The sequence below is a fragment of the Cyprinus carpio genome, unplaced genomic scaffold (assembly GCF_018340385.1).
Source record: "Cyprinus carpio isolate SPL01 unplaced genomic scaffold, ASM1834038v1 S000006465, whole genome shotgun sequence".
Taxonomy (NCBI): Eukaryota; Metazoa; Chordata; class Actinopteri; order Cypriniformes; family Cyprinidae; genus Cyprinus; species Cyprinus carpio.
In genome coordinates this window covers 456,739-528,827 of record NW_024879144.1, presented here as the reverse complement: position 1 = coordinate 528,827, position 72,089 = coordinate 456,739, and the positions used below count along the sequence as shown (strand labels likewise).

General features: G+C 40.6%; 1 protein-coding gene and 1 pseudogene across 1 annotated transcript; one reads left to right on the top strand and one right to left on the bottom strand.

Moving 5' to 3' along the window:
* Positions 1-38,475: 38,475 nt before the first annotated feature.
* Positions 38,476-64,945, bottom strand: LOC109057527 (NACHT, LRR and PYD domains-containing protein 3-like). Its single transcript, XM_042754162.1, has 6 exons — positions 64,673-64,945; positions 64,488-64,538; positions 40,476-42,288; positions 40,123-40,299; positions 38,753-38,926; positions 38,476-38,653 (listed from the first exon to the last, which is right to left on the bottom strand). Exons 1-6 carry the CDS (start codon positions 64,926-64,928, stop codon positions 38,476-38,478), a joined length of 2,649 nt encoding a protein of 882 aa, XP_042610096.1. The 5' UTR covers positions 64,929-64,945.
* Positions 64,946-68,062: 3,117 nt separating this feature from the next.
* On the top strand, positions 68,063-69,337 carry LOC122143622 (annotated as a pseudogene).
* The last annotated feature ends 2,752 nt before the right edge of the window (positions 69,338-72,089 follow it).

Here is a 72,089-nt window from a genome sequence, read left to right as displayed (position 1 = left end):
ACGCCGCCTTTGCGTTTTCTTGTGGACAGTGAATCTGTATATTTTCTGAAACGATGACATCATCAGCCCATGTCTCGCCCCTCGTCAGACACCGCTACGTCACGTAACAGCAACAAAAACATGAACACACACTGAATGATTGTCTTTTTATTAACTAACATTAACACAGATTAATAAATGTATTGTTCCATGTTTGTTTGTGTGCCAAGCGCAAGGTTTATGCGCATAGTCCATGTCTTCTTCTCCATTTTTAGTGTATCTCTGTGGCAGAATTACAGCGCCACATGCTGGTCTGGCATGTATACTACATCGTTTTATGGTTTCGTGTGGACGCGGATATTTCTTGAGACGAGAAAAAAAAAGGATTGGATTGGGATAAGCTCCAGCTTCGTGTGGACGTAGCCTTAATGGAACAACTTTCAAAATAACTGTGAAAATTTTCTTATTTGTGTTTTTTGAGTGTTGTAAGAATATCATGATAAAGGAATGTTTTCATTTTTGGGAAATAATGTTTTTACACAGAGCTGTAAAGCGTGGCGTTTCCCTAGTACCTTTGAATGCTATTTTAGCATCACTGCTTATAGTATAATGTAAACGTCAAAGAAGGTCAATGATGGTAACTAATGTTAATGACATACGTTTTGAATGATGCTGCTGCTAACTGCGATGTTTAGGGCTGCGGTTCTCAAAAGTTTTGTGAGCTAACTAAGTCGATTGTTGAGACCATTTGGTGGTAAATGTTTCTACGATAATCTTAGCCATACAATGCTTTTTTGGGGGGAAAGCCCTGGTAAATGTGATTTTTATTTGGTCTGTTTTGAAACAACTAGCAGTTAAGAGTATTTATCCTAAATTGGGTTAAAGCTAATACACAGACATGAATTTTGGAATATATAAAATTTACAAAACCAGTCTATAAACTTGTAGTAAACCTATACAAACTTTCTTTAATTGCAGGCTGAGCTAGATGTTGAATACAAGTGAGCCTCAACACTAAAGGTAACTTCTATTGAGTTAAAGAGCAAGTTGTGTGATGTGTTTACACATAACAGGACACAGACTTGGCTTTCTCTTTTCTACATCCATTGTTGGTTATACACTTACTTGTGCGTGTTTGTGGTTTTCTAGGTTTTTGCTGAGTTTCAACATATCAGAGAAAGTGGCACACACCAGCAAGATTTCACAGATGTTGCATGACATCCTAAATGTTTGATCTCCAGGTGAGTGCAAATTCACAAACACTAACTACCTCCATCATTGTCTTCATTTTAAATAAAATAAAGTTGGCCTGATTGTTTAACACGTTTTTTTTATTTTTTATTTACATGATGTCAACATCAAAGGAGCCCTTCATGCTCTCCCAATGTACGCGTGTGAGGAAAACTGTCCTTCATGACATGAAATGTAAGTATTAAGTGCATTAATAGGTCTGAAATAGAGTGGGGGAACTATGACGTCAGAACCAGGTAGTGTAATTCTCTGTGGGATCCTTTGAGATTTCTTATTTTTATTATTATTATTATTATTATTATTATTATTTTAATGGGGATTTTCAATTTCTGAATAAAATAAAGCCTGTGGTAAACATAACTTGACGTTACTTCTAAATTTTTTTTTTCTACAGTGTAAACGGCACACACTCACAGCCTAAACCTTCTTATTTTAACTTCTTATTAAAAACATACGTTTTAAAAAATGAACATAACTGCTTCAAAATTTGTATTTTGGGTATGGATGTGTATAATTTACGTTGTACAACAAAACGTAAAAGTATCGTCAAGTTCTGTTTAGCACAGGCTTTATTTTAATTGAAAAACCCCATAGGAAAATCTAGGAACCGGCGAATTACTCTTCCGGGTTTTGACGTTATAGTTCCCCCACTTTATTGGCAGTACATATAAATGTCTACTTTTAATCTCTGAAGTTAAAGTTCTACCCTCTGTGCTTATTCCAGGAGGAATTGGGCGAGCCAGACATCACTGACACAAACACCTCTCCTGCTGATGTTGTTATCATGGACAAGGAAACCACTACAAGCACTGCAGTTTTGATGAGATGATCTTCCAGTGTTTGACATTCAGAAATACACAGTTCACACGGTTTAAAAAAAGCTCAATAAAAAAATCCTCAATTGTATAGCCACAGTTGTGCTTGTGTTCTTTATGCATAAGTGTATTTTTTGAGTTAATCAAAGAGAAATATTGCGTATGATAAACAATTTTACGTACACTGCACTTAAACATTAAGCAAAAACAAATTCAAACTTTTTAGTTTGACTTAATTGTTATATATAATTAAATTAATTTTTTTGAGGTAATCAGTGTCCACAAAATTTTTTAGTTTTCTGAACTTATCGGGTTTTACAGTGTACCATGCATCATCTTGGAAATAAAACTTCATGTCTTTAAGTCCGTACTGTATGTAGTCAATTATTTCTCTGAATAAGTTGTGATGTGTATATTTTTAGTGTCCTGATTGAGCAATATATATTTTAGACTCTGAGATCATGCAAATATGGCATTTTACTGACATTACCGTTTCCATGTAAAATGTAATGTATATATGTTAAATTAATAATTAATTTAACCACCATTTGCATCATTACCTGCTTCAAAAAGAATGCTGTTAACGAAATTATTGTTGAAACATTTGCAGTTAACCTTTTGCATGAATAAAATACTTTAACAAGATTACATAAACAATGAATAACTGTACAAGGCGAATAAAGGTATATGTGTACAAAGCATATCTTTATTCAGATTTCAATGAGCACTTTGTCATTTGTTATATATATATGTTGAGGATCTTGTCCGTCTGATGTTTATCATGTTCATCTAATGTTCGCTACTGTAATGTATATGAACATAGCTTTATAATAACCGGGGGAAATTCCCAACATTAAACAAATAATCGTTCACATGCCTAGATTCTTTGCATTGTAAGAATGTACAGGGATACTTCAGATTTTAAAACGCTGACTTGTTATGTGGTTTTCTCGTTAAATTCTGACAATTTCCTATTAATTCAATGGAATGTATGGGAATAGTGGGAGATACCAATACAGCGGTGTGGTGGCTTCACTTTTATAACGTCATGAGCAATCCAGTTCTCTGTTATAGATCAGTGGTCCACACACACTCTCTACACAACACCTGATAATACATATCAAATCTCTCTGGATGATCAGGAAGGAATGAAACTTTTCTGTTCTCCTCAGACAGAATGAGTTGAGTGTTTGCTGTGTTCTTGTGTTCAGTGGTCTGTTTTCTCTCACTGGATCCAAACAGAGACATTTATAGCACAACAACAATCACTACAGCTGTGTGTGTGTGTGTGTGTGTGTGTGTGTGTATTTGTAGACGTACATTTCTGTAGTCCTGCTGTAATCCTGGATTCTCCTCCATGATCCACACTAGAAAACACACAGAGAGGCATTCAGTCAGTAAACAAAATGCTGTTGCTATGCAGTTGCTAGGATAATTTGGGTGGTTTGTAAGCTGTTGTTATGTGGTTGCCAAGGTACACAAGGTGGTTGATGAGGTGTTGCTGTGCAGTTACTAGGGTACATAATCCCAATATGAATACGTCTTTCGGATTAGACGTTAAACCGAGGTCCTGACTCTCTGTGGTCATTAAAAATCCCAGGATGTCTTTCGAAAAAAGAGTAGGGATATAACGCCGGCATCCTGGCAAAATTCTCCCATTGGCCTTTGACCATCATGGCCTCCTAACAATCCCCATACACTGACCTGCTTCATCACTCTGTCTCCTCTCCACCAATAAGCTTGTGTGTGGTGGGCGTTCTGGCGCAATATGGCTGCTGCACACTGGTGGTGGTTGAGGAGATTACCCTTCTATGTAAAGCGCTTTGAGTGCCCAGAAAAGCACTATATAAATGTAAGGAATTATTAATTATAATTATTATTATGATATGTATCCTGATACAGGTCTGCACTGAATTACACCTTAGCAGAATTCAGTAAAATTCAGCTGTTAATGAAACACTGCATATCGGGCCAGTGCTAATTACAGGCAGCACAGACAGTTGAGCTCTACATTATGAAGGGCCTCCAGAACTGTATAATAATATCAGTAATTATGGTGTATGTTTCATGTTAACATTAGGCACTCCCCATAATGCATTTAGGTTACGTGTCAGTCTTTCGCACACCCTTCGAGTAATGTAACCATACCTCCCTTACTGTACCTAAAGTACATCAATATTTTATACTACAACCTTTGGAACATGAAGAATCCCTTCTGGGGTCTTACAGATCTTTTTGTTTTAATTAATTGTGAATGGTACATACAGTAAGGGAGATATTGGCAAAATTTCACATGAAGTAAGTCACTCTTGTAACTAGCAACACACTACAACCTGTGGATAATGAAAAAAAAAAAACCTTTCCAGGGTCTTTTATATATAAATAATTTTGTACTGTAGACATATGAAAGGAGATATTGGCAAAATCTCACCTGTAGTAAATCACTATGAACAATACAAGCTTTACTATTTGACTATTTGACAGTGTGTTATTTTAAATGTTAAAAGTCATTTTGGTTAAAATACAGAATTGTCAGATGGTCCCTTAGGTGTGATAGCATGTAAATGCTTTTTATCAGCGTCATTTGTTTCTATGGTTTAAATTTGTGGTTTAGATATACTTTTTTGTTTTTGTATTAATTTTTTGTATGTTGTTATAACTAATCGTGGTAGATATTGTTGTAGGACTGTCAACTCTGTAGTAGAGTCCTGCACTCCCGCGGGACCCAACGCAACAGGGTGCGGCGTGGAAAACTCTTGATGGGCGTCTAACTCTTGATTAAAATGATTGACGCAAGCTAGCCGTAGTTTGATTTCTGGAATGCAAAGGCCAATCAGAGGTGATTAAGTTAGAATATACTCACCGCAATGCTGAAATTGCGTCCTCACGAATCCTCTCATTTTAACACATGAAGTGTAGATATTGGGAATAATTCATTGTGCATATATTCATTGTGCTATAACAGAGCTTTATGAGATCGCGATTATCTGAGATGTCAGATTTAAGTGATAATAAAGGAAGCGCGCTGCTTGCATTCTGCTAAACCATGCACGCAGCATGCAATGCATTATTTTTTCAGTTAGTGCTATTCAGCATGCTTTTTGTTTCATAGACATGGAATTATTTTTCTTGTTTGCTCCTGTTTTTGTGGCCAGGGAGTTAAAGTACTGTTTTGTTTTTTAATTGGTCTTTTCTGGACAGTTTAGTTAAGATTTTTAAATCCTTTATATTGTTGCATCCCCTAGAAACCATTAGAATCATATTGATATACAAAGAGAAACTGAAAAAGTTTAAAACAATAAAATCTAAAAACTCTTCCTGCTTGACATACTTGAGTTTCTCCAGTGAGCAGTTTGGATCCTCCAGTTTTTTTCAGAGAGCAGCTTGACTCCTGAATCTCCTGGATGATTGTAGCTCAGATCCAGCTCTCTCAGGTGTGAGGGGTTTGAACTCAGAGCTGAAGACACATAACCACAGCCTTCTTCTGTCACCATACAGCCAGATAACCTACAAACACAACAACAGTCCACATGACATTAGTTTGTTTGTTGTGTATATAATGCTGAATCCGTTTTTTTTAACTGATTATTCAGTAAAAAATAATTGGACATTATACAATACATCTTGCATTTAAATACAATATAAAATAAGATGTTAGTTCTATCACACTATTATTACAGACAATAGTGGCGTAATACTGCTCCTGAAATCTTATGTTGACATAGTAGTGAAAGAATGAATATAAAGATAAGGTTTAAAAACGAAACGTATAACTTCATGTTATAAATTGAAATAAGAGGCTGCTTGCAGATTCTCACAGTCGCACTTGTAAACACACTTCCAGAAATCTTCACTTCCAGTTCCAGAAGTTGTCAATCAAAAACTCACTATCCAATGAGAATCTGCTGCTAGCCCTGCCCACATGAGAGATTTGTGCCCAAATGAGTTCTTTTTCAGTTTCAAAGAGTTTTTTTCATTAATGATGAATTTATATTTTTCTTAGTTTATTGAACAGTTGTGATTAAAACATTCAGCACAAATCTACACAGTAAAGTAGACCAGCAATGACACAATGAAGAGGATGAAAGGAGAATGGATGGAGGAAGGAAGCAGGCCCGGACTGTCCATCGGCAGCACCGAGAGAATAAATCGATAATAAATAATAAATCGGTTAGTCTTGACTGGCAGTGCTACACTATACGAATCGGCTCACGTGTTCCGCACTTCTGTCAAACGGTTCTGAACAGAACCGATGCACAGGACTTGATGAATGTTACATTAAAAAATTTAGCAGAAACATATTCACATGGATTTATTGTACAGGAATGGAGGGAGCTAGAGCAGACAGCAACACAAAAAGTAACAGCCTAATAATTCAATAGTGTGTTCAATATTAGAATTTTTCAACAAATATATTGTACTAATTTTGACATTTAGGTACTTTAGAAAATGCATTTTAATACACTTCCAGTCAAAAGGTTTTTATCAGTAAGATTTTTTTTAAAGAAGTCTCTTCTGTTCAGGAAGCCTTCGTTTATTTGATCCAAAATATAGCAAAAACAGTGATATTGTAAAATATTTTTATTATTTAAAATAACTGATTTCCATTGAATATATTTTAAAATGTAATTTGCTGAATTTTCAGCATTACTCCAGTCACATGATCCTTCAGAAACCATTCTAATATGCTGATTTGCGGCTCAAAAACATTTATTATTATGTTAAAAACAGAATAGTTTTTTTTTTCAGGTTTCTTTATTGTTTTTAATATTGATAATAACAATAATGATAATAGTAATAAAAAGGTTTCTTGAGCAGCAAATCAGCATATTAGAAAGATTTCAGAAGGATCATGTGACACTGAAGACTGGAGTAATGATACTGAAAATCCAGCTTTTGGATCACAGGAATAAATCACATTTTAAAATATGTTCAAATCAAAAGCAGTTATTTTAAATAGTAAAAATATTTCACAATTTTACTGTTTTTCTTTACTTTGGATCAAATAAATATAGGCTTAGTGAGCAGAAGAGACTTCTTTAAAAAAAAAAATATTACTGCATTTACTGTTCAAAAACTGGTAGTGTATATTTGTATGAAATATATTTTTGTTAAATCTAGAGTAAGTCAATTTAAGATAAGTAACATTTTGTGCTAACAAACTGAAATGAGGTGGTTGTTTTCAACTAGGTGGATACAGTTCTGTTCATAACAGTAGACTTGCTGTTGAAGAAGTGAGAGGAACAGGAAAAAAGGGAGAGACAGATATTGGGGAAAATGAAGAAAGGGGAAAGGAAAGCTAAGTGAAGGTACAGTGCAAGAGAGAACATTTAATTATTTTCCACGGCACCAGATTAAGGATTTAGACCTTTTTATGTGATGGCCATACAAATAATGGGGTTGTCTGTGGTTTCAGAAATTGTTGTGGATGTTTAGGCTATATACAGAAAAAAAGGGGCCAAAATTGCACCTTTTGAGGTAAAACAGCTTGTCACTGGAACAGTACAAAGATGTCCTTTTAAGAGTACTGCTCTAGTGACAAGCTGTTGTACCCTAAAAGGTACAATTTTGCCCCCTTTTTTTCTGTGTTGCCTGGATGAGTGTGAAATTTCCCAGCCTGAAATTGCATCCCAGTCCAGCTCTGGATAGAAGGAGGAGGATGGATGGAACGAGAATGGACAAAGAATGGATGAAAAGAGACATTTGTCTGGTGCTCCAAAGCAAAAACAAAAAAGTAGTGATTCAGAGGTGGAAAGGATAGAAAAATACTTTACAAATTGGGTATTTCAAAATCAGGAAAAACATATTGGAATTGTGACGATCCTAGTAACAGAAAGGGTAAGCTAATGGCGATGGCCTCAGTGATGCTACCATTTTATTTATTTTTTTGCCCTCCCAAATATGCAAAGAATATGGTTTGTCTGAACAGTGTACATATGACTGGTTCAAAATGTTGCTTTTTGCAGGGATATAATAATTCTCTGTAAGCGTGTTAAAATACATTCAAATAACAAACCCTGGCTTACTTAATCTGTTAAATCCTGTTTACAAAGGAAAAAACTTGCCTTTAAACAGGGAACAACCTTTAATTTGCATTCGGCTATAAAGGAGTTGAAGACTGAAATCTTAAAAGCAAAACAAAACTAAAAAATTAAGTAACAAGATGGCCGCAAATAACTCTGGTTGGTCTGGGGGAGTATGAAAACTATAGCAGGTCTTTACAATTCAAACAGCAGTACTCATGTTATGCCCAGGTCAGGAAGCAGACAGAATGGTTAAACTGACTTTATTAAAGAATTTGTTGATTTTCTATCAGAGTCAGTGCTGGCTGCAGATAAATTCTTAATTGTTGGTGATTGTAATATCCATGTTGATAATAAAAAAGATGCATTAGGATCAGCATTTATAGACATTCTGAACTCTACTGGGGTTAGACAACACGTGTCAGGGCCTAATCATTGTTGTAATCATACATTAGAAATTCTTGAAATCCTGCAGCAGAGTGATAATATCTCTGATTATAATCTAGTTTTGTTCAACTCCTTGTTACAAATATGGTAGAACCATCACTTATACCACAAAAGGCTTTGTAAATAATTTTCCTGACTTGTCCCAAAAACTTGGTTGAAACTATAAACTCTCTCTTTTCTAGCATTTTATATACAGTTGCTCCTTTACGTTTAAAGAAGATTAAATAAAACAGTCTGACACCAGGATATAATGAGCACATTCATGCCTTAAAGAGAGCAGCCTGGAAAATGGAGCACAGCTGGAAGAAAACAAAACTAGAGATATTTTGTATTGTATGGCAGGAAAGTACTTGTACTTATAGAAAAGCTCTAAAAATTGTTAGATCTGCTTAATTTTCGTCTCTTTTACCAGAAAACTAACACAACCCCAGGCATTTATTCAATACAGTTGCTAAAGTAAAGTAAAATAAAGCATCAACAGATGCAGACATTTCCCAGCAGCACAGCAGTAATGACTTTATGAACTAAATTTACTTCCAAGAGCGATACACTATTTGAAAAAAAAAAATTCTAACCATGCAGCCATCAGCTACATTATGGCATCTGTAGATCCTCTTGAGGAACAATTCCACTCATTCTCTGCTATAGAAGAGGAAGAATTGTATGAAATTGTCAAATCATCAAAACCTACAACATGTATTTTAGACCCTATTCCACCTAAGCTGCTAAAAGAGTTGCTTCCAGAAGTCATAGATTATGACATAGTCTGCATATTATCAATTCATCAATGACATTAGGGTATGTCCCCAAAACTTTTAAATTGGCTGTTATTAAGCCTCTCATAAAAAACACAACTTGATCCTTGAGAATCAGTTAATTACAGACTGATCTCAAATCGCCCTTTTCTGTCAGAAATAATAGAAAAGGCAGTATTCTCTCAGCTATGCTCCTTAGAGACAAATGGTATCTGTGAGGATTTCCACCGTATACGTGAGTACTGAGACTGTTCTCATATTTCTTCACGGCCCGAAGAAACACCAATTCGCAAAACTAACAGAATGCATAGTTGATATAAAAAACTGGATGACTAGTACTTTTCTACTGCTAAATTCTGATTCAGAGGTTTTAATTAAGGACCAAATGCCTCTAATAAAAAAGTCAAATACTTGATGTATTTTGTGACAATTTCTTCTGCCATTGTAACTAAATTTTGTGAGTGGTCGCACTGGATTCGCACTGCATTGCCCAACTCTGAAGTTGCATATGAGAGAAATCCAACCGCAAACGAAACAAACACATATGAAAACGTGCTACTCATCTGAGCTGTGCAGTGCAGACTGTTTATCAGTTCGGACCAATAATTGAGCGCAGAGCTTGAGAACCAATGTTGATTTGGTGACATTGTTACTGCACAGTGCAAGGTCCAGTGAGAAGTGTTTGAATTCACTGCAGCAGCAGAATGAACAAGGTTGTTTTAAAATTAAATGAGATACATTTAAATTCTGTAAAGAATTCTCTCTTTTAACCCTCTGGGGTCTAAGGGGTTTCGGGGCCTGGAGAAGTTTTGACATCCTCTGACTTTTGTGTTTTTTTTTTTCAGTTCCTTATAAACATATACAGTACATGGCTAAAGTCTAATAACACTGTAATCAGTACAAACTGGGCTACAATAATATGTAAATATCATGTATGTACATGATTGTGTTTTTGAGAAAACAACGTTTATGCGTGGTTAGTGAAAAACTACAATTTTGAAGTCACTGAAACAAGGTCATAAAACACCTAGAGAACTTTTGTTCACAAGACTATCAAACATGGACCTTGTATCCTAGAACTTCTGCTTCAAAATGATGTGAAAATCATCTTGTTTACTCACTCACCAGAAAACAATAGATTAATTAAAATTTTCTAAGACACTTTTTGTTTCGAAAGGGCGTATGCGAGTAGGGGTGACTGACCATGAATATTTGTGTGATTCACAGCTCAGAAGACAAAGGCCCGCATAATGAGCTGCATAATGAGCCTTTCAGCAAGGTGTGTGACCAAGAGGGAAGAGTTACAATAAAGAATGTGAGGACAAAATAAATGTATATATTTCTATGTTTGTAGTATATTTCAGACAGGACATCCTTCTCTTCCTGTCACATGGCGCCTGTGTTTGGCTTCGCCGCTGGCTGGATGTTCGTCTCGACTCGTTTTATTTATTTTCTGTGCTATATTATTGCTAAGTTTGTCCACAAATGTTATGTCCACTGCATGGGTGTATGATCATCAAACAATGCTTCAGATTCCATCCTCCATGGTGGAGTATGGTGGCGTTTGTACCTGGAGTATGTTTTCAGCCCCGTTCATATGTCCGTCTGCACCTGCTGCTTGTTTGCAGAATGGAGAAGGCCTAATGCGACACACAAAGAAGCGGCGGAGAAGGCAAGGGAAAAGGGCAGGGAAGCAGGAGCATCTTAGGAAGCTCCTGAAGATGGGATCTTTTGACAGTGGCTCATGACTGCCTTGTCTTGGTTCTGTTTTCCCTGATGTTCCTAAGACCCGATCATTTTCTAACAAGTCATTCCTGCTCAGTGAATTATTTACTTCCAAAAATCTGGATTTTATGTTACCGACGGAGACATGGCAACGGAATATGGATTACTGTCATCTGATTGAGCTTTGTCCTGTGGATTGTTCATTTATCAGCTCGCCAAGACTCGTGGGCCGTGGTGGAGGACTTGCTGTGGTTTTTTAAAAAACAAAAAAAATGGTTTTTATTTTATTTGCCAGTCGATGAGTGCAGGTATGTTCTCTTCATTTGAACTACAGATGATTAAAGTTGGTCGGTCAAATTCATTCTATTGTTTCTTGGTTTACCAACCACCTGGGCCAATGGACTCTTTTTTGAGTGAATTTACTGACTTTTTATCATCCACTATTAAACTGAACAGTGTGATTATTGTCGGTGATTTCAATATTCACGTGGATGACGATGCCTGCAACATTGCTTCAGAATTTTTAAGCATCACAGAGTCTTTCAACTTTACCCAACACGTCACTGGTCCTACACACAATAAGGGACATACGCTCTATCTAGTTCTCTCTCACAGTCTAAATACTAGTAATATTTGTATTGAAGATGTATTTGTTAGTGATCATAAAAGCATTCTTTTTTATCTTGCTTATAACGAGGACCCTCTGCCTGTTACGCAAATGTCTTGCTCTTGCATGGTTAACCAGCTTGCTGTTGAGAACTTCTCAGCCGATTTTGACTCAAGCTCAGTTTTTATCTCAGATGACATTGACGGGTCTGTACAGTCTTTTAATGAGCATTGCATCCTGCTAGATAGAGTTGCTTCTTTTAAGACTCGACTAATTCCTGCTGTTAACACATCTCCATGGATAAATGATGCCATCCGCAGCTTTAGACGTGTATGTCGGAAGACTGAGAGTTTATGGAAAGCGACTCAGCTCCAAGTCCATCGTCTGCATCTTAAAGAGCTCTTGATTGATCTTAACAAGATGATCAAGGAAGCTAGAGTCTCTTATTTTTTTCTAAACTGATATCTGCCAGCAAAAGGAATCCTAAAACTTTGTTTGAGACTATTAACAACATTGTTTCTCCTGCTACATCTTCTGTCCCTATGTTTTCTAAGATGATTGCAATAATTTTTTGTCTCACTTTGTGGACAAGGTTCTTGGGTCCTTGACGACCAAGATGGCGGCGCGTACACATCGCGAGGCTCAGCGTCTCTCCAGTTTTTGCAATTTTGCAGTATTTTTCCTGCTCATCTCGGGTCTGTTCGTACTGAACAGCTTTGCTTTAACATCATACACCCGACGGGAGCTTTTGGATATCGGTGAGGACTTTTCCAACAGGTTTATCACCAATCTTCGACTCATCCCTGAGATCGCCAGAACACCCGAGGCTGCGCACTCTACCCGGCCGGGCGGAAGTGCTCGCAGGTGGCGTCGAGATCGTAAACAAAGGCGGGGGAAGCGCGGAGGTCTAAGAGCTAAGCTAAAGCTAACACCGCTCTGGCTCGCTTTACCGAGCATTTTCCTCGCTAATGTGCGGTAACTGGTGAACAAAATGGATGAGTTACGACTTCGCATCACCCACAGTAAGAGACTTTTGGACTGCAATGTCATGGTTTTCACAGAAACATGGCTACACAACTACGTACCCGATAATGCTATTGAGCTAACCCGACGCTACACGCTCCGGGCAGATAGAACAGCAGATGACTCCGGCAAGACAAGAGGTGGTGGATTGTGCATTTATGTTAACAAAGCTTGGTGTACGAACACTGTCATTGTTGGGAAACACTGCTCAGCTAACCTAGAGTTTCTCATGGTTAAATGTAGACCTTTTTATCTGCCGTGGGAGTTCACTTCCACCATAATAACTGCAGTCTATATTCCACCGGATGCTAATGCCAAGCTTGCTTTGAACGAACTTCACGCAGCCATTAGTAAACAACAGACTGCTCACCCGGAGGCTGCTTTTATTGTCGCGGGTGATTTTAATCACTGCAAATTAAAGACAGTGCTCCCCAAATTTCACCAGCATGTTTCCTGCCACACCAGAGGAGACAAAACTTTGGATCATGTTTACACAAACATTGATGGAGCTTACACCGCGACCCCCCTCCCCCCACCTCGGACAGTCTGATCACCTTTCTTTGTTTCTCACCCCCCAAGTATTCACCCCTCATCAACCGTGTGAAGCCATCAGTGAGGACTATCAAAGTGTGGCCAACTGGAGCAGACTCTTTACTTCAGGACAGGTTTCAACACATGGACTGGAGTATGTTTGCTTCTCAGGCTGCCTGTGGCTCTCACACGGACATTGATATCTATACCTCCTCTGTACTGACTTACATCAACACCACCATTGACAGTGTTACATCAGGAAAACAGATCACAACATGCCCTAATCAGAAGCCATGGATGAACAAGGAGGTGCAAATTCTGCTGAAAGCCCGCAACACTGCCTTCAGGTCAGATGACGCTTAGGCCTACAGTAAATCCAGGGCTAACCTGAAAAGGGGCATCAAAAAAAGGCCAAGTACTGCTACAAGCTGAAGGTAGAGGAACACTTTTCCAACTCTGACCCCCGACGCATGTGGCAGGGCATCCAGGCCATCAGTGACTACAAGCCAAGCAACTCCACTCCAACGGTCACGGACGTCTCCTTCCTTAACGAGCTAAATGACTTTTATGCTCGCTTCAACAGCGACAGCAAGGAGACGGCCACCAAAACCACACATTCAGCAGATCACCAACCTCTCAAACTCACCTCCACAGATGTCCACACTGCATTGAGCCGGATCAATGCACACAAGGCTGCCGGCCCGGACGGCATTCCTGGACGTGTGCTTAGAGCATGTGCAGAGCAGCTTGCAGGGGTCTTCACAGACATTTTCAACCTGTCCCTCACCCAAGCAACTGTGCCAACATGTTTTTAAAGTCCCCATCCATTGTGCCAGTACCGAAACACTCCTCCCCGATGTGCTTAAATGACCATGACTACCGCCCCGTAGCACTCACACCCATCATTATGAAGTGCTTTGAGCGACTGGTCCTAGCACACCTCAAAGACTGCCTCCCACCCACACTGGACCCTCATCAATTTGCCTACCGCAGAAACAGGAGCACAGAGGATGCAGTATGCACAGTGCTGCACTCTGCACTCACACACCTGGACAATAACAACACATATGTACGGATGTTGTTTGTTGACTTCAGTTCAGCATTTAACACCGTCATTCCCTCCAAGCTGACCACAAAACTTGGAGACCTGGGCATTAACACCTCCCTCTGCACCTGGATCATGGACATGTTAGGTCAGGCCACACTCACTTCACCACCATCACACTTAACACCGGCGTACCACAGGGCTGTGTGCTGAGCCCATTCCTCTACTCCCTCTACACCCATGAATGCAAGCCTGTGCATGGATCCAACTCCATCATTAATTTTGCAGACGACACCACGGTGATTGGCCTCATCAGTGACAACGATGAGACTGCCTACAGGGAGGAGGTTCAGCACCTGGCCACATGGTGCGCTGACAATAACCTGCTTCTTAACACCAGTAAGACAAAGGAGCTCATTGTGGACTTCAGGAAGAAGAAAGGAAGCACGCATGACCCCATCCACATTAACGGGTTGGTTGTTGAACGTGTCTCCAGCTTCAAGTTCCTGGGAACCACCATCACGGAGGACCTGTCCTGGACCACAAACACCTCCAGCCTGGTCAAGAAGGCTCACCAACGCCTCTTCTTCCTCAGAACACTGAAGAAGAACCAGCTGTCTTCAGCCATAGTGGTGAACTTTTACCGGTGTGCGATCGAGAGCATCCTGACCAGCTGCATCACAGTCTGGTATGGGAACTGCACGGTGGCTGACCGCAAAGCACTGCAGAGGGTGGTGAAAACTGCCCAACGCATCACAGGAACACCACTTCCTGCTATTGAGGACATCCAGAGGAAACGCTGTCTACGTCGAGCTCGCAGCATTCTTAAGGACTCCTCTCACCCTGACCATAGACTGTTTTAACCTCCTGCCTTCCGGGAGGCGCTTCAGGAGCCTCCGGACAAGGACCAGCAGATCCAGGAACAGCTTTTTCCCTACAGCTGTCTCCTTGCTGAACTCTGCCCTCTGACACCCCCCACACCATACACACAGACTCCTCCCCCACTTCATCACTACATCTGACTGATTTATTTATTTATTTATTTACAACAAGCAAAAACAGAAAACCTGCTATTACTTGCACTACTGTCTGTTCATCCAGGAACACTGAATAACCCATTTGCACACTGAAATATTTTCTATGCACTTTACTTTCCATTGCAATAGTGTAAATTGTTCATATGTTCATAGTTCTGCCTATAGTGTACATACACTTCACATATTTCATCTGTATAATATGTTCATAGTACACCTATCTGTATATCATGCTGATAGTATTTAAAATCTGTAAATTTTGTCCATAATACTTATCTGTATAGTTATTGTACATATTGTAGACCTTGTATATTCTGTACTTACTGCTTATTGCACTTCTGGTTAGATGCTAACTGCATTTCATTGCCTTGTACCTTACATGTGCAGTGAAAATAAAGTTGAATCTAATCTAATCTAAAAGGTTAAAGCTGTTAGGGCAGGCCTTACACCATCAGTAAACCACCTTATAGTTACTCAACAAAGACCCTCAATATTGGACTCCTTTTGCCCCATTTCCCTGAAGGACATCATGTTAGTGGGTACAATGAAGCCTTCCCAAAGCTCTGTCGATATTTTACCTATATCTTTGTTTATGAAATCCATTACATCTATTGTCCCGTGTTTGGTTTCAATTATAAATCTATCTCTTAGACTGGGACAGGTCCCTAGGTGTTTTAAACATGCTGTTGTTCAGCCTCTTTTGAAAAAGAGTAATCTTGATGCAGCATCTTTTAACAACTATAGGCCTATTTCGAAATTGCCTTTTATTTCTAAAATCCTAGAAAGGGTTGTGGAATACAGTTAAATAATGTGTTGGAGGCTCATAGTATCTGTGATAAATTCCAGTCTGGCTTTCGTAAAAACCATTCGACTGAAACTGCCCTCCTTAGGGTTTCAAATGACATCTTGATGGCTGCTGATACAGGAAAATGTTCTGTGCTGGTCTTGTTGGATCTCAGTGCAGCGTTTGATACTGTTGATCACAGCACTCTGATTGATTGACTAAACTCTCTAGTGGGCATTTCTGTATCTGCTCTGGATTGGTTTACCTCCTATCTTTCTGACCGGAGTTTTTCAGTGTCCTCAGGATCTTTCATGTCAGATTCTGTTCCTTTGTCCTGTGGTGTGCCGCAAGGTTCTGTGCTTTGCCCCCCTGCTGCTCAGTCTGTACATGCTTCCCCTTGGAAAGATTATAAGTAGTTTTAAAACAATATCTTATCATTGTTAGGCAGATGACATCCAGTTATTTATTTCATTTAGTCCAGAGTTCTGCAACTTAATACGGATAAAACAGAGGTGAAGATTTTTTTCCCCAGACAACATTACCCTTAAGATTAGGCAGGCCCTTGGGGGTCTACCATCATCTGATGCAGTGACATGAGAAATCTAGGTGTCATTTTTGACAGATCGATGTGTTTTAACAGTCAGGTTAAGTCTGTGGTTCGTACCTGTTTTTTCCACCTCAGGAACATTGCTAAGGTTAGATCTATGGTTTCAAAAAAAGAGATGGAGATGCTTGTTCATGCTTTTATTTCTTCACGACTGGACTATTGCAATGTGTTGTACACTTGTTTGAATAAATCTTCTATAGATCGACTGCAAGTTGTACAACACGTCTTAAGATAAGAGGTGAACGTGCTTTCTGTGTGTTGTGGCTCCAAGGCTCTGGAACTCGCTCCCTTTTGCTCTGAGAACTGAGTTCTGTGGAATCTTTTAAAAAACACTCATCTTTCTGGACAAGCTTTTAATTAGCAATATGATTTGTTTTTTTATTTAAGTTTTATGGAATTTGATGGTAGTATAGTTGTAGTGTTGTACTAGGTTTGTATAGTTGTTATTTTATTTTATTGTTTATTTTTATATTACTGTGCAGCACTTTTTGTGACCCTTCCTTGTCTGTGAAAGGTGCTATACAAATAAACTTTACTTACTTACTTACTTATTTAGAATATATTTAATTATCCCACAAAATAACACGAGATTCACTTTCAAATGCAGTTAAACAGTTTATTAGAAACACAGTTAATGTTTTTTACATTACATTACATACATAATGTTTTTATAAACTCATAAAAGTATCAAAAGTCTTGGAGAGAGTTGTTTTTAATCAACTTCCATCATTTTTAGATTAACTTAGTATTTATGAAAAAATTCAGTTTGGTTTTAAGCCTCGTCACAGAACAGAAACTGCTCTTTTAAGAGTTTCTAAAGTTTTTCCTTTAGCAGCTGCTAAATTCTTTTTTCCAGACTTTAAAATTGTGTCAGCATTAAGGTCATATCTCTCAAATTTGACAGACAGAAGTTTTTATGTTTATGTTGGTGAATTTTCTTCATTTGCTGCCCCTCTTTTTGTGGCATCCCCCAAGGGTCCATATTGGGCCCCATGTTGTTTTCTTTGTATATGTTGCCCTTGGGGTATATTTTTAGAAAACACAATATATCCCGTCAAAACAAATGACAAAGTTTAATTTCTGTCATTACTTAATTACTTTTAAAGAGATTTAAAAATCTGGCTTTCTTTGTCTTAAAGAAATGTAGGATTTTATGTTTGTCCATTTACCAAGAACCTTAGTGTGATTTTTGACAGTGCATTTAAATTTTAAAAACAGATTAGCTCCGTTGTAAAAGCCAGTTTCTTTCAGCTGAGACTGTTGGCTAAAGTCAAGCCCTACCTGCCACGTAAGGAGTTCGAAAGAGTAATTCACGTTTTTACAATGTCTAGACTAGACTACTGTAACTCATTATATGTGGGATTGGATCAGTCATCTTTTCAACCCTTACAGTTAGTTCAGAATGCAGCAGCTCAGCTACTAACTGGGACTAAAAAGCATGAGCACATTACCCCAGTTTTACCTTCACTCCACTGACTTCCTGTCCGCTTTGGGATTGACTTCAAGATTTTATTGTTTGTTTTTAAGATTTTAAATGGGTTGGCACCTGCTTATTTATCAGAGCTTTTACATGTCCACACTCCGGTTAAAGCACTGAGGTTGTCCAATCAGGTGCTCCTTGATGTTCCAAGAGCCAGGTTAAAAAATAAAGGTGACCGAGCTTTTTCAGTGGTGGCACCTAATTTGTGGAATAGTTTACCTGCACATATAAGAACTGCTCAGACTGTTGGAATTTTTAAGACATTGCTTAAGACACACTTGTATTCCTTGGCTTTTATTTCGAGTTGAGTTGAGACATTGTGGCTTTTTCTTGTGTATTTGTCTTGTGTGTGTGAATATCCTGACATTGTTAAGCACTTAGGTCAACCATGTTTTTTTTTAAATGTGCTATATAAATAATATTTAACTGAACTAAAATTGTTAAATGCAGTTTCAACATCTGTAATTTGTTCAATATTTTCTTCAAATTAATGCTCAAACAACACAGACATTATATTTTAAATAATTGAATCTTTCTTATGACTGAAGGCCAGTATCACTGATTCAAATAATACTGATGTCTCTATAAAACTGTTTTCTCCCTAATATGTAACCACTGACTATAGGCATTCAACATTACAGTATAATTGAGAGCTATCATTTTACATTTATTAGACTTTAAAAAATAACTTCTAGTTTATGTGAACTTAATCCAATCTTCACATAAACTCATTAAAATAAATGTCATATTTACCTGTGCCCTTCAGCGGAAATATACAGAAATTGAAATTGAAGTTATCAAAACACTAAATTCTAAATTAAATATAAATGAATCCCTAATGCTATAAAAGTTATTGATTTCCTCTTTTTTTCTTCTTTTTTTTCTCTTTGATTAACCCTCTGGAGTCGGCTAACGCGGATACGCGTTTTGAGGCAAATTCTCTTGATAAAACCGAAAAGAACTTAAATTACACTTTCAGTTTTGATCGTACTGATAAGAGCAATACATCAAACGAATCTGTAAAGGGTCTACTTTTATTTGTATACCCACATGATAACAACAAAACTTTGTGCATTTATAAAATAAAGAAAACAAACACAGTGGTCTGCGGTGATCTTCATTTAGAAACGCGTCATTAAAATGAACTGTAACTCAGCAAATACTCAAAACAGAGACATGAGAGATAGATCTATAGAAAGCTTGACATGTCTACTTTTAAACTGAGCAAGTCTTATCAAAAACAAATATTCTGTGATAAAGTAATCCACATGAAAACAACGCGATGTCCAATCTTTCTTGTCTCCCTTCATTATATCTAATGCGACCACGCCCATGCGCTGAACGTGCTATTGATATTATAATCATCCACTTGAAGCTCGCGGTGGGTAACCACCCTCATCAGAGCAAACAAAGCAGCGAGTGTCACGGAGACGAACCCCGTGATTCCCTCTGCCGGCCAGCAGAGGGCACCCTCACCTGAATACTGACACACACGCATCCATCCATTCATTTACACTGACTACACTACATTTCCCACAAGCCCCGTCCTTGGACTCTGATCACCGTCACAGGTGCAATTCATCCGGACTTGTGTATATAAGCTGGACTATCACAAGAGATTAACGCGAAGTCAAGATTTGCTGTGTCTGTCATTTCTGAGCGTTACTACCCGTGTTTGTTTTCCTGTTGCCGATCCTGTTTGATATCCTTTACGTACCTTTGCTGCCTGCCTACCGACCCTTGCTTGTTTACTGGATTTTGATTCTCTGTTCTCCCTACATTGCTGATATTGCTGGTACTGACCATTGCCTGTATGACTACGAGTTGCTGCAATAAAGCCTGCACATGGATCCCATGTCGAGTTCTGGTTCATTACAGAAGACTTCACCAACACGAGATCCAGCGGCTTATGAAGGTCTTCATACCACCATGGCGGCCCAGGCCAGTCAGATCGCTGCTAACCAGTTTCAGCTGAATCGACTGACGTCTATCACCGAGGAACTCGTCAAAGCCGTTCAGAGTCTTCATACAGCTTCCGCGGCCGCACCAACGCCGGAAGCGTCCGCCATTACCCACGCTGCAGAAACGCCGTCCCATGTTAATCCCCGCCTCGCTTTCCCGGAGAAATTCAACGGTGACACCAGCAGATGTAAGGGGTTTCTACTACAATGCTCATTGTTTGTTGAAACAGCAGCCCACGCTGTATACTACTGAGACTGGGAAGATCGCCTTTGTTTGTTCTCTGTTGACCGAGAAAGCACTGGAATGGATTTCTGCTGTATGGGGCTCCGATGGTTCTGCCTTCTCCTCCTTTCATGACTTCCTACAACAGTTCAGAGCAGTATTCGATCATCCTAAGGAGGGAAAAGGAGATGGAGATCGCTTATTGGAACTTTCTCAAGGCAGAATGACGGTGGCTGATTACGCTCTACGATTTTGCACACTGTCGGCACAAACCAACTGGGTGAACGACACGTTAAAGGTACTCTTTCGCAAGGGTCTGAACTATGATCTTCAAGCGGAGCTAGCATGCAGAGACGAGGGCAGAGATCTTAATAGCTTCATTGAACTTGCCATTACCATTGATAATCTGCAACGTACCCGACGACCCAGTTATCGTCGCACTGACCGCCCAGTTTCCATGCCGTCTGATGAATCTACTGAACCCATGCAGATTAATACTTACCATCTGTCTGTTGAGGAGAGAGATCGACGCATCTCTAATAGACTGTGCATGTACTGTGGCTTACCTGGCCATCAACGTAACAACTGCCTTACTCGTGCATCTACCTCCTCACAACGCTCGGTGAGTACTCCTCTCACTTCCATGTGTGATACCCAGTGTGTAAGCATTCCAGTCAAATTGTGGATAAACGACAAACAAATCATTACCTCTGCTTTACTTGATTCTGGGGCGGCTGGCAATTTCATTTCGGAGGAGTTTGCTAAGTAGTATGACATTCGACTGATTTCATGCTCTACCTCTCTCTCAGTGGAGACAATAGATGGTCGACCAATGGGTTCTGGATCCATCACTCACCTCACTCGCAAACTATTGATGGCGGCTGGATTACTTCACAAGGATAGGATTCAATTCTACATTCTCCCCACATCTCACACTCCCGTGATTCTTGGATTACCCTGGTTACGTCTGCATAATCCACAGATTTCCTGGAGAGAGGGCCAAATCGTAAAATGGAGCAATCACTGTCAACAGAACTGTCTTTCTCTGGTCAAACCCATTCCTGTCTGTTCCGTGTCACTCTCTCCAGCACGAGAGTCCATTCTCGACCTTCCAGAGGAATATGCTGATCTTATAGAGGCTTTCAGTAAGGAGCAAGCCAACACCTTACCTCCTCACCGTAAATATGACTGTGCAATCGATCTTCTGCCAGGGCATTCTCCCCCAAAGGGTCGCATCTTCCCATTGTCTCAACCTAAGTCCGAAGCCATGAAGGATTACATCAATGAGGAACTCCAGAAGGGTTTCATTAGACTGTCCACATCCCCTGCTTCATCCGGGTTCTTTTTCGTGAAAAAGGATGGTGGTCTTCGCCCTTGCATTGATTATGGTGGACTCAACAAAATGACTGTAAAATTCAGATACCCACTTCCGTTGGTTCCTACAGCCCTGGAACAGCTTCGCACTGCTCAGTACTACACCAAGCTGGATCTGAGGTGCGCATACAATCTCATTCGCATTAGAGAGGGAGATGAATGGAAGACAGCCTTCTCCACAACCACTGGACACTACGAATATCTTGTGATGCCGTTCGGACTGGTCAATAGTCCATCTGTGTTTCAGTCATTTATTAACGATGTCTTCAGATACATGCTGAACATATCTGTGATCGTGTATATTGATGACATCCTGATCTACTCCAACACACTTCCAGAACATGTACAACACGTCCGATCAGTTCTTCAACGCCTCATCAAGTACCATTTGTACGCCAAAGCTGAGAAATGTGAATTCCACATGACTTCAACCACATTCTTAGGGTACATAATCAGTCCCGGAGGGGTGGCCATGGACGAAAGGGAAGGTCAACGCCGTTCTTAACTGGCCTGAACCCACAACCCTCAAGGAATTACAGCGATTTCTAGGATTCGCTAACTTTTACAAAAGATTCATCAAAACTTCAGTACGGTTGTCGCCCCACTTACTTCAATGGTCAAGAGAGGAACTCACCGACTACAATGGTCCGAACCCACTCACAAGGCATTTCAAACCCTGAAGCAACGATTCAGCAACGCGCCCATCCTCTGCCACCCTGACCCCTCATTACCTTTCGTTGTTGAGGTGGACGCATCAAACACAGGTATCGGAGCTATCCTGTCCCAACGTCACGACCCCGCTGCTAAGCTTCATCCCTGTGCCTTTTACTCAAGGAAACTCAACTCAGCGGAACGCAACTACAGTGTCGGGGACCGGGAACTTCTTGCCATGAAGGCAGCCTTCGAGGAGTGGAGGCACTGGCTAGAGGGATCCATTCACCCGTTTACCGTACTGACAGATCATAAGAACCTGGAATACTTACGCACCGCCAAACGCCTTAACCCTCGTCAGCTAGATGGTCCTTGTTCTTCACCCGATTTGACTTCTCTGTAACTTATCGACCCGGCTCCAAGAACACCAAGGCGGATGCTCTCTCACGTCAGTTCGAGGAGGAGGACATTCCAATAGATCCGGAACCCATTCTACCTTTTCATGTGGTAGTTGCCCCCATTCAATGGGACATCATGACTCTGCTGCAACAATACAGGGAGCAAAACGAAACCCCAGTGGCCTGTCCAGTCGACAGAATCTTTGTTCCTGCACATCTTCGTGGTCAAGTCATCAGTCAGGTTCACTGCCATCCATCATCCGGTCACCCAGGTATCACAGCCACCATTGATCAGCTGGAGAACCGCTTCTGGTGGGAATCACTACACAAGGACACAGCCAACTACGTACAACAGTGCAACAACTGTACCATAAACAAATCCTCCAAACAATCTCCCGCCGGCCTCCTTCAACCACTCCCCATTCCACAACGACCATGGTCTCACATTGCCATAGACTCATTCCACTACCCAAACTACCCACAGCTCTCCAGACTGCGTAACATCTTTGCAATTGGGTCTTTCGGTTATATGGCTTACCCGAAGACATCGTGTCAGACCGAGGACCTCAATTCACCTCTCAACTATGGTCAGCTTTCTTCAAAGCCCTGAATGTCAATGTCAGCCTCACCTCTGGTTATCATCCCCAGGCCAACGGACAAGTAGAGAGGCTCAACCAAGAATTGAACCGCTTTCTTAGAACCTACTGCAATCAGAATCAGGACGATTGGGCTCAATACTTACTATGGGCTGAATATGCGCAGAACTCCCTTCTCAAACCCTCAACTGGTCTGACTCCCTTTAAATGTGTACTGGGGTTCCAACCGCCAATGTTCCCATGGTCAGGGGATCCAACGGACGTGCCGGCCGTGAACGATTGGATGACGCGCAGTGAGGAGGTTTGGAATCGGGCTCATGTTCATCTTCAACACGCTGTTCGAAGGCAAAAGGAGCAAGCGGACCGCAGAAGGCGCCCAGGTCCCAACTACCAGCCGGGTCAATGGGTGTGGCTATCAACACGGGATCTCCGTCTCCGGCTTCCATGCCGCAAACTGAGTCCAAGGTACGTGGGTCCATTCCAGATCATCAGACAAATAACCCCAGTTTCCTTCCGGCTCGCACTTCCTAACACATACCGTATTTCTCCTACTTTTCATGTCTCCTTGCTCAAGCCCGCTGCTGGTCCCAGAGATGAGGGAGAGGGGAGGTCCCGTGAACAGGCCCCTCAACCCATCACCATTGAGGGCGAGGAGGCTTAGCAAGTCCAGGAATTACTCGATTCCAGACGTCGGGGAAGAATCCTGCAGTATCTGGTCGACTGGGAGGGGTACGGTCCAGAGGAGCGCTCTTGGGTAAATTCTGAGGATATTCTAGATCCCAATCTCATCAATGAATTTCATCGTTTACACCCTGAAAGACCGGCCCCTCGACCCCGTGGTAGACCCCGACGTCGTTTGCCTCCTCGCGCCAGGAGTCGCTCGCAGGGGGGGGGCTCTGTCACGGAGACGAACCCCGTGATTCCCTCTGCCAGCCAGCAGAGGGCACCCTCACCTGAATACTGACACGCACGCATCCATCCATTCATTTACACTGACTACACTACATTTCCCACAAGCCCCGTCCTTGGACTCTGATCACCGTCACAGGTGCAATTCATCCTGACTTGTGTATATAAGCTGGACTATCACAAGAGATTAACGCGAAGTCTTGATTTGCTGTGTCTGTCATTTCTGAGCGTTACTACCCGTGTTTATTTTCCTGTTGCCGATCCTGTTTGTCTGATATCCTTTACGTACCTTTGCTGCCTGCCTACCGACCCTTGCTTGTTTACTGGATTTTGATTCTCTGTTCTCCCTACGTTGCTGATATTGCTGGTACTGACCATTGCCTGTACGACTACGAGTTGCTGCAATAAAGCCTGCATATGGATCCCATGTCGAGTTCTGGTTCATTACAGCGAGACTGTACTTCACGTTTTTTAAATGTTACTGTTCGCTCCATGCTGAGAGGAATGAGACATAATTCACCTCAATAAGACTGCTGACAGGAATAAGATTTGGATTACCTCAGAAAGAAGAACGAAGCGGCTTGACCCAGTGGAGATAAACATGAGTAAGTCTTTTTTATTATTAATCTACTTGTATTAGTTTTCATATAACTTGTACACATTTTACTAGTTAGACTTTTTAATGAACATCATCTCAATGTTTCACGATGCCAGGAGTTTTTTTTTTATGTTCTATAACATAGTAAGCAATACAATATAAAAGTAATATGAGTTATAATGTTGCTAGCTTAATGTCAGTAAGAATGATTAAACAAAACTTTACTGTGATAGGCTATTCTCTGTTCACGAATATAGCCATATATGTTTTATAACTATATATATTGTATAGGCCTACATACAAAGCATGCTTGTGTTTTCAAGAATGTAACTAAGCTTCTGTTCATCAATATCTGCTCTGGTGTAAATATTTTTAATGTGTTATACCCTGTCATTGGTGTTTGCAATCATCTGAGGTACAAAAAAAAAAAAAAATTGTATCAAGTAAGCTGTAAATATCACTGACAATAAATGTGCTATGTGGTAATTGTGTTCTTTTTTTCCTATAAATTACTAATAGTATCAGTGACCATCACAATAATGTTAATAATGCACTTTATTTGCGTAAACAGCATGCTTACTTTTTTATTTCAGATAAATAATAACCTGTTGCAAAGCGAGCCAATGCAAATAAGCAGCCCACTCAGGAACCTGGAACACAGCTAAGACCAAGCGAGGCATACACTCCCATCTCTTCAACGTCTCTTCAAAAAAGTTTGTCCTTCAGAGCACATAAACAATATACATTTTGGAAATGCCAGGTATGTGATGTTCATTTATATATTTCAACATGACACATGAGCCTGCATTTATTTGATCCAAAATACAGAAAGTTGCATTTGCTAAAGCAGTAATATTGTGAAATATTTTTACTATTTAAAATTACTGCTTTCCACTTGAATATATTTAACAATTTTATATATATATATAAACGTATTTAGCACACAAGTGATGATAAATACAATAATCAAGTTAGAAACGATGCTGTTCTTTCAATTAATAAAAAAAAAAATCATCTCTTTTTAAAATGATTATTATTATTATTAATAATAATAATAATAATAATAATAAATGTTTTTTTGAGTAGCAAATCAGAATATTAGAATGATTAATGAAAGATCATGTGACTGGAGTAATGATGCTAAAAATTCAGCTTTGAAAGTCAGCTTTGATTGTTCCTAATAAACTGTTTAACTGCACTCGCAAGTGAATCTCAAGTTATTTTGTGGGATAATTAAATATATTCTAAAACTACAAACATAAAAATATATACATTTATTTTGTCCTCACATTCTTTCTTGTAACTCTTCCCTCTCAGTTACTCTTGTGACTGAAAGGCTCATTATGCAGCTCATTATGTGGGCATTTGTCTTCTCTGGTGTGAATCACACAAATATTCATGATAGTTGACGCCTACTCGCATATGCCCTTTTGAAACAAAAAGTGTCTTAGAAAATTTTAATTAATCTATTGTTTTCTGTGAGTGAGTAAACAAGATGATTTTCACATCATTTTGAAGCAAAAATTCTAGGCTACATGCTCCAGGTTTTACAGTCTTGTGAACAAATGTTCTCTAGGTGTTTTATGACCTTATTTCAGTGACTTCAGAATTGTAGTTTTTCACTAACCACGCATTAACGTTGTTTTCTCAAAAACACAATCATGTACATACATGCTATTTACATATTATCGTAGCCCAGTTTGTACTGATTACAGTGTTATTAGACTTTAGCCATGTATCTATTTATAAGCAACTGAAAAAAACTTCTCCAGGCCCCCAAAACCCCCTAGACCTCAGAGGGTTAACAGACATCACAGCAGCTGGGTTATTAGGTTATTTTAGCTGCTATTTCTTTAAAAGCTGTCACTGCTGAACATGATGCGGATCTGACACACATATTTTCTCTCAAATCTCTTCACCTTTTCTGACCCGGTTTAGGTCTTCAAGTCTTTAGTAATGAACTGTGTTAGATGAGGGAAACAGTGCTGGGCAGCTCCAGAACAATTTTGAAAACCATTTCAGATACATGTTCTCAATGTAATTCATATATAATATTTTACATACATGCACAGTTTTAGGCAGCTTTAATGGACCTTTTTGGTAACTTCATGACTTAACTGACCCCGAAATGATAGGCTAAAGTGTGCCAGGGCCTTTGTTCGTACAATTGAAGAGCACGTGCTAGAAGAGCAAACCAGTACCGTTTCCGCACTTGTTTGACTCCCATTGTTAAAATGTCTTCCATTTGAGGTGGTCGTAAAGATGTTCTGTGACCGAATAAATAGAATTCTTGTTAAAAAAAAAAAAAAAAAGAGACAGAAGCAGCAGTTGAGAGTGGGATGCCAACTCTAGCTCTGCCCCTGTGTTAATTGCATAAAATATTTTTATAACGTTAAACTGAAAAAATTAATCACCTGCGTTAACGCGGTTATTTTGACAGCACTAATAGAAACATATGCTAGTCACACAATCCTCATTCATACTAATGTGTTCATATTAGGACATCCTAAGACCTCAGCATGTATCATATGTATCATATTAGATTAGATTAGATTCAACTTTATTGTCATTGCACATGTAAGGTACAAGGCAACAAAATGCAGTTAGCATCTAACCAGAAGTGCAATAAGCAGTAAGTACAGAATAAACAAGGTCTATAATATGCTACAGATGTACAATAAATATACAGATAAGGCAGTATTATGGACATAATTTACAGATTTTTAAATACTATCAGCATGATATACAGATAGGTGTACTATGAACATACTATACAGATGGATTATGTAAAAATGTATGTACACTATAGGCAGAAACTATGAACATCATTTACACTAGTGCAATAAACAGTAAAGTGCATAGAAAATATTTCAGTGTGCAAATGGATTATTCAGTATTCTGGATGAACAGACAGTAGTGCAAGTAATAACAAGTTTACTGTTTTTTCTTTGTTTGTAAATAAATAAATAAATCAGATGTAGTGATATGGAGGGGTGAGGAGTCTGTGTGTGTGGTGTGGGGGGGCATTGGGGGGTGTCAGAGGGCAGAGTTCAGTAAGGAGACAGCTGTAGGGAAAAAGCTGTTCCTGAATCTGCTGGTCCTTGTCCGGAGGCTCCTGAAGCGCCTCCTGGAGGGCAGGAGGTTAAACAGTCTGTGTTCAGGGTGAGAGGACTCCTTAAGAATGCTGCGAGCTTGACGCAGACAGCGTTTCCTCTGGATGTCCTCAATAGCAGTAAGTGGTGTCCCTGTGATGCGTTGGGCAATTTTCACCACCCTCTGCAGTACCTTGCGGTCAGCAACTGAGCAGTTCCCATACCACACTGTGATGCAACTGGTCAGGATGCTCTCGATCGCACACTGGTAGAAGTACACCAGGATGGCTGAAGACAGCCGTTTCTTCTTCAGTGTCCTGAGGAAGAAGAGGTGCTGGTGAGCCTTCTTGACCAGGCTGGAGGTGTTTGTGGTCCAGGACAGGTCCTCCGAGATGGTGGTTCCCAGGAACTTGAAGCTAGAGACACGTTCAACAACCATCCCATTAATGTGGATGGGGTCATGCGTGCTTCCTTTCTTCTTCCTGAAGTTCACAATGAGCTCCTTTGTCTTGCTGGTGTTAAGGAGCAGGTTATTGTCAGCACACCATGTGGCCAGGTGCTGTACCTCCTCCCTGTAGGCAGTCTCATCATTGTCTCTGATGAGGCCAATCACCGTGGTGTCATCTGCAAACTTAATGATGGAGTTGGAACAATGCACAGGCTTGCAGTTGTAGATGTAAAGGAATGGGCTCAGCACACAGCCCTGAGGTACGCCAGTGTTGAGTGTGATGGTGGTGGAGCAGGTGTGGCCTGACCTAACATGCTGAGGTCTGTTGGTCAGAAAGTCCATAATCCAGTTGGAGAGGGAGGTGTTAATGTCCAGGTCTCCAAGATTTGTGGTCAGCTTGGAGGGAATGACGGTGTTAAATGCTGAGCTGAAGTCAACAAACAATATCCGTACATATGTGCTGTTATTGTCCAAGTGTGTGAGTGCAGAGTGCAGCACTGTGCATACTGCATCCTCTGTGCTCCTATTTTTACGGTAGGCAAATTGGTGTGGGTCCAGTTTGGGTGGGAGGCAGTCCTTGAGGTGTGCTAGAATCAGTCGCTCGAAGCACTTCATAATGATGGCTGTGAGTGCTACGGGGCGGTAGTCATTTAAGCACATGGGGGAGGAGTGTTTTGGTATTGGCACAATGGATGTGGACTTAAAACATGTTGGCACAGTTGCTTGGGTGAGGGACAGGTTGAAAATGTCTGTGAAGACCCCTGCAAGCTGCTCAGCACATGCCCTAAGCACACGACCAGGAATGCCGTCCGGGCCAGCAGCCTTGCGTGCGTTGATCCAGCTTAATGCAGTGTGGACATCTGTGGAGGTGAGTTTGAGGGGTTGGTGGTTTGCTGAGTGTGTGATTTTGGTGGCCGTCTCCTTGCTGTTGCTGTTGAAGCGAGCATAAAAGTCATTTCGCTCGTTAAGGAAGGAGACGTGTGTGACCGTTGGAGCGGAGTTGCTTGACTTATAGTCGCTGATGACCTGGATGCCCTGCCACATGGGTCGGGGGTCAGAGTTGGAAAAGTGTTCCTCTACCTTCAGCTTGTAGCAGTACTTGGCCTTTTTGATGCCCCTTTTAAGGTTAGCCCTGGATTTGCTGTAGGCCTGAGCGTCATCTGACCTGAAGGCAGTGTCGTGGGCTTTCAACAGAAGTTGCACCTCCTTGTTCATACATGGCTTCTGATTAGGGTATGTTGTGATCTGTTTTTCTGTTGTAAAACATATGACTTCATATGTAAGTATTATCAACTTTACATAGCTGCTCAATCTAATGTTAACCTAGAGAAATGTGCACTGTTCAGGTTGCCTGTGTGGAGTGTTGAAGCTGAACAGTAACGCACTCACTGCATGACAGATGGAGGCGTCGGTGTACTCACTTGCTCTTAAAATACTCTGTCATTTTTTTTTCATTCAGATAAGAGACATGCATCTTTCGTATCTGTAAACACATTACGTTTATTTGTGTGCACTCAAAATAACAACGAAACATTGCGCTTTTGTAAAATAATGAAAGCAAACAGGATTCACTTTCTTCCGTCTTGGTCTCTGTATGTGAACTTGAGCGCAAAACTCAGTGTATACTTACCTTGCAGATATGAAAACATACCTATAGAGAGCGGAAAGTCTAATTTCAAATGAACCAGTTCAAATGGAAACAGATATTCTCAGATTATGTAATCCATATGAAACATGCAGACAGACATGTTCTTTGCTGCGGATATGACGAGTCAGCGTCACCAAGTTCATTTCTTAAACTGAAAACAAAGAAAGCACTAGTGTATCAATACACTATTAAAATGTTAATGCAGAGCTCCTTACTGTTTTTCCCTGACACATTCATAATCATTAGCTTCTACTGTGCACTGTGGCAAGCTTTATGTATGTGTTTGAGCGCTTATTAGGCTATCTAGGCAATAAATGAAACACTATGCAGTTTTTCATCCTTAAAATAATGTCTCAAATTATTTCAGTGGTAGAATAACTCTTAACCAGGTGAATTCTACTGCCACTGCTACCTGAGCAGCCGCCTAGGGGCTACAACCACACTGTAAGTTTGGCGTTCGGGTCGGTACACACAGCCCCACCCATCCCCTGCCAGCAGAAGAGTGCGACCTGCTTTACGGCATGTCACATATTTTACTCGTAGCCTGGGTGGAGTTAACCAACAGCTAACTATAAAACGAAACAATCTATAATGCAAGTCTCAAAACCAACACCATGGCAGAGCCAGCAAAGAAACCAAAGAGGGTTCTGTTGGAGGAAGCAAAGAAAAGAAAAGAGAGAGTGATTGGATGGGCTTACACTCGGTGGCGTGATCAGTTGTAGTAGCTAGATGGAAAGTAAAATCTGTAATTTAGAACGCTCACGAAATGGTGTGTAGGTGTCACAAAACAGACCGGGAGAAGCACAGGTAAGTTCACTGGGATATATTTATTTATACAGAAGCAAACTTAAGCAGAAACATTCAGACTGGACATTAATCATAACAAAAGAAGATAGCTTAAACAGTCCTGTCTGCTCTCGCAGGAAAGTCGAACATAAAGATCCAATGGGGTATTCCAAACACCAACTCCAGTGTCCAGTTTTCATAAAGACTTCAAATTACATATCTCATGACAATTGGTTTCTTTTTCCCTTGCAGGTATGAGGATATAAGGACAGATGAACTGCAGATGGCAGAAGGGCAGGTTGGGGAATCCAGGTAAGTACTTCAGATAAGTAGACAGGTTGATGTTCACCAAAACTACAGAAGATATCAAACTTTACCATCCATACACAATTTTGCCTTCCGTTGGCATGTAGGTAGACTGGAGAAGTGAACAAACGCAAGGTTGGAAGATTGGAGAAACAGCAACGAGACCAGAAACTTGTGATGTGACTGGTGACAGTTTAGATAGCGTGGGAGAATGAGGTGATCAGTAACAGGTGTGCTGATTGGGGACTGGGTGCAGGTGTGAACCCAACGGGCTGCTGGGAAATGTAGATCTGGGCTAGTGACTGAGCTGGTGAGAGGGCTGGTGACTGAGAATGTGACAGTACTCCCCCCTCCCAAAAAGGCATGTCCTCATGCCGTAGTGGAACCTTGGTGGAGAAAGGGGGAGCCATAGTGAGTAGACAAGGGCAACCAAGGTGGAGCTGACGACCACCAGAGTACAGGAGCGGGAAGTCTCCATGGAGGAGAGATGACCACCAGAGTACAGGAGTTGAGGTTAAAGATTTGACCTCCATTGAAGGAGAAATGGCTCCCCTGGCCGTGACGAAGGCAATTGACAAAATGGCACTCCCGGCCGAAATTAGGGAACTGGATCCACTGGAACTGGTAATGGCACTTCTGGCCAAAACTGGGGAACTGGAACCACTGGAACTAGGAACAGCATTCCTGGCCATGACAAAGGAACTGGATCCACTGGAACTGGGAACGACACTTCTGGCCGAAACTGGGGAACTGGATCCACTGGAACTGAGAACAGCACTCCTGACTGTGACTAAGGAGCTGGATCCTCTGGAACTAGGAACGGCACTCCTGGCCGTGACTAAGGAACAGGATCCTCTGGAACAAGGAATGACACTCCTGGCCATGACTAAGGAACTGGATCCTCTGGAACTAGGAATGGAACTTCTGGCCGTGATGTGGGTACTTATCCCAACTGAAGATAAAGTTGCACTCCTGGCCATGAAGAAGGAACTTGATTTATTAGGAAAGGGATTTAAAATGCATCCTCCACTCAGGCTACTCACTGCACAATGTCTGGAACTCAGGTCATAGGCTGGAGCCTTCACTGAACTCAGGTCAAGGTCTGGAATGTGCCCTGGACACTGGTCAATGTCTGGGGCATGGACTAGACTTTGGTCAGAGGTTAAAGCCTGCTTAAGATACTTGTCAGGGCTGAAGCCGGCACTGGAGCAAGCTCTGGGGCTCAAACCGACACTGGAGTGAGCTCTGGGGCTGGAGCCGACAAGGGAGTGAGCTCTGGGACTGGAGCCGACACTGGAGCGAGCTCTGGGGCACGAAAAATGGCCCTTAGCCAATCATTTCTCCTCTTCCTCCTCTTCTAGTCACGAGTGAATAGGGCAGTCGGTGAACATAACTGATGAATTCAATTCAAGTTTATTTCTATAGCGCTTTTTACAATAGAAATCATTGCAAAGCAACTTTACAGGAATTAAGTTTTTTGCAATATTTAGTAGTAGCTTATCAGTGGTGACTGTCAGTTTATGTGCATATGGCAGAAATGTATGAAAAAATCAATTAAAGACGAAATCAAATAGATGATGAACACTATTAACAGCAATGAATGGCTGACAAACTTGAATGAGCAGCGGCTGGTGGGCTTGACATGGGCTCCCAGTTGAGCTCTGGAGAGCATTCTGGAATAATCTCAGGCACAGTACTTGAGTTAGGGACTGGAGACTTCACTGAACATTTGTCAGGGTCCGGAATATCGTCTTGCCTGTGCATTGCTTTAGGGGTCAGGTCTGGGGGGGATTTCTCATGCAGATGTAGAAGTGGGAAGTAAACTGGAATGATTGGGAAACAAATTGGTTAGATTCTGAAAAGTTCTGGGTCGGCATTCATGACAGGTGATAACTTTGATTTTGTGGTCATGATGGGTGAGGACTTAAGGTCAGCGAGGTTGATATAGGACTTTAGCATTCAGCACGAATCAGCCTTGGGCATTACGAACCGGATCCCATTGTCAAGCCCATTCCAAAAGCCCTCCATTAACCCTCTGGAGTCTAAGGGTATTTTTGGGGCCTGGAGAAGTTTTGTCATGCCCTGACATTTGTGCTTTTTTCAGTTTCTTATAAATATCTAAATGGCTAAAGTCTAATCTCACTGTAATCAGCACAAACTGGGCTATAATAATATGTGAGCAGCATGTATGTACATGATTGTGTTTTTTGAGAAAAAAAATGTTATGCGTGGTTAGTGAAAAACTAAAAATGTTGAATCACTTGAATAAGGCAATAAAACACATACAGAAAATTGGTTCCCGGGACTTTTGAGAACTGGAGCTTGTAGCCTAGAATTTTTTTTTTCTAATTGATGTGAAAATCATCTTGTTTACTCACTTACAGAAAACAATATATTGATTTAAATTTTCTAAGACACTTTTTGTTGGTAAAAGTCATATGCGAGTAGGCGTCAACTATCATGAATTCACACCTGAGAAGACAAAGGCCTGCATAATGAGCTGCATAATGAGCCATTCAGTCAGCTGTGTCACTGAGAGGGATGAGTTACAAGAAAGAATGTGAGGACAAAATAAATGTATGTAATTTTTATGTTTGTAGTTTATTTAGAATATATTTAATTATCCCACAACATAATTTAATATTCACTTGCGCGTGCAGTTAAACAGTTTATTAGGAACAATCAAAGCTGACTTTCAATCTGAATTTTTTGCATCATTACTCCAGTCACACAATCCTTCAGGAAATCCTTTTAACAATCTTATTTTCTACAAAAAAAAAACATTTATTGTTATTATTATCATTATCATTATTATTATTATTATTAATGTTGAAAAGAGCTGAGAATATTTTTTTTCAGGTTTTTTAGGGGGGATAAATTGAAAGAACAGAATTGTTTGTTACATTTGTGACAGTTACATTTATTGGTACATTTATATTATTTACATCAAGCTTTTGAATGGTATAGTAGTGTATATTGTTATTGAAACTTCATAATATTTCACTTGATTATACATTTAGTCAGGAATTATAGTTCGAAAAAAGTCTTTGGAAAAAGTTTAACTAGTAAAATGTTTACACGTCATGTGAAAACTAGTACAAGTATATAAATAAATAAAAAGAGACTTACTCATGTTTATGATCTCTGCTGAATAAAGTGCTTCATTCTTTTTTTCTGAGGAAATCCAAATCTCAAATCCTCAAACCACATCACATCTTTTTGGGGTGAATCATGTCTTATTCCTCTCATCGCGAAGCAAACAGTAAAATAAAAAAAACTTGAAGAACAGTCTCGCTGCGTTGTCTTCTGTTGTGTGGGCGTATTCAAGACGCACGCTTCAGTGAAACATTATAATTTGAATAGCGTGCTCGGCGCATGGGCGTGGTCGCATTAGAAGATAATGAAGGGAGACGTGAAAAACGGACATCGCGTTGTTCTCATATGGATTACTTTATCAGAGAATATTTGTTTTCGGCAGCACTTGTTTAGTTTAAAAGTAGACATGTCAGGCTTTCTATAGATATCTCTCTCATGTCTCTGCGTTGAGTATTCACTGAGTTACAGTTCATTTTAATGACGCGTTTGTAACTGAAGATCAGCGCAGACAAAGGCTGCAGACAGCACTCATTGTTTGTTATCTTTATTTTATAAGTGCACAAAGTTTTGTTGTTATTATGTCTGTATACAAAAAAAGTAGACCATTTACAGATTCGATTGATGTATTGCTCTTATCTGTACGATCAAAACTGAAAGTGTAATTTAAGTTCTTTTCGGGGTTATCAGGAGAAAATACCCCAAAACGCGTATACGCGTTAATCGACTCCAGAGGGTTAAAGTGAGGTCATCCCCAGCTGCCCAGGGAATGCAGCTGATGCCTCTTGGACATGATTCTTAGCTGGTTGCAACCGCCACCCGAGGAGGTAGATTGATGAATGCCAGGTCTTTCTTCATGCTGTTAAGTTAAGTCTGATCTTCTGTCACAAAAACGGACCGGGAGAAGCACAGGTAAATTCACTGGGATATATTTATTTACACAGCAGAAGCAAACACAAGCAGATACGTTCAGCCTGGACAATAATCATAATATAAAGGAAGAGAGCTTAAACATTCCTTTCTGCTCTCGCAGGACAATTGAACATTCAACGGGGAATTCCAAAAACCAACTCAGGTAAGTGTCCAGTTTTCATAAAGACTTCAAATGACTTATCTCATGACAATTGGTTTATTTTTCCCTTGCAGGTATAAAGATATAAGGACAGATGAACTGCAGATGGCAGAAGGGCAGGTAGGGGAATCCAGGTAAGTACTTCAGATGAGTAGACAGATTGATGTTCACTGAAACTCTAAAAGATATCAAACTTCTCCATCCATACCCAATGTCTCCTTCCACTGGTATGTAGGTAGACTGGAGAAGTGAACAAATGCAAGGTTGGAAGATTGGAGAAACAGCAATGAGACCAGACACTTCTGATGTGACTGGTGACAGCTTATATAGCGTGGGGGAATGAGGTGATCAGTAACAGTGGTGCTGATTGGGGATATGGTGCAGGTGTGAACCAGACGGGCTGCTGGGAAATGTAGTTCTGGGCTGGTGACTGGGAATGTCCCTGTGTTCCATTCGGAAGGGCTCATCCCTATGCCCTAATCCCTTTAAAGGGTTTACCCTTTGGAGTGAGAGCCTCGAAGGGTTAAAAGGTGTAGGGGACCAAACTATTGTTTCTTGAAGTGCCCTTCTGCATCATCACCACATGCCCACACGGAGGCGCCATCATCATGCAAAGAATCTGTGCAAAGGATCATGGGAGCCAGAAGTGTCCATCAATTCATTCCGAAGGGCCCTTTGAAGTGGCCGGTTTTGAGCACGTCAGTTTGGAACGACCCTTTAATATGGCGGCAATGATTGTTTTCACTCCAAAGTGCCCTTTGAATATTTCCCGTTTGGAACGCACTGTGTGACAGTAGGTGCGGGAAAGGTTTGATGTCTTTTATTTTGCAATTGTTATTTCCTGTTTAGTACACACTTGGGCATAGGTGTATATTTACTTGTTAGTTTTCCGGTGTGGTAGGAAGGAAGGGGGTGAGAAGCTGGAGCGCTCACTTTCTCTTGACAGTTTTGTTTCATTTGTCTTATTTCATTTTTGTTTATTTTCCATTTTATACTTTACTGTCATTATCTTTGTTGTTACTTTCATCGTTGTAAATCAAACCTCCTGTTTTTGCATCAAAATGCATCACAGATTCATTCCACTACTCAACCTAGTGGATACTGGACGTCGCTACATAGTGAATAGTTTTTGGACACTGGCTGTAACCATGTACTGTATACCATGTCTGTTTCGACACCCAGAATCCAAAAACTAATTCCCCAGTCTACTTCATGCTGAACGGTTATTCAGATAAAGAGGCTCTGTTACTTTACAACCTTATAAACTTATGACAGTGTCCGATGTATAGACTATTATGGACATTATGGCTACATGATTGCGCATACAACATTTTATTCTATTATACAAATTACATCCTTTGCAAACAATGCTACATATGAACTATGCGAGCAAAAAAACACACTACCGTTCTTTTTGTCATTGTAGTTTTCAATTCTGGAGTAACAATAAATAAAACTATGTAATGATATTTGTAGAACATAGTGTAACACGGTTTACTTTACCTGGTCTGTGGACCTGGTTTCCAAACAAGGTTTCTACATTCGCCACTTCCTTTAGCTTAGTCAACAAATCAAGTGTATTGCGCTAACCACAGAGAAGCTTATGACAGTATTTATGACACTGGTAACAGACAATCGTGCTTATCAACCATATGGGGGAAATGTGAGCAAATGTTACATAGTGTTGCTTTACAGGCTCATTATAATGATTTAAATGGTTTATTAATTAATGTGCGATTACTACTAGTCGACCAGAAAAATCTTTAGTCGAAGGCAGCCCTAGATTTGAGTCATTTTTGTGCTTAACTCCATTCATGGGAGCGGCAAATTTAATCAAAATGTGTGCAAATTTAAAATATTCTGTTTACTTCTCTTCAGTCCAGGACCGTAACCACTATAAACACTGAGCAGCACACATCCTCACCAATAATCAGGTATGGACAAATTATCCCACAATATTTGATATTCTTCATTCTGCTTAGCTGCGCTTCATTACGCACTGAAAAGTGTTTTGTTCTGATGTCAAAAAGTTAATATGCAATTTTTTAGGCCTCAGCAGTCTAACAGTGCTCTCCAAGGTCAAAATGATTGAGATGGTCAAATCAAATCAAGAAGGCAGCACTTTACAGTTTACAGAAACAGCAAACAGTAAAGTAATACCAGTAATATTCAGTGACACAAACTATTCAGCATATTAATGTGTACATATTTTAGAAATAAAAATTATTTGCAAAAAATTAAGTTCAAATGTATTACATATACAGCAGGGTAGAGTGGGGGAAAATGCCCCCTTGGGGTAAAGCAGTTTTTTCCCTAAAATAACCACTAGATCTGGGTTGGGGAATTTTGATCCTGGTGGGCCATTGTCCTGCAGAGTTTAGCTCCAACCCTGAAAAAAACCTACCTGTATCCTGAAGACCTTGATTAGTTTGTTCAGGTGTGTAAACTCTGGAGAGCCACCGGCCCTCCAGGATCAAAGTTCCCCATCCCTGCACTGGATAAAGTCAAGATACATTTTTGTTGTAACTATGGACTATGTTGACAAGAGTGATGTAGAAGTTTTCACCAGGAAGCTTACACTGGTGATGTACCTGAAAGAAAATGGATTTCACAGTAAGTGATCTAATTTTCAGCAGTAAGACAAAAAGTGGTTTAAAGCTTCATTTAGCTGTCTCTGGCTCGGTTGGAAGAGGTGGGCCAGAGCACGGTTCAGTTGGGCTTGGGCACAGTTAACGTAGTGTGAGCACCAACCATGTAGTGTGAGCGCTAACCTTGCCAGAGCATGTACATTTTTATAATTACATCACAGAAGTCACAATTTGATAATCACACTAAGCCATATCTCATTCTCTCAACCATGCATTGTTAGAATTTATGAATAAGTTACTGATCATCTTGAAAATAATAGCCATTTCATATATTCACCAGAGCCATGTTAATTTTTCACTCTAGCTAAGATGCTAAAGGTGCTAGCTTGTTCAGTGTTGTCAGAAGCTATCTTTAAAAAATTGAGTAGTTTTTTTTGTTTTTTTTTTAGTTGTTTTTTTAGGTTTTTTTATTATTAGTTTATTCATATTATGAAGTCTGAATAATTATGTTTTTTTTTGTCTGTTGATCTGGGATTCTGGCAAAAGAACAGATGCAACATTTGTTGACAAAATTCAACATCCATTTATTATGGTAGCATTTTGTTAATTATTTGATAGAAAACCATTTACCTCAGTATCTCCAGCTGATAGTTTGAACTCTTCAGTCCATCAGAAAGAAGCTTTGCTCCTGAATCCTGTAGGTCATTGTTACTCAGGTCCAGCTCTCTCAGGACTGAGTTTGAGAATTGTAAAGCTGATGACAAACTCCCACAAGATGGAGTAGTGAGATTACATAAGGACAATCTGAACAAGAACACAGTAATTACAGAATAAATCTTAACAGTGTGTTATTTTTTAGTAATTAACTTGCAAAATAATTAATCAGGCATTTCAAATTCAAACCTCAGAATCTCCAATTTAGAGTTTGGACTCTTCAGTCCATCAGAAAGCATCTTCACTCCAGAATCCTTCAGGTCATTGTTACTCAGGTCCAGCACATTTAGATGGGAATTTGAGGATTGTAGAGCTGAAGACAAACTTTCACAGGACTGAGCAGTGAGATTACACCCACACAGCCTGTATAAAGAACAAAACAAACAGCCATATGAATGTCAGTTTATTAGTTTATATAGTTTATAATCTGCAGTGCATGTTTGTGCTAAATACAGTGTTATTAGACTTTATTGGTAACACTTTATAATAAGTATACAACAACAAAGCACTTATCTCATTCCAAAACTATAATAGTTGATTAGTAGTTTAGAAACTTAGGTAATACATTAAAAGACTATATACAAACAGTGAGTTCATCCTTGATTGTCACTGTAATTAATAAAAAGTGTTATTGTTTAATTAGCACATATGTAGATTTAGATAATGCTTTATTAACAACATATTGATCATAAATACTTCTCACTTTAGACTAATCGGTAACACTTTACAATAAAGTTGTATTAGTTAACGTTAGTTAATGCAATAGTTAACATGAACTAACAATGAACAACTCTACTGTTCAGGATTACTTAATGTTTTGTTAATGTTAAGTTGCATATTTACTAATGCATCTCATTACATTAACAGATTAACTAGTTAACATTGTGGTTAATGCATTAGATAAAATGAACTAAAAAGGAACAATGCATCTGTACAGCATTACTTAATCTTTGCTCATGTTAACATTTATATACTTATGCTTCTCTTCACAAAAACAACTTAGTTAATGCTAGTTAATGTATTAGTTAACATAAACTAAATAAACAATGTTGGGGAATGTTGATCTGGTTTCAAAACTTCTAGTAAAAGAGTCGCACAAATTGTTCACACAAGGCTCATTCCGGGACTTATCCTGGCAATGTTACAAGGTCCCCATCTCAGGATTATTCCCGGGATCAATCCTGGGACACGTTTCCATTCAGAAAGAAGCCAACTGTCCGGGATCAACACACTGTGAAAGGACCTATAGAAACAACTATTTATAAACTATTAATTAACTACTTTGTAAATTATTGTTAAGTATATTATTAGACTATTCTTATTATGTGTTACCAGAACTTAATACTAATGCAATTTATGACTAATAAATGTTGGTTGGGAACCCTGTTTTTCAATCAGGTTTTTGAGTAGGCATTGCCTGCCTTGTGTCCTTGTGTGAGAAAATGCCACTGATACAACCACATCCATACTACAGTATAAATATCTGCTAGCTATACTTACGAAACACCTATTCATCCACATATTTTAACATAGTGATTCAGTGAATGTGAATATCAAACCTCAGTATGTTCAGCTGACTGTGTGGACTCTTCTTCAGTCCATCATAAAGCAGCTTCACTCCTGAATCCTGCAGGTGATTATTTCTCAGGTTCAGCTCTCTTAGATGGGAGTTTGATGATTGTAGAGCAGAAGACACAGTTTCACAGCATGTTTGATCAAGACCACAGCCATCAAATCTGCCAAAACAAAATGTTTAGTCAGATTATTTTCTGATGTTCAGTGTTTCTGCAATAACTTTTTGTTCCCTTCATAATGGGGACAGGAAAAGTATTCACATAGTATTTTGACATTTAATTGTTTAAAGATGTAGAACAAAATGTTTAATTGAACACCAGTTGGTGAAATTACTCACAGGACTTTTCTGCAGCATCTCACAGCTGGAATGAGTCTCTTGTAATTTTCTTGTGATGATGTGAACCTCTTTGGGTTGAACTCATCCAGGACCTTCTCTGACATCAGCAGTACATAGGTCAGCACTGTGCACATTGAAGATGAGAGTTTTCTTCCTGGATGTGCATCTGAACTGAGGTATCTCTGGATTTCCTCATATAATGAATGATCCTTGAGCTCTAGTAAACAGTAAAACAGGTTGACTGAAGCTTCATCTGAGATGTTCTTGTTTTGTAATTGTTTAATGTATTCAGTTGTTTGTCTGATGCTCTCTGTGGTGTCTTCACTGCATGTGATCAGGCCTTTGAGCAGGTATTGACTGGACTCCAGTGAAACTCCCATCAGAAACCGCAGAAACAGGTCCAGATGTCCTCTCTTACTCTGCATTGCTTTATCAATGGCACTCTTTGTTAAGTCATGAAATTGGACTGTTTGACTTCTAAAGGGGAACTGAAGCTTTCGTCTGGCCGTAGTTTGTGAATCTTCAAAGAAAAACTGAAGCTCTTGCTTGTTCTTGTTCAGGTAACAGATGAACACATGCACTGCAGCGAGGAACTCTTGAACACTCAGATGCACAAAGCTGAATACCTTTGTCTTATAAAGCCCACTTTCCTTCTTAAAGATCTCAGCGATCATTCCTGTGAACTCAGTGTCTTTACCCACTTTAATACCACATTCTTTCAGATCTTTCTCATAAAACACAATGTTTTCTTGCTTCAGCTGTTTAAATGCTAGCATAGCTAATTTCAGAATCATTTTTTTATTTGAAAGTAAGAGCTTTGTATGTTGTTTTTGTTTTTTCCCATCGTACTTCTGGTTCTTCATGTTTATCTGTATCAGCAGGAAGTGGATGTACATTTCCGTGAGTGTTGTGCTGATGCTCTCTGCATTAGTTTCAATGAGAATATACTGAAGTACTGTGGCTGTGATCCAGCAGAACACAGGAATGTAGCACATGATGTAGAGACTACGAGACGTCTTAATGTGTGAGACAATTCTTTCGGCTAGACTCTCATCTGTGATTGTCTTTCTGAAGTACTCATCCTTCTGTTGGTCATTGAATCCTCGCACCTCAGTGAACAAACCCACATGTTCATGAGGGATCTGATTGGCTGCTGCTGGTCGTGAGGTCACCCAGACCAGAGCTGATGGAAGCAGATTCCCATTGACCAGATTTGTGAACAGCAGATCTACAGATGATCTTTCCTCAACAGTGTTCAGTGACCTACTTGTAAAATTCAGAGGCAGGCGACTCTCATCAAGTCCGTCAAATATAAACGCAAGTTTAGATTCTGTATATAACTTCGATTTCTCCAGGTCCTTCAGTTCAGGATAAAATTCCAGCAGAAACTTGTGGAAATTGACCTCCCTGTCTTTAATCATATTGATCTCTCTGAATGGGAGTAGGAACACACAGTCTATATCCTGACTGGTTTTTCCTTCTGCCCAGTCCAGGATGAATTTGTGCACAGAAACAGTTTTTCCAATGCCAGCAACTCCTTTGGTCAGTACAATTTTCTTCTCATTCTTTTTCCTGAGTTCATTAAATATATCTGTGCATTTGATTGGTTTGCCCTGTGATTTCTGGGTCTTTAGAGCATCATCAATCTTCAGAATCTCATGTTCCTGATTGACATTTTTCATATCTCCCTCTGTGATGAAGAGTTCTGTGTAAATAGCCTTGAGATCTGTGTCATTTTCTTTGTTGCCCTCAAATATATATTGTGCTTTCTTCTCCATGTTGATTTTGTGAGTTTTCAAGAAGTTTTGCAGCTCTATAAAAAAAAAAAAAAAGATTGACAAAAAAAGAGAAATATTTATTTTTTCATATCATAATTATTAGCAAACTGGTGCAGACAGATTAACCCTCTGGAGTTGACTAACGTGAATACGCATTTTTGTGGCATATTCTCCTTTTAAGACCGAAAAGAACTTAAATTACACTTTCACTTTTGATCATACAGATTAGAGCAATACATCAATCAAACCTGTAAAGGGTCTACTTTTATTTGTATACACACATAATAACAACAAAACTTTGTGCATTTATAAAATAAAGAAAACAAACAGTGCACTGTCTGCCGCCTTGGTTCTGCGTGATCTTCATTTAGAAAAGTGTCATTAAAATGACCTGTAACTCAGCAAATACTCAACACAGAGACATGAGAGATAGATCTATAGAAAGCTTGACATCTACTTTTAAACTAAGCAAGTCTTATCGAAAACAAATATTCTGTGATAAAGTAATCCATATGAAAACAATGCGATGTCCAGTCTTTCACGTCTCCCTTCATTATATCTAATGCGACCACGCCCACGAGCCGATTGCGCTATTGATATTACAATCTTCTACATGAAGCTTGCGGCGGGTAAACGCCCACTTCACAGCAAACAAAGCAGCGAGACTGTACTTTACGTTTATAAATGTTACTGTTCGCTTCACGTTGAGAGGAATAAGACATAATTCACCTCAATAAGACCGCTGAGAGGAGTAAGATTTGGATTACCTCAGAAAGTATAATGAAGCGGCTTGACCCAGCAGAGATCATAAACATGAGTAAGTCTTTTTTATTATTAAATTACTTGTATTAGTTTTCATATAACTTGTACATTTTACTAGTTAGACTTTTTCCAAAATACAATTCATTATATTCTGACTAAATGTATAATCAAGTAAAACATTATGAAGTTTCATTTACATCATCTTAACCCTCTGGAGTCGATTAATGCGTATACGCGTTTTGAGGCATTTTCTCCTGATAACCCTGAAAAGAACTTAAATTACACTTTCAGTTTTGATCGGACAGATAAGAGCAATACATCAATCGAATCTGTAAATGGTCTACTTTTTTTGTATACAGACATAATAACAACAAAACTTTGTGCATTTATAAAAATAAAGATAACAAAACAAGGTGTGCTCCGGGGTTCCGGGGAAGACAACCGGCCGAATCAAACAGCACAGAGAAACAAGGGCTGAGAACCAGGCAGCCAGGCGGAAACTGCATAAAGCGGCTCTGACAAACACAAGGCCAACAGGAGCCTATATAGGGATCAGGTGATGAGGAACAGCTGGTGCAAAATGAATTGATATGACGGCGCCCACATGGAAACAATCGGTGCAGGCCGGCGACACACACAAAACTCCACCCATGGTGAAAACCTGAGACCCGCGGTTTACCAACACGTGACAGTACTATCCCTCTACCAGGGCAGCCTCGGCGTTCCCAGCCAACCTACCTGTGGGTGTAATCATCAATCAGGGGGTGATCGAGTATGTCCTAGCAGGTACCCAACTCCTCTCCTCGGGACCGGTAACCTTCCCAGTCCACCAAGGGTACTGGAATCCTCGTCCCCCTCCGTCTCGAGTCCAGGGAATCACGATTAACGAGATAAGTGGGTTCCCCATCTGAGGGAGCCAGCGGTGGGGGGGACGGGGTGGCGGGTTAGTCGTGTGAATAAAACACAGGTTTAATTTTGGACACATGGAGGCTGGGATGAATCCTCCTATGCGGAGTGGTTGGGGCCGGACTGTCACCCCGGACTAATGATCTTGGTGACAGAAGCGGGCCAATAAACTTGGGGAGCTAACTTGTTAGAAGCGGGCGGGAGAGGAATGTTCGTGGTAGAAAGCCACACTTTTTGACCCCACAGCGTGCTCACGGAGGCTTGGGCGGTGGCGATGGAAACTTTGTAGCAATTACGCACACCCTCACTTGGAGCAGAAGTCCACGGGCTCTGGTCCTGCGGTGGCACCTCTGGACAAAAAGCGTGGCGGAGGGATGTGCTGACTTCCAGATTCCAGACTGGGAGAAAAATAGAGTGGCTGGTAACCTAAACTACATTCAAGCGGAGAAGGCCCGTGGATGACACTGGTAACGAGTTATGGCGTACTCAACCATAGAGAGTTGTTGGCTCCAGGAAGAAGGATTCTTGGAGACTAAACATGGCAATGTTAAGCTCTAAATCTTGGTTGGCTTCGCTCAGACTGACCGTTGCTCTAGGGTGGTAACCTAAAAGACAGACTAACCGTCGCTCCTAGCAATTTACAAAACTCCTTCCAAAATTTGGATACAAGTGGGATCCTGTCCCAGAAACCCGCGTCTACCGGAGGCCATGTAACGAAGAAGCGTGATCAATAACAAGTGACCTTGACGGTCTCCTTGGCTGAAGGTAATTTGGGCAAGGGAATGAAATGTGCAGCCAACCGAATCGGTCCACTACGGTTAAAAAACAACCGTCATGCCATTAGAGGAGGCGGGGCGGTAACAAAATCCTAGAAGCGATATATGGACCAGAGGTCTCGAAAGGGACGAACAGCGGCTGAAGAAGCCCCATCCAGGAGGGTGGTTAAACGACTTACCACTGCGCAAACTGAGCAAGCCAAAACAAAATCGTGAGCGTCGCGAGGCCATAAGTGGCCACCAAGTCGTTGCTTAACTAAACCCTTGGTTGAAACATCCCTGGATGACAAGCTACATGCGACAGTGACCCCCACTGAAAAGCGTTGGACCATTAACTCCTCCGGCACAAATAAGCGATTCGGTGGGCATCCGGTGACGTTACCTTCTAAGGCCGTCCTGACCTTGATGCGACCTCCCACATACGAGTGCCGGTACCGACCTGGTAAAATACACTCCCGGGGTCACCGAGGCGTTCGGGAAGGATCAAAAGGCGTGACAAGAATCGGGTTTGCGTTTTTGGAACCGGAGGCGGTATGATGAGAAAAATCAAAGCGACCGAGAAAAAGTGCCCACCGAGCCTGCCTGGAATTGAGTCTTTTGGCAGTTCTAATGTATTCTAGGTTCTTATGAGCGTGACACAGGCCTGAGATGAGCAGTCCGTGGTGGTAGTAGGTGCATCCGGTGGTGAAGAGTGGACGGGGTTCCGGGGAAGACAACAGCGAATCAAACAACTGGAAACAAGGGCCGAAGACAGGCAATAGGCGACGCTGCGCCAGCGGCTCTGACAAACACAAAGGCGAAGAACAGGGCCTATATGGGATCAGGTGATGAGGAACAGCTGGTGCAAATGAACAATCAGCGGCGGCAGCCACATGGAAACAATCCAGTGCAGGCCAGTGACACACCGAACTCCACCCACATAGTGAAACCACCAGACCCGCGGTTTTACCACCAACCGTGACGAGTACCCTCCCCTCTAGGAGCATACTCCACAAGCGTTCCCAGCCGATACAATGGGTGCCAGTAGTAATCAGGGGTGATCCAGTATGTCCCTAGCGGGTGCCCAACTCTCTCCTCAGGACCGTAACCTTCAGTCCACCCAGGTACTGGAATCCTGGGTATCGTCCTGAGTCAAGAATCTGATTGGCGAATAAGTGGGGTTTCCCCATCTGAGGGGAGCGGGGGAGACGGGGTGGGCCGGGTTAGTCGTGAATAAAACACAGGTTTAATTTTTGGACACATGGAAGGCGGGATGGAGTCCTCCTATGCGAGGAGGTAGTTTGAAGTAGGACTGTCCGCAGACTAATGATCTTGGTGACAGAAGCAGATAATAAGCTTAGAATGTAGAAACAGAGCGGAGAGGAATGTTATTTAAAAATTTTTTTTTATTTAAATTTTAAAACCCTTTTTCACCCCGTTTTTTTAAAAAACCTTAAAAAATTTAACTAAAAACCCAAAACCCAAAGGAAAAAAACTTACCAATTTTTGAATTTTAGAGAGAAAACACAAACCAGGGTTTTTTTTTTTTTTTTAATTGATAAAAGAAAAAAAAAAAAAATTAAATTTGGGTTAATGGAAAAAAGTATTTTTTTTTTTTTTAAAAAAAAAAATTTCCCGGGTTTTTGGGGCCTTACCCGGGGGGCCCAAAAAAGGGGGGGGTTTTAAAAAACCCTTTATCAAAAAAAGGCTGTTACCTTCAAGCCAAATTTGGGGGGTGTGATTGAAAAAAGGATGCACACACTCATTATTGCGTGACTTTAGAGGTCTGTGTATAATATTGCGCTGATCCCCTGCCTCAACTGTTAACTTGCAAACAGCAGAGTGTGCCAGCCTCAGCCGAATATTCAGGCAGAATTATTCCTTATCCGTTATTCGTTTTTGAAGCCATTATCCATGCCATTCTGAATAAGGTAAATTAAATTACATATTTTCATTTTACATGTAACATAGAGAAAGTGATAGAAAGTAACAGCCACATGCAATATTGTAATCCTACAATTTGCGTTGTAGGCAAACTGTGCATGCATTATGGTTAATGCACGCTCGAGTAGTCGATTGTTTCCGACAATGCCGACTAGTGGTTAAAGTAGTCGATCACTCGACTACTCGACTAGTCTATGTAACCCCTAATGTTTATACTGGTATTGTAATGATCGGTCATATAAGCATGTGGATCGATTTGCAGCACTTTATTGAATACAGCAAAGTCCACAACAGGCAATGATCAATCGACAGTGGCAGGAATGTAAGAGGCAAGACAGAGGTAGAAAGTGTGAATGCTGGTTAAATAAGCTAGTGATGAGCATCACATGTGCAGGTAATCAGTCAGGTACGGGGTTATGGGAAATAGAGTCTGGGGAATAAAAGATAATACTCAGGTGAGGGTGCCCTCCGGTGGCCATCGGAGAGAGCCACAGAGGTGTGATTCATGACAGAGCCCCTCCCTGCGAGCAGCTCCGGACGCGAGGAGCAAACCGACGCTGTAGCCTTCCATGGGGATGAGTTGCGGGCCGATTTGGATGAGCTTGATGAAACTCAAGGGTGAGTGTGGGATCAAGGATATCAGGGGCGTTAACCCATTACCTTTCCTCTGGGCCATATCCTTCCCATTTGACCAAATACTGTAGCACTTGTCCTCTGCATCAGGAATCCAGAATCTTTCTGACCTGGTATGCCTCCTCACCGTCCACGATTAGGGGAGGAGTACCCTCGTCTGCCACCTCGTCCTGGTCCCTCTCGTCCAGGTCCACTGGCAGGCTTGAGCAATGAGACATGGAAAGTGGGTGAGATACGGTAATTAGCAGGTAAAGCCAAACAATATGAAACTGGGGTAATCTGCCTGAGGACTTTAAACGGACCCACGTACCTGGGACTTAATTTTTTGCTCGGTAGTCGAAGTCGCATATCCCTGGTGGATAGCCAGACCCATTGTCCAGGAGTATATTCAGGTCCCTCCCTTCTCCGATGATCGGCTTGTTTCCTGGTTCGGTGCACTGCTCTTTGTAGGTGAACGTGGGCTGCATTCCATGTGTTCTCGATTCTCCTTAACCAGTCGTTGACAGCAGGGAGTTCGGAAGGTTCTCCCGGACCAGGGAAATAGAGGGGGCTGGAAGCAGCGGACACACTGGAAAGGGGTAAGGCTGGTTGAGGGCTTACAGAGTGAGTTTTGCGCATACTCCACCCATAACAGGGACCGACTCCAGTCATTCTGATTCTGGTGGCAGTATGAACATAAGAACTGGGTAATTTCTTGGTTGAGCCTCTCAACTTGGCCATTGGACTGTGGATGTTAGTCGGAGGTGAGACTGATGTTGATGTTCAGTTGCTGGCAGAAAGCTTTCCAGACTCGAGAGGTGAATTGTGGACCTCGGTCAGACACTATATCTTCGGGAAGGCCGTAGAAACGGAAGACCTGTTCCAACAGGAATTTGGTGGTTTCGTAGGCAGTTTGGGTACGGGTATGAGTCGATAGGCCGTGGAGAATCTGTCGATGACCTAAAGAATTGTGGTGTGATTTCTGGAGTTGGGATGATCAGTAACAAAGTCAATTGCCATATGAGACCATGGGCATTGAGGAATGGGAAGGTGTTGTAACAAGCCTGCGGGATGTTGTTGAGAGGATTTGGACATGTTGCTGACTGGGCACTGTTGAACGAATTTGATGGTATCTGGCAGTAGGGATGGCCACCAGAAGCGCTCGGACACCAGCTGGATGGAAGCTGTGATCCCAGGGTGCCCTGAGCTGGGGGAATCGTGTAGCAAATGCAACACACATTGTCGTAGATCAACTGGCACATAAGATCGGTCATTGGGGCAGTTCGGCAGTGGTGGATCATTGACCTGAGCTTCGGTGATCTAGGTGATAATTTCCCACTGAACTGGTGCTACAATCAGAGTTGGTGGGATAATGGTCTCGTTGGTGTTTCTCAGAATAGGTGACAAGTTGTATAATCGGGATAATGCATCCACTTTACAGTTCTTGGACCCTGGGCGGTAGGTGACTTCAAAGTCGAAGCATGAAAATAATAGTGACCACCGGGCTCGCCTTGGGTTAAGTCGTTTGGCCGAGCGAATATACTCCAGGTTGCGATGATCGGTAAGTACAATGAAAGTAACTTTAACGCCCTCTAGCCAATGCCTCCATTCCTCAAAGGCCGTCTTCATTGCCAGTAATTCTCGATCCCCCATGTCATAGTTTCTTTCGGCTGTGTTCAGTTTGTGTGAATAATGGGCACAGGGGAATAACTTGGGAGGATTGTCCTGACGTTGTGACAAAATGGCTCCGATCCCAGTATTGGATGCATCAACCTCTACTTTGAATTCGAGATCGGGATCAAGATGATGAAGGATGGGTGCTGTGGTAAAGCGATCTTGGAGCTGTTGGAAAGCATTCTGAGCTGATGATGACTGGTCTAGGCGTTGTCTCCCTCCCCTGAGCAGTGAAGTAAGTGGAGCCGCTATGGTGCTGAAGTTCCGTATAAAGCATCTGTAGAAATTGGCAAAGCCCAGAAAATGTTGCAGTTCCTTTACGGTCCTTGGTTGCGGCCATTTTAATATAAACTGAACCTTGTTACCGTCCATGGCGACCCCCTCAGTGCTGATGATGTAGCCCACGAAGGACACTTGTGTCTGAGGAAACTCACATTTCTCCCACTTTGCATACAGCTGATGATCTATTAGACGTTGCAGGACTGCTCGAACGTGTGATCAGAGTAGATGAGTATTTTGTCAATGTAGACAATGACCCAGCGATTGAGCATATCATGGAACACATTGCTGATGTAGGCTTGGAAGACAGATGGACTGTTGGAAAGCCCCAATTGCATAACCCAGTATTCGTAGTGCCCGGATGTGGTTGAGAAGGCTGTCTTCCATTCATCTCTCTCCCGGATATGGATCAAATTGTAGGCACTGCGGGGATCGAGCTTGGTGAAATACTTGGCAGAGCGCAGTTGCTCCAGGGTAGATGGAACCAGTGGCAGTGGATATCGAAACTTGACTGTGACATCATTCAGACTTTGGTAAACAATGCATGGCCGCAGGCCTCCATCCCTCTTTTTCACAAAGAAAAATACCGCTGATGCTGGAGAGGTGTCCCTCCAGGATACAGATCAAATTGTAGGCACTTCTCCCTCCAGGATACTTGCCTCAGACTATTGTTGTGATGGTGGAAACACTCTACCTTTCGTAGGCATCGCTCCAGGAAGCAGGTCGATGATGTAGGGTATCAGACCCGAATTAGACACTTTAAGATTCGATCGAGAGCATGGTTAAACATGAGGAGCCAAATTACACAGAAAGGCTCAAGACACAGGATGTTCGTAAATCAAATCCTGCGTGCCAGCCAGTCTGAAGCAAGCTAACCAACCAACTCTTTCACAGAACAGCTTTCAACATTAATACCATTAGGAAACATTGACAATTCCAACTCAGAAAGGAGATTCTCAAATTTGGGACAAGTAATCCAGATTGATGGTCAAAGAGATGCACAGCATGACCATCACATATAAATCCATGATAGTAATCACGATCACAAGCTCTTTGGATTGACTTCCCCCCACCTATAGGAAAAGAAGCAGACTGAAATTCCTTTAAAGGAGACCTTTTAACCTTTGGTCTCCACAGAATGTCCTTATGTCAAAGAATGGGACAGAAACAGTTATTTACAGATGTAGATGCACCAAAATGAACTCAAAAAGACTTATAAACGAATATCAGTCCATTGCTTAACTCCATATCATATATGTAGCCCACACTTTTAACTATCATGTTTCTTATTGTGTTTATCTTTTTAATTACCATTGAATAGCTTAAACCTCTGGAGTTGATCCCTGCATATACGCGTTATGAGGCATCTTCTCCTGATAACCCCGAAAAGAACTTAAATTACACTTTCAGTTTTGATTGTACAGATAAGAGCAATACATTAATCAAATCTATAAAGGGTCTACTTTTATTTGCATCCACACATAATAACAACAAAACTTGGTGCATTTATAAAATAAATAAAACAAACAAGGTACGTTGTCTGCAGCCTTGGTCTGCGGTGATCTTCATTTACAAATGCGTCATTAAAATGAACTGTAACTCAGTGAATACTCAACGAAGAGACATGAGAGATGTATCTATAGAAAGCTTGACATGTCTACTGTTAAACTAAGCAAGTGCTACCAAAAACAAATATTCTGTGATAAAGTAATCCATATGAAAACAACGCGATGTCCGTCTTTCACGTCTCCCTTTATTATATCTAATGCGACCACGCCCATGCGCTGAACGCGGTATTGATATTTTAATGTTCCACATGAAGCTCGTGGCTTGTAAATGCCCATACAAAACAAAGCAGCGAGACTGTTCAAGTTTTTTTTATTTTATTTTACTGTTTGCTTCACACTGAATAAGACATAATTCACCCCAAGAAGATGCGCTGAGGATTACCTCAGGATTTGAGTTTTAGATTTCCTCAGAAAAAAAGAATGAAGCGCTTTATCCAGCAGAGATCATAAATATGATTGTCTTTTTTTTATATACTTGTATTAAGTTTCACATAATGTATACACATTTGACTAGTTAGACTTTTTCCAAACTATAATTCCTGACTAAATGTATAATCAAGTGAAACATTTTGAAGTTTCATTTACATCATCTAAATGTTCTACTGTACTATTAGTATCAGTGACCATCACAATAATGTTAATAATACAGTTTATCATTTAGTTTATTTGAGAGCACATAAACAATATACACTTTGGAAATGCTAGTTATGTGATGTTCATTTATATATTTCAACATTACACAAAACCAGTCTGTCCCACCCCTGGACTCTTTAAGTGTGTTTTTGCCCCTGTGACCCAATTTCTGTCTCCCGTGTTTGGTTGATTAGTTCCCAGGTGTGTCTAGTTTCTTCCCCATGTGTTCCATGTCCCCGTTAATTAAGTTATTCCATGCACCTGTCTGTCCTTCGTTATCCTGTCTTTAAATACCCATGTCTGTTCAGTCTGTGTTTGTGGGGTCTACAAGTTACATACGTGTGTCTTCCTCCTGTTTCCATGTTGGATTTACCCCCTGTGTTGGATTAATAAATACTCTCTCTCTCTCGATTATTCTCGACTCCGTGTTCCTTCTGGCAGCGTATCGTGACCGAAGACCCAACCACAAGAGGCAAGGCAAGGGCAAGGCAAGTTTATTTATATAGCACATTTCATACACCATGGTAATTCAAGGTGCTTTACATAAAAGAAAGTAAAATAATCATGAAGAAAAATAATAAAACAAAATAAAACAAGCAATTTAAAACTTTTGAAAATGACTTTAAAATTGTTAAAAATAGAAAATGATTTTACATAAAATACAGTGAATATGTAAAATACAGTGCAATAAGTTCGGCCATTGCAGAGTGCTCATTCAATAAATGCACAGTTAAACAGAGGAGATTTGAGTCTAGATTTAAATGTGACTAATGTTTTAGCACATCTGATCTCTTCTGGAAGCTGATTCTGATAACTAGAAGCAGACTACCCTTGTTTTGTGTGAACCCTTGGTATTTCTAACTGACTCGATCCTAATGATCTGAGTGGTCTGTTAGGTTTATATTCAGTGAACATATCTGCAATATATTTTGGTCCTAGATCATTGAGTGATTTATAAACGAGTAATAGTACTTTAAAATCAATCCTAAATGTAACTGGAAGCCAGTATAAGGACCTGAGGACTAGTGTGATATGCTCAGATTTTCTGGTTCTAGTCAGAATTCTGGCTGCAGCGTTCTGGATGAGCTGCAGCTGTCTAATGGTCTTCTTGGCAAGGCCGGTGAGGAGACCATTACAATAGTCCACCCTGCTGGTGATAAAGGCATGAACAAGTTTCTCCAAGTCTTGACTGGAAACAAAACATCTAATTCTTGCAATGTTTTTTAGATGATAGTATGCTGATTTAGTTACTGCTTTGACATGACTACTGAAACTAAGGTCTGTCTCCAGAGCCACACCAAGATTCCGGACTTAACCCTTTAGGCGCCAGAGGTTTTTTCCTAAAACGTTCGATTTTGACATCTTAATTTCAAAAGGCTATATCTTAAAAGTGATAAAAGATACTTTCTGTAAATTATAGAAATATTAAGGATGATCCAAAGTTTATTTAAGGATTACATTTTCCCATCTAATTTGCATATCATGATGTCATATGGTGGCGACCATCTTGGATTATAGATTTTTCGTGAAAAGTCTCGTTTAAATGATAAAATGCGTGAAAGTGAAGTGACATACAGCCAAGTATGGTACCATACTCGGAATTCGTGCTCTGCATTTAACCCATCCAAAGTGCACACACACAGCAGTGAACACACACACACTGTGAACACACACCCGGAGCAGTGGGCAGCCATTTATGCTGCAGCGCCCGGGGAGCAGTTGGGGGTTCGGTGCCTTTCTCAAGGGCACCTCAGTCGTGGTATTGAGGGTGGAGTGAGCGCTGTACATTCACTCCCCCCACCTACAATTCCTGCCGGCCCGAGACTCGAACTCACAACCCTTGGATTGCAAGTCCGACTCTCTAACCATTAGGCCACGACTTCCCCCATGCAGCACTTCTTTCCCCACAAAATGTCCCTCACCTTCTGTATGCTATATTGCACGATACTGAATGCTCAGGTAAATAGTAAGTAGTAAACAAACTGTGTAAATCATTACTAATAAATGGTAGAAACAAACCGAATGCATGTAGCGGTTGGCCTTTTGCTGTAGAGATTTTCCATTTACTACATACAGTAGGCACTCTGATTCCATGTATGGGGCACATATATATTATTCATATGACACACAAACACAAGTAGAAAAGACATGTTTAGTTCAAAAGCTCACTCGCCACGGCAAGGCACAGATCATGAGTGAGATGACGAGACAAGACGAGAGACAGACAGCGCGCGCCGAGTGTGCACAACTCGGACTACTGTCATTATCATTGCGACTCCCCACTCTACCTCCACGTTGTCCCCTAACTGTCCTATGAATACTTCGACCTCGTCTAACATACCCAGTGGCATTAGTCTCCACCACAATACTGTCGCCGCGATTTCGATGAGGCACACGGTCAGAAGACAAAGCTAGCGCGGTTAAAAAATCTCCCGCCTCGTTCCCCACAACACTAACACGCCTGCTAACTTCGCGATGAACACTCCGACCCCGGGAAACATTGTTCCCAGCACTGACATTGGGCAAAGGACCATCTACATTGGTCAAAGGATTCACCGTTTGTGCTTGGTGTAACGTTAGGGCTTTACTTTCACTTTCAGAATCATCGTCACCTTCTGAAGGCAGATATTCCACTTCAGAATCAGGGTCCGAGAAAAGAAGTCCCAACATTTCATTGCGGGTAAGCTTTATTGATGCCATTAGATGATGATGATGATGATGATGATAATAATAATAATAATAATAATAATAATAATAATAATAATCTAATGCAAATATTTGCTGACGTTGACAATATTGCTCTGATAAAAGGGCTCACTCTCACACTAGCTCCGCTTTTGTTCGCACTGATTCAATGCGCTCTAGCTCGAAGATTTTGTATAGAAGCATGACGTTTTTTTGAGTCAGAGATGAAGTATGACATGTCTGCTATGTAGTGGAGGGGAGGTCGTACGAAATTTGACATCCTATTTGACAAAATCGGCCGTTTTATTCAGTGCCGCATCTTGTCGAGTAAACTCGACCGTGGCGCCTAGAGGGTTAATTTTTAGTTGTTTGACCCCTACAGTGAAGGTATGCATTCACCTTGAAAACTTCATCTTTGTTTTTTAGTTGAATGACTTTTGTTTTTTGTAGTTTTTGCTTTTGAAAGTTCTGGCACATCCAACTATTAATTTCATCAATACATTTGCAGAGGGAGTAAATGGGGCTGTAGTCATTTGGCGATAAGGCTAGGTAAATCTGTGTATCATCAGCATAGCTGTGATAGGCAATTTGGTTCTTTCACATTGTTTGTCTTAGTGGGAGCATATAAAGGCTAAACAAGAGCGGTGCAAGAATTGAGCCTTGTGGGACTCCACATGTCATGGATGTCCACTTAGACTTATGCTCTCCTAGACTCACATAATAGCCTCTCCCTTCTAAGTATGACCTGAACCATTTGAGTACCATCCCAGAAAGCCCGACCCAGTTTTCCAGTCTCTCTAGTAGTATGTTATGATCGACAGTGTCAAACGCAGCACTGAGATCTAGCAATACCAGCACTGATATTTTGCCAAAATCAGAATTAAAGCAAATATCATTTATTATTTTTATGAGTGCTGTCTCTGTGCTGTGATGTGGTCATAAACCAGATGGAAAATTGTCCAGGTATCCATTTGAGTATTTGTTCAGCTGATTTAAAAACTAAATTTTCTATAATTTTGCCTATAAAAGGAAGATTAGATATTGGTCTATAATTGCTCAAAATGGTGTTATCAAGATTGCTCTTTTTCAGGAGGGGCTTAACAACTGCAGTTTTCAGGGAGTTTGGAAATGTCCCAGAAAGAAGTGAGGCATTCACCACTTCTAAGAGATCTGCTTCTAAACAGTTAAGCACACTTTTGGAAAAAAAGGTGTGGGAAGTGTGTCAAGATAGCAGGTTGACGATTTAAGGTGCTGCACTATTTCTTCCAAAATGTTGCTATCAGTTGCTTCAAAAATAGACATAGTATCTTTTTGATATTGCGGCCAAATCTGTCTGACCTCTGCATTACTTGAGGATGTGCTAATCTCCTTCCTGATATTGATGATCTTCTCAGAAAAGAAGGAAGCAAACTCATTGCATCTGCTGTCTGAGAGCATTTCACTGGGAATTTGACTTGGGTGGTTGTCAGTCTCTCAACAGTGGCAAAAAGAGTACGAGTGTTGTTTAAGTTACTGTTTATAAGGTTTGAGAAGAAATTCTGTCTAGCTGTGGCTAGTTTCACATTAAAGGCATGAAGGCTGTCTTTATAGATGTTATAGTAAATTTCAAGTTTCGTCTTCCGCCACATCCGCTCGGCTTTTCAGCATTGTCTTTTCATAGTCTGAACTGCTGTTGTTCTTCAAACTGATTTCTGTCTGTTTGTTTTCTTATTGACTATTATTGGAGCAATATCATCGATGCCATTCTTAACTTTTGAGTTAAAGGAATCAAGGAGAATATCAACAGAGTCTGCAGAAATGCTTGGTGTTAAAGATATAGCCTTCATAAACGGCACACTAGTGTTCTCGTTTATGCATCTCCTTCTGACAGAGTTTAAATAGTGTTTGTCTACCCTCCGTTTGTTTTCCGGTTTTCCTCAGTCCTTTTTGTTTCTGTAGTGTTGTCGTCCATGAATCCCCTCCTTCGCCTCGAATTTCACCTCCTCCTGCTGGAGCAGGAGGGACGATCTCTCGAGGACCAGACAAGGCAGTTCCTGTTGCTAGCCCATCTCACCACCTACCCGTCCGAAGAAGGTCCTCGGGAGGAATTTGCCGCCTTTGTGGAGTGGAATCTGGCGAGAAAACAGGTTGCCGCTTACCATCTGCCTTGTGGAGGATCTCGCCAGATCCAATCCCAACCCAGAGCCCAGCCCACCATCTCCCCACGGTACGGAGCATAAGCCCGAGTCCACCAATGATGGAGAGCTAGAGCGCAACCCATCAGAGCAGGTGCGAGAGCCGGCGACAGTGCCCACCACGAGGGAGCAAGCCGTGGACGGTGTGAGTGTGGAGTGGAGCTCCGCCCCTGGCATCGCGGCTGAGGGTGAGCAAAATCTGAAATGCCAAAAGGGTCAAAATGAGGTGGATTTTATAGACTGGGACTCTGAACTGGAGGATGACCTCTCCACTCTCATCTCTCCAACGTCTCCCCTGGTCCCATCCAGCCCTCCTTCATTCGTGGTTTCCTCGTCCATCCCTGAGGGGGCTTCCAATTCCCCAGTGCCTGTTCCCCAGTTAAGCCCAGGAGGGGCTCCTGATCCCCAGTTAAGCCCAGGAAGGGCTCCAGCCCCAGAGCTCGCTCCAGTGTCGGCTCCAGCCCCAGAGCCCCCTCCAGTGCCGGCTCCTAGAAGGTGTCCTCCTGTGGCCACTCCTCCAAAATGCCCACCCTCCCACCTGCTCCTGCCTCCTCCACCGCTGTCGTCTGGCAGTCCCTCTGCTCGCCCTCAGCCCACCATCATTGTGGTGCGAGCTCCACGGGACTGCCATCCTCCAGCATCAGCGTGGCCAGAGTCTCCCTCACCTCCACCTTCAGCCTCCGAGGCCTGGACTCCGCCTCGACCCGTCGGCTCCACTATGGCTCCTAGGTCCCTCCTCCACCTGCTCTGCCACCGTTGGTCGGCCCCCTGGAGTCGGCGGCCATTCCTCCTCCATGGCTCCTCCCACCGTCATCTCCCCCCTGGCTCCTTCCTCCGTGGTCCCTGTCTGCTGGCCTCCTCCTGGGAGTTCATCCTCCTCCGTAACCTCCTCCCAAGTTCCCTCCCATTATCCCTCCCCTCTGTTGTTTCTACGGTGCAAGGACGCACCTACCAGGAGGGGGGAGTAATGTCACACCCCTGGACTCTTTATGTGTGTTTTTGTCCCTGTGACCCAGTTTCTGTCTCCCGTGTTTGGTTGATTAATTCCCAGGTGTGTCTAGTTTCCTTTCCCATGTGTTCCATGTCCTCGTTAATTAAGTTATTCCATGCACCTGTCTGCCCTTCGTTATCCTGTCTTTTAAATACCATGTCTGTTCAGTCTGTGTTTGTGGGGTCTACAAGTTACATATGTGTGTCTTCCTCCTGTTTCCATGTTGGATTTAGATTAGATTCAACTTTGTCATTGCACATGTAAGGTACAAGGCAACGAAATGCATCTAACCAGAATTGCAATAAGCAGTAAGTACAGAATATACAAGGTCTACAATGTTACAAATGTACAATAAATATACAGATGAGACAGTGTTATGGACATAATTTACAGATTTTTAAATACTATCAGCATGATATACAGATAGGTGTACTATGGACATACTATACAGATGGATTATGTAAAAGTGTATGTACACTATAGACAGAAACTATGAACATCACTTACACTAGTGCAATGGACAGTAAAGTGCATAGAAAATATTTCAGTGTGCAAATGGATTACTCAGTATTCTGGATGAACAGACAGTAGTGCAAGAAATAAGAAGTTTACTGTTTTTTGCTTGTTTGTAAACAAATAAATCAGATGTAGTGATGAGGAGGGGTGAGGAGTCTGTGTGTGTGGTGGGGGGGGGCGTTGGGGGGTGATAAAGGGCAAAGTTCAGTAAGGTCTGCGGTGATCTTTATTTAGAAACGCGTCATTAAAATGAACTGTAACTCAGTGAATACTCAATACAGAGACATGAGAGATATCTATAGAAAGCCTGACATGTCTACTTTTAAACTAAGCAAGTGCTACCAAAAACAAATATTCTGTGATAAAGTAATCCACATGAAAACAACGCGATGTCCAGTTTTTCACGTCTCCCTTCATTATATCTAATGCGACCACGCCCACATGCCAAGCGCGCTATTGTTATTATAGTCGTCCACGTGACGCTTGCGCCAGGTAAACGCCTTCATCAGAGTAAACTAAGCAGCGAGACTGTACTTCACGTTTTTTAATTGTTACTGTTCACTTCGCGCTGAGAGGAATAAGATTTGGATTGCCTCAGAAAGAAGAACGAAGCGGCTTGACCAAGCAAAGATAAACATAAGTCTTTTTTTTATTATTAATCTACTTGTAAAATGTGTACAAGTTATATTAAAACTAATACAAGTTAGACTTTTTCCAGACTATAATTCCTGACTAAATCAAGTGAAACATTGTGAAGTTTCATTTACATCATCTCAATGTTTCATGATGCCAGGATGTTTTTTTATTTTTTTTATTTTATGTTCTATAACATAAACCGCAATACGATATAAAAGTAATGAGTTATAATGTTGCTAGCTTAATGTCAGTAAGAATGATTAGACAAATCTTTACTGTGATAGGCTATTCTCTGTTCACGAATATAGCCATATGTTTATAACTATATATATTGTATAGGCTTTCATACAAAGCATGCTTGTGTTTTCAAGAATTTAACTTAAGCTTCTGTTCATCAATATCTGCTCTGGTGTAAATATTTGTAATGTGTTATACCCCGTCATCGGTGTTTGCAATCGTCTGAGGTAAAAAAATACAAATAAATAAAAAAGTGTATCGTGTAAGCTGTAAATATCACTGACAATAAATGTGCTATGTGGTAATTGTGTTTTTTTTTTTTTTTTTTTCCTATAAATTACTAATAGTATCAGTGACCATCACAATAATGTTAATAATGCAGTTTATTTGCGTAAACAGCATGCTTGCTTTTTTTTATTTCAGATAAATAATAACCTGTTGCAAAGTGAGCCAATGCAAATAAGCAGCCCACTCAGGAACCTGGAACACAGCTAAGACCAAGCGAGGCACACACTCCCATCTCTTCAAAAATTATGTCCTTCAGAGCACATAAACAATATTCATTTTGGAAATGCCAGGTATGTGATGTTCATTTATATATTTCAACATGACACATGAGCCTGCATTTTTATTTGATCCAAAAATACAGAAAGTTGCATTTGCTAAAGCAGTAATATTGTGAAATATTTGTACTATTTAAAATAACTGCTTTCTATTTGAATATATTTTAAAATTTAATTTATTCCTGTGATCAAAGCTAAATTTTCAGCATCATTACTCCAGTCTTACTCCGAGTGTAACAATATATACTATACCATTTAAAAACTAGGAGTCCGTATGTGTGTGTGTGTGTGTGTGTGTGTGTGTGTGTGTGTATATATATATATATATATATATTATTTAGCGCACAAGTGATGATAAATACAATAATCATGTTAGATAATAAAAATAATCTCTTCAAAATAATAATAATAATATAATAAATCTTTTTTTGAGTAGCAAATCAGAATATTAGAATGATTTCTGAAACAAATGCAACAAACAATGCTGTTCTTTCAATTTATCCCCCCTAAAAAAACTGAAAAAAATATTCTCAGCTCTTTTCAACTATTATTATTAATAATAATAATAATAATAATAATAATGATGATAATAACAATAAATGTTTTTTGTAGAAAATATGATTGTTAAAAGGATTTCTGAAGGATTGTGTGACTGGAGTAATGATGCTAAAAATTCAGCTTTGAAAGTCAGCTTTGATTGTTCCTAATAAACTGTTTAACTGCACTTGCAAGTGAATCTCAAATTATTTTGTAGGATAATTAAATATATTCTAAATAAACTACAAACTTAAATATATACATTTTATTTTGTCCTCACATTCTTTCTTCTAACTCTTCCCTCTCAGTCACTCACCTGCCTGAAAGGCTCATTATGCAGCTCATTATGTGGGTCTTTGTCTTCTCAGGTGTCAATCACACAAATATTCACGATAGTTGACGCCTATTCGCATATGCCCTTTACAAACAAAAAGTGTCTTAGAAAATTTAAATCCATCTATTGTTTTCTGTGAGTGAGTAAACAAGATAATTTTCACATCATTTTGAAGCAAAAATTCTAGGCTACAAGCTCCAGGTTTGACAGTCTTGTGAACAAATGTTCTGTATGTGTTTTTTGACCTTATTTTAGTGAATTTTAGTTTTTCACTAACCACGCATTAACACATTTTTCAAAAACACAGTCACGTACATACATGCTATTTACATATTATTGTAGCCCAGTTTGTATTAAATAGTGTTTTCAGACTTTAGCCATGTATATTTTTAGAAGCAACTGAAAAAAGCAAAATTCAGGGCATGTCAAAACTTCTCCAGGCCCCCAAAACCCCCTAGACCTCAGAGGGTTAAGGATTCATACTCATGTTTAGTATGTGTGTGTTTGAATCTTCTTGCTTGAAACGTTTCTGACAATCAATTATTTGTCAAATGTATCATATTCTTGTTACAGGAATCATGTCCAAATTTATACCCTGCAAGAGCGGGAAAATTCGGACCACGTGATTGATAAGATAACATGATTTATGAACGGGCAAGAGAAACATCGCAATACCCTGAGCAAAGACAATATCTAATTGGTCAAGACAACATTTGAGGTGTGGCTAAAAGGCCAGTTTAAATACCCAGGACACCATCAAAATTATGCTTTTAGTTTTAGCTTTTGCTCTTAGCCACGCTTTTTGTCATTACATTTTGTGTTCTTTAAGCGCTGTTCCAGCATGCTTTGGCCTGCATGCCTGCTGCTACTTAGCCACGATGAGAAGAAACGCCACCTAGTCTCATCAAACTTTACTTCTATCCTTTTAGTTCATTTTCTTTTCCATTGAGAGTTTCATGTTCTGAGTTAAGTTTTGTAATACAGTGTCTCCGAGTCCGACCTTGAGTGCCCATCTCAAAACTTCAGCCAGCCCACAACTCCGCATCTTCAGCCACTCCCAACCACGGGCTCCCCTGACGTCACTTCAATGACTACTGAACTTCCAGCCAATCAGCAACCTCGGAAAACTCCTTTTCAATGACAACAAAGGGACAGTTGTGCCATTTTGAGCGCTGGTAGCGCGATGTTTTGTTTGTGTTTATTTTGGAAAATAAAAGTCACCAGCAGCAGTCTATCCGACCCGCCCTCTTCCTTCCTTCTGATTATTGACTTTACTACATATGCAATTTCACGTATTGCTATAAACTTGGGATTTCACATTTTCATTCTCAAACTCATTCTTTCCTCACTTTCTCTCTTCCTGACACTTGTGTGAGTGCATGTGCTTATGTGTTAGATAAGTTTATATGTCCTAGATCAGGGTTCCTCAAATCTTACCCTGGAGGGCCAATGCACTGCAGTGTTTTGCTCCAACCCTGATCAAACCCACCTACCTGTGATTTTCTAATGATCCTGAAGACACTGATTAGCATGCTCAGGTGTGTTTGATTAGGGTTACAGCTAAACTCTGCAGGAAAGTGGATCTCGTGGGCCAGATTTGAGGATCCCTGTCCTAGATTTATCTGATAAAGCCTTATTCATATTGAAAATTAAGTTTATTGTGTTTTTTTCTTGTGTTTTGTTGTTTTAAATTGATGTTCTTGTTACTGTGCTAATTAATAGTGTTTTCACTACACTTTCAATATCAATATCCATTGCAGAGTTGATGTTATTTGGCTTGTTTAATGAATCGCTGGCCGTCTTAGTGATCAGCCGTAAAACAGTGATTCTGTCCAAATTCCATTTAAAATCTTAAATGATTCCCTTTGAGCTAAATTGACCGGTCTCCCTTACAATAGTACAGTCACTGGATCGATGTGGTGGCAGTTGAGATGCCTTTGATTTGCTGAATGCCTCCGTGAGATCATGGTATTCGACAGGGAGATCTGATTCGGTCAAGACTTCTGAATGTGAAGAAGGAATGGAGGCTATGACAAAGGGGTTGGAACTGTAGGCATACTTTTTGACAGGGTTCTGACCATTTTTGAATCGGTTTAGTGGTCCAGGAAATCTGGGGGTTGTGTTTCTCCAGCCAGGGTAGTCCAAGGATAACTGGGTTCTGTGGTGAGTCGATGGCCAAGAGACTTATGAGTTCTGTGTGGAGGGAGCCAGTCTTTAGTGTGAGTTCTTGGGTTCTGAATCTGATCAGTCCTGTGTCCAGTGGGCGTCCATCTAGCGCTGCCACAGCCAGTCGGGATTTACATGGAAGGAGAGGAAGGTTATAAGCATTGGCAAAACTGATATCAATAAAATTTCCCGTCACCCCAGAGTCTATTAAAGCCCTCGTCTCAACCGTAACATCGGTAATGGTTAAGGAGACGGGTACTTCTAGAGTATATGGATTAGAACTCCCCGTGGTGGTATCCTTGGAAACCGGTCTAGAAGGGCAGCTGGATCTCAAATGACCTGGCAACCCGCAGTAAAGGCATAGGTGGTTCCTTATCCTGCACTCTCTCTCCTCCGATGATAGAGGAGTGACTCCGATGTGCATGGGTTCAGGGTCTGGCATGGCTGCAAAGGCGGGTGATAGAGCGCGCGAATGACCTGAGGAGCGTTGTGAGCGTAGAAGGTTGTCGAGGCGGATTGAGAGACTGATGAACTGCTCCAGTGTCTTTCCCTCATCGCGGCAGGCCAGTTCTGACTGTAATTCAGCGGATAAGTCCTTGCGGTAAAGCAGCTTCAGGGGACCGGTATCCCAACTGGTTTGGGCTGTGAGCGTGTGGAAGGTGAGAGAGTAATCCGCTGCAGTATCTTTGCCTTGACGAAGTGAAAGCAACTGTTCGCCAGCCTCTTTGCCGCAGGCTGAGTGTTTGAATTCCTCTCAAACGGACGAAGGTATTCATGGAAGGAAGGAAATGACAGGCTTCCGCCTTCCCATACGGCCGTAGCCCAGTCCAACGCCCTTTCAGTCAGCAGGAAATAGATGAAAGCCACACAACTTTTGTCTGGGGGATATAACAATGGTTGTTGATCCATAAACAGGGAACATTGTAAAAGGAAGCTTTTACATTGATGAGCTGATGCATTAGTTGGTAGAGGCTCAGGCGTTGTAGGGCTTGGTGATGGCGCACCCAGTTGCATGGATTGCAACGTTCTCACCAGGTCCTCCGTGAGAGACATGAGGGGTTGCAGTTGCTGTTGGTGAGATGCTAATATGTTAGCTTGGGCTGAGACCTCGGAGGATAGTTGATAGACCGCTGCTGGATCCGGGGAAGGTGAAGTCTTCTGTAATGATCGGTCAGAAGCATGTGGATCCATTTGCAGCACTTTATTGAATACGGCAAAGTCCAGAACAGGTAATGGTCAATCAACAGTGGCAGGAATGTCAGAGGCAGAAGCTATACTGGGCAGGAGTCAGGGAAACCAGCAAACAATCAAAGTTCCAGAAGGCAAGCTCACAAGGATAGGCGGCAGAGAATCAGGGTAGTCAAACTGTCCAGGGTCATACACGGAAACTCAGAATGGCAGGGAAAACGCTCAGAAATGTCAGCTGGGGCAAAACAAGACTTAGCAGTGAGTGTGAATGCTGGTTAAAAAGGCCAATGATGAGCAACACCTGTGCAGGTAATCAGTCAGGTACGGGGTTATGGGAAATGGAGTCCGGGGTGAAAGTTAATACTCAGATGAGGGTGCCCTCCGGTGGCCATCAGAGAGAGCCACAGAGGTCTGATTAATGACAGTTATTTGTGCCTGTTATGTTTTATTCACTGTCACACTGTTGCTAAAGATATGTTACTTTGTACACGCTTAACATTACAGTCCTGCAATTTGACAGAAAATTTACTCACAGTTGCTGTCCTGTGGCAAAACATGAGGGCAGTTGAGTTTTAGATCAAACAAATAATAGTGTATGAATGCGACCTTGACGTGTCAGTGAATGAGATATTTATGTCAATAAAATGATCCTCTCAGAAGTATTGCATGAAAACTTTATGACTGTTCTGTTTGTATCATTTCAGTGAGGTTTTGTGAGGTATTGCATATGCGCAGTAAGGTGAATTAAATGTTTTCCTACATTTCAATGTGGATGAGAAACTTTTGGAAAACACTAGTGGGGATTTAAAATAAAAACGCCATTTTCAAATAAATCCTGATTAATGTAGATGTAGCCAGAATCAATTTGTTGACCGTGCCACCAATTGGTTAACTTTACTAAACATCATATTTGTATACTATTGTAAACTGCATATCCTTGGGGACACACCATTTTATTCTATATATTTGTATAAAATCTATTGCTGACATGACTTGTCCTGTAATTGCTGCTGCAGTTATATTTTTTCTTGTTTCCATTTAAAAACAGTGATTGTTATTTACTCCAGATCTGACCTGAATCAGCTCCAACAGGGACAGATGTGTTTGTATTGCCCTTGGTCTGAGCTGAGAGAAAGAGAGAGAAATACTCACTGAGAAACATAAATCACACAATCACATCAGCAAAGAGGAAAGATTAGGTCAAACATCACGCTGGTAAACAGACAGTCATGTTATAGTCACAGTGAAATAAACATTACCTTTCTTGTGTTCGTTCTCCAGCTCTTCAGCCAGTTGATTCTGGTTCATCTTCCTCAGGATGTCCACAGTGATCTTCACAGCTTCTTGTGGTCCAAAACATGCCACCATCTTATCCACTGTTTTTAACCTATTTGCATTCTTCATTTCAGACTTTGATATACACTTATGATCTCTCTCTAAGTGCCACTGAAACTCCTCCAGTTCTTCTACCAGGTCCTTCAGTGAGTCCATGAGCAGATCTTTAACAGATGCCATTGTCCTTCAACGATTCTCAGCTGCAGGACAAGAAGAAGATCTGAAATAATTTCACTTTTAACATGGGGATTTAAATGCTCCAATGTTATTTGGATTATGAAGCTGTGAGACAAATGTATCACCATAAAATATTGAACAATTGTATTGAAAAAAAAACCTACTGATGTACATTATGCTACTAGTGTAGAATCAGTACAGTAAATGACATGTCAGTATCTTATGAACTAGTATTTTCCAACCATGAAAAATGATGATGCAGATGTTTTTTTTGTTTCTTCAGTGAACTGCGTCTTGAACAGAATTTCTGAAACTCTTTTCAATTCTGCATTTTATAAGACTCTGGAAGGGGGAGTTTTTTTCAGAACTTAAACCTGTTGACCCAGAACAATTTCAGAAAACTGTTTTCAACTGACTTCAACAGAGCCGAGAGTAAAGCCATGTGGAGAATCACACACATGACACATGAAGTTGTTTAAATGTAGTAAATTGTGTTTAACACACAATAGAATGATGATAGAAAAGTATAGAAATTCTACATTGATTTAAAAAAATAAATAAACTGCGCTGGTATTGGATTGGATCGGTATCAGCAGATACTCAGAATTTTCAGTATCGGATCAGATCGGTTCTTAAAAAATGGTATCGCTGCATCCCTAGTACAAACTGGGCTACAATAATATGTGAGCAGCATGAATGTTGTACATGTTTGTGTTTTTTTTTGAGAAAATGTTTTTTATTGGTTGTTGGTGAAAATATATATGTGTCTGTGATATGGGGATATAAAATATAGAGTATTTTTTTCAAGAGTTTTTTGAGATGTGTGTGGTAGACTATAGTTTTTGCTACAAAATGATCATGTTCACTCGTTAAATCACAATATAGTTATATAACATTTGTAAAACATGTTTTGTGATACAATGCCCTTATGCGAGGGAGTGACAATGGCCATTTATATTTAGTGATTCACACCTGGGAGACAAAGAGCCTCCTATAATGGGCCATCAATATGAATGTGACTGAGGCAGGTAAGAAAGAGTGTGAGGAGAGTAAAATAATGAGTAATGAGTTTTTTTTATTATTATTTGTATTTTTATTTACAACACATGTAAGGAATTTAGCTCTTTTTTTAAAGAGGGGAATCGAGTCTAAAGACTCAAATTGGTTTAACTGAACTGATTCCAAATTTAATTTGTTTATACTTCATCAGCAGTTCGTCCAGCGAACGTTAAAATCAGTATATCTTAACAATTCTGTTTATACTACTTCGTTGCCGACTAGAATATAAACAAAATGATAATTTATAAGCTACGAGCTAGGTAGCACAGGATCTTGGCAAAGTTTAACTTTAAAATACACGACCCAAGACAATGCTTCTTTATAAATGTAACAAGAATTTATTGAGCTACTTCTAAGATTACATGGAACTACGCTAACGAACACACACACACAAACACATAGTTATGAAGATGAGGATTAATGGAATTTGCATGAAGTCCCAAGGTTCTAGTATTTGTTGCTAGTTCATAGATCTCACCAAGAAAAATCACAAAAAGCAGAGATTTTTTCTTATCTTTACTACTTAAGATCAGTTCGCACCAATTCAGCAAGAAATGAAGGTTTTGTTTGCTACTTGCTTTTGCATTGAAAGCGGGGTTTCCTTTCCTGGCTGAAGGAGTCCTGGAGCTGTTGATTGGCTAGTAATTTGTCATTTGGATAATGTCTTTGGGATTCACGTGGTGTCGGATCTGGTGATTCTTTAAGAATGAAGTTTCCCATTCACAATATTCACAATCGATTCTCACTCAGTAACTGTGATAGTGAACCAGGTGAATCAGAAATTGATTTTGATGATCTTCTCGTAGAAGGGATTCAGAGGAACTGGAACAAATTAGTCAAAAGACAAAAGATGAAGGAGAAACGTTGAAGAAAATGACAGAATCTCAACTGATGGAACAGCAGGGCCCAGTTTTTCAAAAGGTTTAATCCGGATAAAATTGATCCGGATTTAGTAATCCTTTTTTTGCGATCCGTGATCACATAATCCAGCTTACTTTTGGAGCCAGTTTTTTAAAGCAACATCAGATTGGATCAATCTGATCCGGATAGGAACTTTTCAGGATCACCAAATCTGGATAACCAGTGCTCAAACAGGATAGGAAATCACAATGTAGAACTATAGATATGTAAAGAGCAACAAGTAGAATAGCCAGTGTGGGGTCAATATAAGTTTATTTTTATTTGAAATGAAAACCCACACATTTAAAAAAACTAAAAACAAGAAAAACCCCACCCCATCCTCTTCCAGCAGTCCGCTCATCTGAGACCTACAATACAAACACTGTACATTGAGGATATTTATAACAAGTATCAAGTATAGATGTATTGAATTAAAAAAAAGACTTAATGTCAAATACTCCACAATAATTTCAGACTTCCTCATCTGATGTGGTGAGACCAGCTTGTCTGAGCGTAGCCTTTAGGAGGCGGATCTCAAGTCTGGCCTTGGTTTGCTGCAGTTTGGTCAGAGTCAGTTGTTCCTCTGCCAGACGAAGCTGTGCTTCTGCCCTTTCAGTCTCTTTTTGCAGAAGTGCCTTGTAATCATCATCTTTGTTTGATGAAGGGCGCTTCAAGCCTTTCCTCTGAGATCCTGTGGCAACTACCACTGGCTCAACCAGTGAGGATCCAGCTTCTTCCTCAGGAACAGAGCTGAGATTCAATATAAATACGCTCTCTGGATCAGCCTCAGGAGGAACTGGCAGATTCTCCTCCTCCTCCTCAATCCAAGGCTCGCCATCCCCTACAACACCTTGAATACCATGGGGAGCTTGCGACTTCTCACCTCCAATGATGTCGAGGACCACATCTGTGTAATCTCCCCTCTTAAATGGCTTGTTGCCTGTTTGTGGGTTTTTGGCTTCAGCATGGTCCTTTGTTGCCCTGGCCTTAAGATTCTTCCACCGCAATTTGATTTGGTCTGTGGTCCTCCTCTGGCCAGACCCTATGGCATTCACATTTTCTGTGATTAAAATCCAAACATCACATTTCTTTTTATTGGTATCCTTAGCAGAATTAAAACTTCCCAATATTGTTCCATAATGGCACCGAACACCCTCTAGTAGTGCATTGGTTTCAGCAGCAGTGAAGTTACAGCTTCTTGAGTCCATGGTTCCATTGCTTTACTATAGTGAACATTGTTCATCAATTATAGGCCTTGGGTCCAATTGCCTCAATTGAACGCAAGCCAAAACTAATCAGTTGAAGTAGGTGTGTTTGAAAAGACCAACTATACTGCCATATAAATCAGCCTTTCTCAGAGGATTCACAGAGAGACAGTGAAATGGCAGGTGTTGTCCACCGCCACCACCACTTTGCCAGGAGAGGATACCGTCAAAGGGTGTATGTTGAACGTACCAAGCCACTGGAGCAATACACCACTGAGGAGCTGTATATGTCCGGTTTCGCTTTGGGAAGGCTGATATAGAGTACCTTGTGAACCTTCTCAGGCCAAAACTTCAACACAGAACCCAAAGGAGTCACGGTCTGTCTGTGGAAGACCAGATCCTCATTGCTCTCCGATTTTATGCATGTGGGACTTTCTATCAAGTTGTTGGTGACTATATGGGAGTGGTGAAATCAGCTGTGTGTGATGTGATGAGAGATGTGTCAATCGCACTGGCCAGCCTGGTCAATGAATTTGTTTCTTTTCCAAAGGACAACCAGATTGCCCAGGCCAAGCGCAGCTTTTTTCTTTTGAGGAATATGCCCAATACTATTGGAGCAATCGACTGCACACATGTGCATATATAAGCACCTCGTGAGAATGAATGGGAGTTTATAAACAGAAAGGGGAGGCACAGCATCAATGTCCAACTTGTGTGTGATGCTGACCTCATCATCACCAACTGCGTTGTCAAGTGGCCTGGGTCTGTCCATGATGCACGCATCCTGAGGGAGAGCGCTCTATATAGAGACCTCCAAACCAACCGACCGGATGGCATAATTTTAGGAGACAGTCCCTACCCACTCCTACCATGGCTGATGACTCCTTTTCTAACAGCAAATACACTGGCGCAGGCACGCTTCAACACTGCTCATTGCAGAGCAAGATGTGCAATTGAGCGTTTAAATGGAGTTCTTAAGAGGCGCTTTGCATGCCTTAACTACCTGAGAGCGGAACCACAGAAAGCATGCAACATAACCCTTGCCTGTATTGTCCTGCACAACATCGCTACTAAGCGCAATGTCCCTCTCCGTGCTGACAATGATGCACCTGAGCCCCTTGGAGACCCTAACCAACCTCCTGCATTCTGCCAGAACGAGCAAACAGGACGTGCAACAAGGGACGCAATAGTTAGACACTATTTCTGATTTGGATTTGTTTTGGATTTCAAAAATCAGTGATTGCCATTCTTTGCATTTTTTTGGTTATTCTGTAATCATTGCATGTATCACTAATAAATATTCTAAAAAAACAAAAATATTTTCGATTGTGATGAATATATATATCAATTAGTGACAGAATAAAATTTATTGTTTTTGGTCAATTTTGACAGCTGTTTGGGGGATTATTTTATGAGGCCAAACTCTTTCTACTTTGCTGTAGGCCTATACTGAAAGGCTGAATACGTTAAAGCCTACCTAATCACTGTAGCCTGACGGATGAACAAATAAAATTAAAACCTTATGAATAAATAGGATATCTTGTAAGATACTGCATGATCCAAATATAGTATTATTTGATACATTTTTAAAGTTTTCATTACATTTTGGCCATGAAATCCACGCTGAATCCACCCTTCTGATGGGATCAGTTTAATCCAGATTTTTTGGATCCAAGTGATCCAAATCCTACAAAAAAGTTCTAAAAAAAACCCAAACTAAAGGTTTGATCCGGATCAAAACCAAGATTGGATTACGTGATCTAATCCGATTATGTAATCCGTTTTTTCTTTTGAAAAACACATTTTCAAGATTTGATCCAATCCGTTATCCAAAATCCTAGTGGATTACTTTTGAAAAACCGGGCCCAGGAGATTATTTTTAGAATAAGAAAAACAATTCAACTTATTCGAAAACAGGAGGATTTGAAAAAGAAAATTTTTAGAATGCTGAAAAAAACGATTGAGTTGGTGAACTTTAATTTGGAGTAGCAATCTCTCACAAATGATATCAGAGATTGCAAAAGGCTACCACAAAACCAGAAAAGCCTTAAAAGGCAGAAATGAGATATAAATTCTGTTAGAGTTTGCTGAACAGTTAAAACTGCCACGTATGTATGCTTTTTGCTAACTGTATGATGAATGTGGAAGAAAGTGCATTTTACAACAACGTTGCAGAATGGACCTTCTTTAAGCTTTGTATGGTAATATGTTTTATCTTATCTTAAAAGAAATGATGCTATTCAGTTTAGAAATAGTTATTTGCCATAGCCTACGCCTTAAGATGTTGTAATTGTTTAGATTAAAACTAGAGATAGATTAACTTGAAAAAGATGATGCTATTACTCTATCTGAACTTATGCCGCTGAGAGGTTGCTACTAGGTGAAGGGTCATGCTTCCTGTAACCATGGCAACCCGTGTTCTTGTGTGTGTGTGTGTGTGTGTGTGTGTGTGTGTGTGTGTTTGCATGGCTATTTTGTGAGGACCAGCATGAGTTTTTGACCTTTGGAGTGAGGACTTTTTTGCAAAGTGAGGACGTTTAGGCTGGTCCTCACTTTGTTTTCACTGTAATGGCCTCCATTGGCTATTTAAAGGCTTCTCTCAACGTTTCAGAGAGGTCCTCAGATAAATAGTAAAATGAGAAAAAAAAGTTTATGTCCCCTGCATACACACACTTTTTGCTCTCTATCGCCCCCTATTTTTTATGTTCTCTCTATCGCCCCTATTTTTTTTATATGTTACTGCGCCTGTATATAGTCAGTGCAATATCTCAGGAACGCCTTCAGGGAATTTCTTCAAAATTGTCACAAATGTTGGCTTGGGCTCAAGGATGAACTGAACAGAATTTGGAGATCAAAGTTCAAGGTCACTATAACCTCACCAGTGCTTCCCACAGGTTTGAAATATACTTGTGGTGGTAGCCGGGTGGAAAATCCTCCTATTACCCACGGCACAAAAATGGTCTACTACATGTGACAAAAAACAAATAATGTGTAATTTTTAACAACATTTTAATTTATTGAAATTAATTTTAATTACATAGGCTACTATTACATTTAATTACATACTAATATTATGCATTATTATATGCATTGTAAATTATTAAAAATTACAGCATTTAAATGGTACAGTTCTCCTTACTTTGTCATATAGTGCCTCTTTCAGTGAATGGGACTCAGATTTTACTGATACTAGTAATATATATATATTGAATAATACATGTGAAATACTGTTCTTAGTCTTTTCTTCCTGTGGAGAAGCATCCCAGCCAGAAACTACAATAGTTTACTATGAATGAAATGGAAATTAAATTAAATACAATTATTAATAATACAATGTCTATGAAATGTCTATTCTAATGCGGGCTGATCCTTCAGATGGCAGACAAAATATGCATTCTTGCAACCATCTAAAACATATTATATAAAGGTCATAAAGTAGACATTGTCATAATTCATCAACTCGGGTTCATAAGCAATCGCTTGGCATAAATGTGCACTATTCATTGATTGAGAATCACTTTGACGCAGTCTGAAGTGCATGAAATCATTAATTAAATCATTCTGAAGTTTAATAATCTATAGGCTGTATCACGATTTATGTTTTTCCATCCCCAAAATATAAGATGACTTAAAATTATCATTAAGACGTTTGTTTTACCATTTATTGAAGACTTTTCATGACAGTAAATTTAAGAAAACTCATCCGGAGGGATTCTGCTTTATTCGCACACGTGCTCCTTAAATACATTTTACATTTCGCGCACATCTGATTTTATCGGTGACTGAAGCGCGCATGCGCTGTCTTTGTCTGCGAAATATCCGCGGATGTGTGCAGAGCACGCGGGAGGAAACAGTTCTTGTGCACACAGAACGAGCAGATACGTGTAGGGCGAGGGGAGATTTAACACTAGTTAATCGATCGCGGATGGTTTCATTATAAAAATACAATAATAAAAGCAAAAATGTTTTTCCATATACTTGGGCGGCCGTTAATATACTA

Excerpts from the sequence above, each read along its gene's own strand:
- LOC109057527 (XM_042754162.1), bottom strand. The coding sequence starts at position 64,928 with ATGGCATCTGTTAAAGATCTGCTCATGGACTCACTGAAGGACCTGGTA. Across the intron at positions 40,300-40,475 it reads AGATGCTGCAGAAAAGTCCT|ATTTGATGGCTGTGGTCTTG; the intron begins GTGAGTAATTTC and ends TTGTTTTGGCAG. Across the intron at positions 38,654-38,752 it reads TCTAAATTGGAGATTCTGAG|ATTGTCCTTATGTAATCTCA; the intron begins GTTTGAATTTGA and ends GTTCTTGTTCAG.